The following is a 63,244-nucleotide window of genomic DNA, read 5'->3' as shown; positions in this document are numbered from 1 at the left end:
TATGACCACACTGAATTTTGATTCTGAATATTATTTTCTGCTTTTAACCATCCCCTTTTTTTTGGTATTTTTAAATCATCAATTTATTCACTGACTCTTAGATTTTGGCTCTCACATTATGCAATATAAGGGATTTTATGTGGGAAGACTCATTTGGTACTGAATGCTTCTACAGCTAAAACCTATTAAATGCTGCTGGCAAGCTAGAGATAAGTAACTTATTTGCCATTTTAAAATAAGGATTTCTTTGTTTCCCACCCTGCAGAGGAATTGAAAAATGGTAGAGTGTGTGTAGTGAGGAGGTAATGTTTTACATTTCTGATGGATCAAGCTGATGCAGGTGTTCTGTCAGCCAAGATAGAGCTATTTAAATACAAAGCTCTAGCAAAAAACAAACCCATCAGCCATGCTTTATGCTGTCTCAGCTCACATGTATTTGGAGTTGTAATAATAGATTTTCCTTTTGACACTAATTCCAGTGATACAAGTATCTAATATTCCGTTTAGTCATCAGCCCTCTAGGGGTATTAGAACTACAAACAGCCATCATTGCCTAACTTTTCTATAATCAAATACCAACTTTGTCCATCAGTCACACTTTACCCTTCACAGAGAAACATGATAAACTCTCACTTGACAATCATTTTTGCTCTGCAGTCTACCTTTAATACTTTAGCACAAAAGAGACAGCACAATTAAGGATATAGCTGGGATACAGTATTCCCACAATGGCACCAAGAAGGTAGGTTCCTATCATGCAGATATATTATTCTGTTTTGTGCCGAACATGCAAGAGTGGAACAGATCTTTCTTTGGAGGAGGAGGCGGCTTTATATCCCACACTCCATATTCATGAATCAGTGCTACTGATGTCTTTTTGCTCTACACGCGGCCAAAGCAGTATTATGGTGCCTTGTTCTCTTCCAGACAGCAAGACAGTAAGGTGAGTGCTACTAACGTCCCATTCCCACCTTCCTCTCTGGACCTGGTAGTCAGAAGGATCCTATTGACCAGCTTTGGTTCCTCTTTCTCTAGGAGTGAGTGATCTTTTCATACTGAATCGCTGTTTGGCTTGATGTAAATTCAAAATTGGTGTCTATTAAAACAAAAGTTATTGAACAATAGCAACAAACTCAATTTTTAGCTTCTGAAGGGACTTTAAGGGTAGTAAACATCTATGGCACTAGCTACACTTAACAGAGCTAATGACAACATGACAAAGGCTCCATTGTGCTATCACAACAGATCCAGTAAAGTAAAAAATAAATGCTAAGTACAACTAAAAAAGAATGAGGGGCTTTATTTATTTTGTTAAATGTATCTCATTCTTTCCTTTGGCTGGCAGCAGCTTGGCCGTGGTCCTCAAAAGAATTTTTCACCCACACCTGGAGTTGGGCTTCTCAGTCATTTTCCAAGTAAAAATTCAGCCGAGAGGGGAAAGGTACTTGATTTAAAATTGTGAACTGAAAACAGAAGTCAAACAACAATGCAATCCTACATGACATGTTTTAGAAAGCAGCAGGCGCAAGTCAGCTTCATTTCTTCCCCCTATATCCAGTCTTACTCCTGCACACATTCTAGGCTTTTGACAGACTGCTGTCTCAAATGGATACTGTTTGGGCCACATACAAGCCATTTCTGTTCAGTATTAATAGCATCAGTGGGAAAAGGAGAAGAAAAGTTCCATTCTTTGTGCTAGACCCTCTCCTTGCTGTAAGCCTAGCTTGTCACATCACAATGACCATGAGGGATATGACAAATACCAGCCCTGAAATTTCAGCAGACAATAAAATGCATCTTAAAAAAACAAAACAACAAAAAAACCCACTAAATTTATTCCAGCAGTGATGCTAAATAGTTTTGATTCCAGTATTTAAAGCTATGTTATGTAGCCATGCTTTACAAGCTAAAGTCATCCTAGGTTTTGTTCTTCTAACAAGAGAATGAATTCTAGGAAATAAATTATACTATTCATAACATTAATAAAATATGGGACTATGGAAAAAGAAGTACTTAAATTGAGACCTCTGTAAACCAGCAATTACTATGAGAACTTCACTTTTAGCAAGGTACATATTAACACCACTGACCTTTTGAATGCAAAATCTGACTCTGGAGAAATGCTCAGCATTGTCAGCCTGTCAGAGGATGCTCTGTTGGATGGCATTTCAAAGAAAGACATGAGATGAGAAATATTTATAAGGCTGATAGTTTGTTTCGGAGGGACGGGGGTAAGGGGTCTTCACCAGAGGGCTTTGACACACAGGAAGATTCCCCCTCTCTTCAGCATTTTCCTTTACCAGAGACTCACAAGCAGTCAATTTCTTCTCAAACCAGCTCCACACCAGTCTGTCTCTCTTTGCAGGGCTGCTAGATAATTGTTTCTCTCTCCTCCACTTTTATTTCAGGCTCTTGAAAGCTGACTTATTGGTCCCCCTTTCAGCAGGTTTCAGCATGGTGTTTATATGGAGTTTACTTTAAATGGGGGGGGGGGAGGGGGTAAGAGTTGTAAGTCTAACTTTTTCAGTTTCAGGATCTCTCCTATTTAATGAAGGAGGAAAACAAGAGATGTTTACCAACAGGTGCCTTAACAGCTCTTTGATGAGGACCAGTCTCTACAGGTCCAGCAGGAGGCAACTAAAAGCTAAAAATAAAAGATTATTGTTGGTTCTGGGCTCCAGACATGACTGGTTTATAAACTAATATTGCCTCCTAGTACATATAAAACCAATATACATAGGAATTTGCCCCACATGAGATTCCCTTTAATTAACCACACCTGTCCCCTACTACTCATACCTGTTTCAAGAAACAGGGCTTTTGTGGGACCATTTGCTACCACAGAGGCCTATGTTTTAGAGTTGAAGGATCTGTGATCCAGCCTCAGCTGAGAGCTCGAGAGATATAACCTTGTCTATTGGAGGATGTGAATTCATTACCACCACACAACCAGTTGGGGAAGAAAGCCTCCTACGTAACTCACATAGGAATTGTCTAAGGCAGGGGTTCTCAAACTGGGGGTCGGGACCCCTCAGGGGGTTGCGAGGTTATTACATGGGGGGGTCGCGAGCTGTCAGCCTCCACCCGAACCCCACTTTGCCTCCAGCATTTATAATGGTGTTAAATATATAAACAAGTGTTTTTAATTTATAAGGGGGGGGGCACACTCAGAGGCTTGCTATGTGGAAGGGGTCACCAGTACAATAGTTTGAGAACCACTGGTCTAAGGGTAAGACACAAAGGAAGGCCTCAACATGTCCAGAGGGAGAAGGAAGGGGGTTGACAAAAAAAAGAAAAAACACTCCGATTCCCCATAATTCCTATCATACTATCAGATGACTGCTTTTCCTTTTCTCCTGTGGGCCTTGTGGTGATCTAGACTATATAGAGGGGTCTCCAACTAGAGATTTAACATGGGCAAACACATCCCTTGTTCGGTCTCAAATCAGCCAGACTGATCTGAAATATATTCTTTAAAAAAAAAAAAATCCTAAGCTTTAATGGCTGTAAATACTTATCTGGCACTGGGCAGTTGAGGTTGGCTCTCAGTTCTCAAATAGCAGGGAGCACCAAAGAAATGCTGGCTATAGCATCTCCGATTCTAGGAGTAGAATTAATCTCTACATGACACCACTAGGATGAATGCAGCAAGTTGACACACAGATCTTTCGAATACAAGAGGGTGGGTATATTGTACTGTAGGCTTCTTAAATTATTACAAATGGAATGTCATCTGGCCAGGACACTTTGAATCCATCCATCCAAGTGGACATGTCCACACTGCTGTTTTTAGTGCTGTAGCGCAAGCCCCACGAGCTCAAGTCTGTAGGCTCAGGCTCTGAGACTCAGTGCCATGAGTTTTGGTTTGTTTTGGGGATTGTTTGCACTCTAGATATACCCTACGGGTCAGGTCTAATTCCCTTTTTCGATATGCAGTTTGGACATAACGGAAGAGGAGTGCTTGGAGACTTTTGTCTAGCCATAATCATGTCTCCTATTGTTTTAATACTACATATGCTGTGGTGTGAAGGAGAGTGTGTTTAGCATTCCATTGGCAGTCAATAAAAGGTTTAATTAAGTTAGCTTCAGTGTCTTGGAGCATCACATGGATGGGATTGTTGTTGACCCACCATTTTCATAGCTTGCCCCCCCAAAAAACATTAAACTGAAGCATCACTGTTTATCCTATAAACTTTTTAGCATGCATTTAGCCCCAGAAAAGACTGAAGGATGTTTATCTGTGTTCACATGTCCACAGTAAATGAGTATCTCTTATGCTGAATTTACATTATCACAGCACTGTTAGCAGAAACAAAAACAAAAACCAACACCAACTTGTGGGATTGGAACTGTTAAAGGCTCCAGTTTTAAAAGCCAGCCAAAGCACAGATCAGAGACTTGCTGACAACGTCTAAAGTAAAACTGATCCCCTTATTCTGTGTAATGAGAGTTTATAAGCGAGGTATCTTAGTATCACTCCCAATTTATGGAATGTGATTAATTACAAAATGAGGCCTATCATTTTCATTTTAAGTCCCAGTTGCATGTGCATTTTCAGTGTAATTTCTTTTTGTTCCCAATTTGGCCTCCTTTCTTTGAAAATATTTCTTAAAATTCCAACATTGGTTCTCACTAATAGAAAGCCATTAAGTTGGTGGGTAGGAGGGAAGGATTAAGGGAAACTGATGTTTTAATCAAAGATGCCCTAATTATGAAATGGCCTTTGAACACTGAATCTTGGTGAGTGATGAATCTTTTATATGGCTTCATTGATACCATTTAAAAAAAAAAATCATAGTATGACTCTCACCAATCATCTCAATCTAGTGGGCACAGGAATCAAGAATATAAACTATATAATAAATAATGTATTGAGATATACCTATCTCATAGAACTGGAAGGGACCTCGAAAGGTCATCGAGTCCAGCCCCCTGCCTTCACTAGCAGGACCAAGTACTGATTTTTGCCCCAGATCCCTAAGTGGCCCCCCTCAAGGATTGAACTCACAACCCTGGGGTTTAGCAGGCCAATGCTCAAACCACTGAGCTATCCATGCACTTTATTAGAGAAGTCAAACTCTAGCTTCTACCTTATAAACAGCCACTTATATACATAAGTGGCCAGAAATACAATATACCATTGGATAGCTGTTCAATGTCTTGTATGAAGTGCTTTGGTAGTTTCAGTCATGCTTACAGCAGACCCATAAGGCTCACCACCATAGCTGTCACTAAACATAGGGATCAGGAACTGAACAGCAATGGAATAAGCGACTCTCACCACTAGAAGCAGCTCTTGCAGGTCAGGGTTGAGGCATGTTCAGAAAGTTTGCAGGGTCACTGCCTGTACTGTACATGCTGCATAGAACACACAGTCCAGTCTTCAGCACAATCAATCCAGATACTTAGCATCAGCACATCTTTACCTGCCTCTTCAGCCCACCTCCAAAAAGGTGGTTCTTGAAAGTACACTGTAGGAGAACAGATACTAAAATAAAATTTGAATTAGGCTAGCATGGAAACAAGTTTCAAAGTTCTGAGATGACAAAATGTCTGTAGCATAATGTAAACAAACATCCATGTAATATCCAAATGGTAATTAGCTGTTACACCCAATAAAATATTAATGGAAGACTAGCATTAGAGGTGCAAGAGTGGAAACTTGCTATAATCCTCACAAGAATATGAAGAGGGAATCAGTAGGGTACAACAAAAATATAAGTGAGTATAAACAAATCTTAGCAGGAGAGGAAGACTAACACCACAAAAAGATTATAATGGAGGAGGAACTTGGTAAGGAAAGAGGAAGTCTAATAGTAGTTATCAAATATTTCTAAAGCTGCATTGGATTCACTGAAAGTGAAGTGATTTGCATAGTATGATTAAGATTTCTAAGGTTTTTATATTCCAATATGAAATTCTATAAAAATAAGGCTACAGACTGCTAGTGAAGATTTTAGTATAAAAACAAATTTGCATCTATTTCACACAATGTGGGTGGGGTGGTTGACAACTTAGTATGCTATGGGGAATGGGTCTAAGATACAAAACTGTTCAGACATTTATATCATATAGAGAACTGCCAATTTAAGTGAAATATGAAAAGCCATAAACACCACTTACACCTGGAAAAGGCTAGATGCAGAAACAAGACATTCATTTCTCCATCATGTGAATGTAGGTCCAATATCTGTTTTATTAATTTAGTAACACTTGCCTGAATTGCATATATTCTATGGGCTTGCCTACCATAGCATTCTTCTTAAAATCTGACCATTACAGGATGCATCATATGAGATAGGAACACAGGCACTGGTTTTGCATACCCAAAAGTGTGCTGCACACATTACAGAAACAAGAATATGGCTCCTGTTGTGAAAAGCTTACAATACTGGGCCCCCAACCCATAAAACAATTATACATATGCTTAACTAAACGCATGCAAGTAGTTTAATTGAAGTCATGACCCAACAAGCAAAGGTGACAGCACCTTGTGTATTATCAGTTTCACTGTTTTTCCTACTTTGCTAGTTTCCCTTGTTTCAATTGGAGCAAGAGAGAAAGGAAAATGTTTTCAAAATTAGAAAAAATGGGTTTTTAGCCACAAAAATTGGCAAGTTTAGGACTTGAAACTACTTTCAATTTTTAAGCTAATTGGATTGCCAGTTGACATCCCCTTTAAGGAATGGGTACATAGTGAAAGTTCAGTTAAAGTTTGGGGATTTTTAGTATTGTATTATGTATGTCATCTAGAACCTACCCAAAATAAACCAGCCGGTCAACCCTTGCCTGCTTCACACAAATAAGAAGTCCTGTCAAAGACATCAATAAGGTATAAAACAAACATATTTCACACTAAAACCAACCTGACCTGTTAAGAGAACAAATTCTGTATAACACAGGTTTACAAGCTGCAATGTTGGTATTCTAGACATTATAATTAGTTACAATGAAGAGCAAAACATTTCAGCATCTGGGCAATAACTAAACAGGAAAACACTATTGTAACATTCATGGCCTGCGTTAGGCAGGAAGTCAGATTATTTGATCATAGCAGTCCCTTCTGGATGTAAAGATCTATGCAACAGCCTCATGAGGCAAATTAGTATCTAAGAAAATTACCAACACTTAACCATTGAACTGAAGAAGAGAACAAGCAAAGGGACATTTTTAGCCCCATGTAACATTCCTTCGCATTCTACCTGTGAGGGAAGATGAGCCAAGCCTAGAGAATACTAGAGGAGCATAGGCTGGTCAGATCAGTTAAGTCACACTAGGAATAAGCTAAAAATACAGATTAAAAAAAAAGCTAAGTTTTGCCTTACCTCTCTGACAGATCCATTATTTCGGATGGAAAGCATAACTCATGGGAAGTAGCAACCAATGTTAATCATTCAACCATCACAAAGGGAAAATAATGAACAAATACCAAACTATGCACAACAGTTAGAGGGCACTGTGGGTCAGAGACCATTCTAAATTAGAATTAGCCGGAGTTAAAAAAAGATGCTGTAAAATTTGTGAGCATGTATGCGCAATACAGCAGCAGGACAGAAAATAAAAATAGATGTTGTATGTATCAGAACAGAATTTCTTCCCATTACCAGAACCTTCTTGCAAGCTTTGTGATAATGCTGATTCTGGTGCTGAACAGATTGGCTGTGTTGATTTATGTTGTTCCCAAGATGATCACAAGATATTTGCTAGCAAACTAGAAAGTTAGCTCAAGATGGTGATTCTAAAGGAGAGGGCAAGCCAGCATCTAGTGATGAAATCCATTGAGACTTAATGCACTTAGTGTGTCCTCAATCTGTTGTGAAATGAAGCAGGAAGAGGTTACTCACCTATGCAGTAACTGTGGTTATTCAAGATGTCCCCTTCCCCGCCGCATGGGTGCTCCAATCCTATGCACCTCAGATTGGAGATTTTAGGTAGCAGTGTCTGTTCGGCCCTTGCATGCACCCGCCACAGCCTCATGCCCTGCACCGAGGCTATATAGATGAAGGGATGAACCACCCTCAGTTCCTTTTCTACTATGGAGTCTGTTGTAAAGAACTCCAAAGTAGAGGGGAGGGTAGTGGAGTACTCATAGGGGACACATCTTGAAGAACCACAGTTACAGAACAGGGTGAGTAACCTTTTTCTTCAAGCAATTTCCCATGGGAGTTCCACTCCAGGCGACTATCAAGCAGTACCCTCTACACAAGGGTGGGACTTTGGAGTCAAGTCTAAGATTGAAGATGGAACAGAAGAGCCAAATATGGCATCAGAAGCTGAGGCATTAGACACTTCAGCAAATGTATGAATGGACGTCCAAGTTGCAGCTCCACATAAGTCTGTTGAGAACGTTCTCAAGAAAGGATACTGAAATACAGAGTGATTGTAGAGTGAGTTAATATTCTAGATGGAGGTTGAAGATCATGAGAGTGATAGCAGTAGGCAATGCAGCCAGATATCCATCAAGAGTCTCTGCTTGGAAATTGGAGACCACTGTCCACAATGGAGAGAAAAAACCTGGGAGACTACCTCAAGGGCTTGCTCCTAAGTAAAAGGTTGAGAGGGCATTAACATCAAGTATATTTAATGTTGCATCTCCTTTATCCTAGTGTGGCATAGGGAAGAAAACTAAGGTGGATAGGTTAATTTATGTGGAAGTTCAAAGATACCTTTGGCAGGAACTTGGGATGCGGACAGAGTGAGACCTCCTTCTTAAAGAAGGCAGGGTCTGGCATCTAAGCCCCTATCTCACCCACTCTTCAAGCAGAAATAATGGCTAACAGAAATGCAGTTTTCATAGACAGCTGTAGAAGGGAGAAGGTTGCCATAGATTCAAAGGAAGGCCTTGTAAGACACCCAAGTACCAAGTTGAGGTCCCATGTAGGGCATTTGATTTGTGGGAAGAAGTTGTCCAGTCCCTTGAGAAACCTCTGTTGTAGGATGAGCAAAGACAGAAAAACCCTCTATCATACGATGGAAGACCGTAATAGCTGCCAAATGCACTTTTATGGATCTTAAAGATAATCCTGTCCTTTTTAGTTCTAAGATATAATCTAATACATATGATAATGGCGAAAATGTAGGAAAGGGAAGATGTTTTAGGTCACATCAGTGTTTGAATCTCATCCAGTTTTGGGGATATGTGTCACAAGTAAATTGTTTCCTGCCATGTAACAGCACTTCGTTTACATCCTCGGAACAGGTTGTTTCTAACCACGCAAACCATCAATCAGCCTTGCCTTGAGCTGGAGAACCCCAAGGTCGGGGTGACGGATTTGAACAGCATCCTGAGAGAAAAGACGGGGGGACAGTCCAGAGAGCAATTGGTTGACAAAACAGTGAATTGATTAAGGAAACCATGTTTGTCTCTGCCATGTTGGAACTAAGAGAATAACTTTGGCTTTCCTTTACCTTCAACAGCACCTTGAATATCAGGGGAAATGCATACAGAAGGCCTGGACTCCAATGAAGGAGAAAGGGATCTCCCAGGGTGTCAAGCAGAGCTGGGAGCACTTCTTGTTCTTGGCTGTGGCGAACAGGCTTATTTGTAGGACGACAACATTGAAATATTCGGAGGAGTATAGTGGGATCTATCTCCCATTTGCAATCTTGTGAGAAGCGTCTGCGGAGGGCATCCGCTGTGGTGTTTTGTACACCCAGCTGTAGGGCTGTCAATCACAGTTAATGCCTAAGATTAACTGAAAACAAAATTAACACTTTTTTTTTTAAATGCATAATTGCATGCCTGTGGGCGGGGAGGAAGGCATCAGCTGCAGAGGAACCACACAGTGCCGAGTCAGATACAATAACCCAAGCCAACACCAGAAGGCAGGAAGAGAACACAAAAGAGTAACTGGCTCCCATCCCAGAGAGGTAGCGATCCTGCCCCTACCCCATGCCCCACTGCCCCCAGCCAGCCCCTCGCTCCTGGGACTGACCACCTCCGCCCGCTTTCCCCCTCCCCCTCACCGAGTCCCATTGTCCCTGGCCAGCTCCTTGCTCTGGAGACTGACCCATGCCCCAATGCCCCCGCTACCCCTCTCTCCAGGGACAGATTCTCTACCCAAAAGACTTGAAGACTGCTTCCTAGAGTCTTTTTTAGAGGGATTTCTTCTTCAATACTCTAGGGGAGTGTTGCGGCAAGGAGGTTGAAACAGTTGACCTGTTGAGAGACCGCTGTACTGTGCGGGGAGTCCCCTGACCAGGGTGAGAAGCTGGCTCGAGCGGACTCTCCATCATGAAGAGAGTTTAAGTTGTCGGTTCTTTCTAGCCAGACTAAGTTGCAGACAGAAATTACAATTTTTTGGAACATGTGACTCCCCAAGGCAGCAGACATCAGAAGTGTCCATCACTGCTCGGGATTGCCTATGGTGCCGAGAGGCTATGTTTAAACTTGGGAGAACTGGTTTAAGTTCTCCTGAGGGGAACAACCAAAGAACAGGTGGAGTATAAGATTGTGTGTGTGTGTGTGTGTGTGTGTGTGTGTGTGTGTGTGTGTGTGTGTGTGTGTGTGTGTGTGTGTGTGTGTGTGTATAGCTGTACTAATTCTATAGTTTTAAAAACAAAACTAACCACCACAAAGGAAACTGAGAACTAAAACTATTAAGCACAAGAAAAATACAGTAAACTCAACTCAGATGCTGCTGAGGGTCTGTCGCAAGCAGACAATTGAGGCATGCAAAGACCTAACGAACACTGCTACTTAAAATCTGAGATCTGAGGGCACCCATAGGAATACTACTCGAAGCAGCAGCAGCTAAGCCACTGGCTGCAGAAGTAGGCACCGTACTATGTCTCAGTGGAGTGCTAGGTACATGGAAGAACATCTGGTCTTAACTGCCAGCCCAAAGCACTGCAGTCTGTTCCAAATGCAAAATTACTCTTCTGAGCATGGAAGCAGGAGTTCTTTAAATGTTGCCACTGGGGCTTCAAAATGCTGCAGATGTGGATAAGATTTCAGGAATTTACTGCTAAGCTAGGGGAGTCTCCATCCCTTCCAAAAGAGCATCTGTGAAGATCCTCCTCCTCTCTCCAGATGGAGTGCAAGTCAGGGAGAAAACTGCACAGGGAAGAGGATGTAAATAAGAAGGTAAAGAAAAACTTACTTCTCAGAGGAAAGAATCCTTTGCAAAAGGTCTCTGAGAACCAAAGGAAACATCTACTCTACTCGGATGAGGGAGAGAGTGAGGAAAGAATGGGGGGCGGGGGGAGAAGAATCAGTAAATATGTTAAACTAGAAGCTTTGTTGAACTAAAAGCAAAGAAAAAGAAAAAAAAAAGAACTCTGCCTCCATTCCAATGGGCTGGAGAGATCTTGCATGCAACAGAGGAAACAACATTTTCAAAGAACAGGACAAAAGATCTTAGCCACAAAAAAATTGGTACATTTAGCACTTGAAGCTCCTTGAAACTCTGAAGTTGACATCCGTTTTAAGCAATGGGCACACAGTAATAGTGCAAAGGAATGGTTTGTTTTGTATAAATCCTAGGGTCTATTTAAAATAAACAAGGGCTGTCAAGCGATTAAAAAAAATTAACTGCACGATTAATTGCGCTGTTAAATAGAATACTATTTATATAAATATTTTTGGATGTTTTGCACATTTTCAAATATATTGATTTCAATTAAAACAGACTACAAAGTGTACAGCATCACTTTATATTTATTATAAATATTTGCAATGTAAAAATAAAATCGTATTTTTCAATTCACTTAATACAAGTACTGTAGTGAAATCTCTATCATGAAAGTTGAACTTAAAATGAAGATTTTTTTTGTTACATAACTGCACTCAAAAACAAAACAATGTAAAACTTTAGAGCCTACAAATCCACTCAGTCCTACTTCTTGTTCAGCTGATCGCTCAAACAAGTTTGTTTACATTTGCAGGACATAATGCTGCCAGCTTCTTGTTTACATTACCTGGAAGTGGGAACAGGCATTCACATGGCACTGCTGTAGCTGGTGTTGCAGGATATTTACAACATTCCTATGTCCCTTCATGCTTCAACCACCATTCCAGAGGACATGCGTCCATGCTGATGATGGGTTCTGCTCAATAACGATCCAAAGCAGTGAAGACCAACGCATGTTCATTTTCATCATCTGAGTCAGATGCCACCAGCAGAAGTTTGATTTTCTTTTTTGGTGGTTCAGGTTCTGTAGTTTCTGCAACAGTATTACTCTTTTAAGACTTCTGAAAGCATGCGCCACACCTCATCCCTCTCAGATTCTGGAAGGCACTTCAGATTCTTAAATCTTGGGTCGAATACTGTAGCTATCTTTAGAAAACTCACATTGGTATCTTCTTTGCGTTTTTGTCAAATCTGCAGGGAAAGTGTTCTTAAAACGAACAACATGCTGGATCATCCTCCGAGACTGCTATAACATGAAATATATGGCAGAATGCGGATAAAACACAAAGCAGGAGACATTGAACTCCTTGGGGGAGAATTGTGTCACAGATTTAAACGAGCGTCATCAGCATGGAAGCATGTACTCTGGAATGGTGGCCAAAGCCTGAAGGAGCATTCAAATGTTTAGCATATCTGGCACATAAATACTTTGCAATGCCGGCTACAAAAGTACCATGTGAATGTCTGGTCTCACTTTCAGGTGACATTGTAAATAAGAAGCCAGCAGCATTATCTCCTGTAAATGTAAACAAACTTGTTTCCCTTAGCGATTGGCTGAACAAGACATAGGACTGAATGGACTTGTGGGCTCTAAAGTTTCACATTGTTTTGTTTTTGAGTGCAGTTATGTAACAACAACAAAAAATCTGCATTTGTAAATTGCACTTTCATGATAAAGAGATTGGTACATGTATGAGGTAAATTGAAAAATTTTTGTTTATCCTTTTTACAGTGCAAATATCTGTAATAAAAATATAAAGTGAGCACTGAACATTTTGTATTCTGTGTAGTAATTGAAATCAATATATTTGAAAATGTAGAAAAAACATCCAAAATATTTAATAAATTTCAATTAGTATTCTATTGTTTAGCAGTGCAATTGAAACTGCAATTAATCTAGATTTTTTTTTGAGTTAATTGCGATTAATCAACAGCCTTAAACTAAACCCATCAGAACAAGGATACCTTTTTGCCTGTCTGACAAGTAATGACTTCTGTCCACAGCAGTGGATCCATAAAAAAACCTCTATACTTGTTAATGAAAATTCATGTAGCATAGCAATTCTTATTTCAGAAATAAATCACTATGGTTTGTAACAATACTGTCTCTTTGCCTTTAAATACTATTCAAAGGTTTCTGCTATGAGCTTCCTGAGTTCTGAAAAACAGCTATTCTAAAATCAAACAGATGGAAACTTTAAAAAGAGTCATGAAATGGAAAGAGTCCGGAATGAGTCAACATTTGTCTTCACTAAGACATTAAATTTATAGTTATAACTGTCACATACAATCCTTGGATGAAAGTTGCTGTAACATAGTTTCAAATACACTGAAGTTATTGAATTAAGACCATAAGAAACATCTCCTGCCACTCAACTTCTATTTCCAACAGACTTCTGTTTATTACAGTAGCCTGCAGAAACTCGTATCACACAACAGCTATTTAATTAAAGACTGAAGTCAGAGCTAGACGTAGCAAAAGTAGCAAGGTGGGGAAACTTGATAAATATTTAGAACTTACATAAGTTGCCTGTGTCTCCTTTGCAAAACTCATCTGATTAGTATTAGCTATCCTATTTGGGGCAGGCACTTTGAAACAGTTTACTTCCCTGCTCATTAGATAGTCCCTCCTTTGCCTGAGGAAACTTACTTTACATTATAATCAATTAGCATGCAGTTTGTGCCTTCAAAAGGGCAGACAGTTCCCCCTTTCTCCCAGTAACGTCCGTAATATGCAAGGTACTGAATGAGTATAAAGGCAGTTTCCCCCAAGAGTTCCCCCTCCAAATATCGCTCTGCCACTCCACTGCTCAAGATTCCACATAAGTAACTAAACACACACCATTTGAAAAAGTAGTTCCTTCCTTAACAGTTAGACTAGAACTCAGGATATTTTGTTTTTCCTGCAAAAAGTGAATGAAATAACTGACTCCTAAACAGCAATTCTGGTTTATTTTCTCTGAATTTTTTTTATACTATGCCAGATGCTTGAACAAGTCTGATTCAGACACGTTTGGCTAGTTCCCTCCTTCTCCATGCAGCTGGGAGGAAAGTCAAGTGGAAGCAGGAGTGAATACACAGGTATATTTGGTTTTATTATAATTTACTAGTACCCATCCATTGTATTTAAAATGATTAAGGCTAAAGGGTTAATTATTTTGCAGAGAACAGAACAAGTTACAGGACCAACCAATAAGAACATGCAACTTGTCTCAAGAATCACAGACCCAAAGGCTAAAAAGCACTTGAACTATCAACCTTATTTCTGAAAAATAAAACCAGCTGCTATTTAACAGGGAATGCTGCTATTTAACCGGGAATGCTGTTCTGGTTTAAATAGGAACCTGGCTGTATTAACATAGCCCAAATCTAGTATAATATTTTACTGCAAATATGCAATTAAACCACTGAATAGTTCCTCATATTGTGAGGTAACCTACAGCTGTCAAGAAATGGCAGCCTTGGACAGGATTTACTGTACCTGTTATGTACTGGAGGAAAAAAAAAGTCTTCACACATTAGTGCAAAAGAAATCATTCATGTGTTCACGCACATCACAAGTGGAACGTCTGCAAGGCTAACTGCTAGATTATGTTAGGAAGCCAGGGAATAAACTAAGAATGACCTTCAGAAATAGTCCTGAGAACCATAGTCAATGCAACATTGCACAGTGCTATTAGTAGTTAATTCACTGATCAGGATCCTGTCCTAAATACATCAGCTTAGATTAACTCTCACCTAGATCAGCACACATGTTAAAAGACTCTAATGCAGCAACTGAAGTAGTCAAGTGGGTTTTAATGCAATCCACTCTAGGATACACACAAAACCTCTGTCTGAGGGAGAAAGAATCATCACTTTTCACAAAACAGAAGTTGCACTTGATATATATAAATGTGACGACCCTGCAACCATTGAGCTGGTGTCAAAACTAAGTTTTTTATTATAAGTAAGAAGTTAACATTTAAAAAACAGACTGTAGCTGGCATAAATCCAAGTTTACTTCCTAAGCTTAAAAAGGCTATGTTTTATTTCACTATGTCCATTCAGTAAAGTGAAAAACACTTTTACAAGTCATTATGAAGCTTATAAGGCACTGGTAAAAATCTATAGGGAACATTCTGGTAGCAAGACTCCCATCTTGTGGTAGGATGTTTCACTGTGAAGTTCAGCAACACAACCACAAAAAGGTCATTTATATTCACTAGCACTTACCCTGCTAGTTTAAAGAAAAAAAACTTGAATATCTTATTAAGATAGCATTTTAAAAATTGACATTTAGCACAGATGTTGATTTACCACAGCATTCAATAAATTTGCAATGTACTCAACAAGAAGCTCTCTTAATAGAAAGTTATTTTCAAATACCAGCTCCTATCCATATGTTTAGCTGGCAAACAGAACTACAGTCCTGTTCATGTAAAATTCCCAGTTCCAGGGGCGCAAATAGCAGAACTCTATGAACTTGAAACCAAGGAAATTTAATTATGATTTGGGCTTTTCAAGTTCTGCAAACAGCACCGATGGTTACATGTGGAATATGGTCATTAGTAATAGTGACAGTATAGAATGAAATTCCATTTTAATTGACACTGAGTGGGCCTTAATTGGAATACCCTTCTAGTTTCTGCCATCAGCTTTAAAACTGTAAATAGAGAGTATAAATGAAGAATGTAAGTGACGGTTTCCTACATAGAAAGAGTATGTGAACAGGGTGTGTTCAGTTCTGAAGAAAGCCACAGAGAGCAGAGAGATTAATATAAACAGGGATCAATTAGCTCCATTGGACAAACATAGGTAAAGTATTAGACAGTTCTAAGATTTAGCAAGGGATATTTAAATTGATATAGGCAAACCAGTTCAAATAAATAAATAAATAAATAAATAAAAAGTCAGTACTCCAAATTGATTTCTTCAAATTCACCCAAAACTCAACCCAAATTTTGGGTTTTTAAGAAAAAGCTTAGTTGATTTTGTTTTCAGGTCACTCCTGTGCTTTCCTCATTGCGGCCAGAGTTTTAAGAAGAAATTCTCAACTGCTATGGGAAAAGTTGTTCATAGTATTTCTAAGGAATTACGAGTATGCAAATTTGTAGTGCTTTATCCAAATGAAAACTTGAGTGTTTCCCCCATCACAAATATGTCGTCAATTTTTTTTTTTTAATAGTAAGAACAGACAGTGAGAATTACCAGAAATATTCAAGGCAAAGCAACTTTCAGGAACAGTTAAGGATAATGCATGCACCAATAAATAAGTGTTGAGTAGATGACCAAATAGAAGGACCTTTCACTCCAAATAATTCCATTGAGTACATTCATCATCATTGGAGGAAGATTTCAAGACCAACTGGCAAGACTTATGACTGCCACTTGAGCCTTTGAGAGTAATCACTTTTTACATGGATTATCTGAGGCCAGTTGAACCCTCTTCTCTGCATGTCAAGAAAACCAACCTAAAATAGTTGCATGAACTTAACAAGCCAAGTAATTTTATTAGCATAGATATTAACCTAGCCGCAATCTATTGTAAGTATTTAACCAACTCATACCTAGTTTATGGCTCTCTCTTCCAGGAGAGAGCGAACCAGACAGAATGCTTGAATTCCAAACCCTCATTTGGGCTTTCTGTAGTCTAGATAAAGGAATGAAAGTTTCTGGCCCAGTAAATTACTAAAAGCGTGTCTGGGCACAGCAAGAATAGAGAAGCTTTCAGATGGCTGAGGACCACATATTTCAGATGCAGAGGGATCTATGATTAGATTCCACATTTCACCGTATCTAGCCTTTTCCCCATTAAAGAGAATTTTAGCTTTCTTCCTAAAATTTGGAGACAAGACATGTCATATTAAAACAGCTTTTTATTTGTTAATATCACATAAGAAAATTTAAGCAAGTTACACTATCTTTAAAAACACAACTAGCATGTTTAACATGAAACACCCTCCTCCCACCCTTGGTTAAGAAACTAAGTAAAGAAAAAGGTACCAATAAAACAAGTTTTTCTGCTTCCTTCATCCTCTTATGAGTGCTTACGTGATTAGGCTTTGTTTTTTTTAAAAAAAGAAAAGCTTGTCCTTTCTATAAAAAAGTTTTGTAACCTTGATTGCGTAGTACAAAAACCAAAGTCTTCAGTACAAAAGAATTCATCATCTTGGAAATGCCTTCCACTCCCCAACAGCACCTAAATATAAAGGGATCGACAGCAGATGGCTAGTCTAAGTGATGTAGTCTAAAAACCAAAAAAACAACACAGTGGCATATTTCCCTTTTAACAAGAATAAAAAAAGACTGGCATAAAAAATTGAGGGGTCATTTTCAGACAGTACATAGTTCAGTGTCAACAATTCACATCTTGCAAGAGTTACAGATATGGTTTCTTTTACAAAAAAAATTTCTTTTCGGTGAGAAAGGAAATTAAGGCCATCAGACTTGCAGCTTAAAAACTCACATAAAAGAAATACAAAAATATTGTGCTTCTGAGAAGGCTCTGCGCTATAGGCCAGGATTACCATAATCTGAGGAAGCTGGTTGATTGAAGAAATTCACATGATTGCACAGCTTCTGTTAGCTGCCCTTGGGTCTCCCTGATAGGAATAGAAAAAGTTAGCTCTGAAAAAAAGTCCTACAGTAGAAAATTCAGCATCTTAAAAATGCCACTTCAAACCACTATAACACATGATACCTGGCATAGTCTAAGCCAAAATCAGTCATTACTACAGAGCTTTAACTCAAAATAGATTACCCTCTGTAGCCAGAGGAATGCTAGGTATCTTCTCCTGGGGGAGGTAGTGAAAAAAGGGAACCAGTAAAACACAAGTTTAAGGGTAATTGTTATTTTGGAATGTAAAGCTAGATATTTGGTCAGATTTGTGGAATGGGCATGAAGTACGGTTAGTTTTTCCAACTGAGCACATTAAAGATATAGCTATATTTTCTTAAATTGCTAGGATTCTTTAAGGTACTGAACTGTACAGTCCAAGAAACAGAGTTGTGCAAATAATGAAGTACTTCAACTATTGTTCAACAAAAATTTGAATCTATACTAATTCCATAAACAATGTTGAGATTTGACTTTCAACCAAAAAATCTGGCAACTGAAAATAATATTTCCCACAGCAGCCATAACTCTTTCTTTATGGTAATATGTAGAATTCTGTAGTATCTGGTGCACTAACTTATGCCTCTATATGGGTGTTCTGGTTATGAGCTTGGACTGATATTTTCCCAAAATTCAGTGCTTGTGTGCTTGGCTTCTCATTTTTTTAAAATAAAAATTAGACTAATCAGCCCTTAACAAAATACCTGCTGGTGAAAAAGATCTTCTTCTTCAATTGCTTCAACTGCTTCTTCCTCAACTTCCTCCTCTTCTTCACCTTCATGTAAAGTTGTTTTGAAGACAGTGGTTCTCTGAGCAACCTCCTGCAATAAGAGTTACTGTTTTATTATCGAAAACCTAACACTCAGAGTCTAGAGACCTGATGCTTCTAATCCAGGTGCCAGTATTACTTCTACCCTAAAACAAAGAACCTCTGCTTGTTCATCTAAGAAATGCACTTTTCATATTGTTTTCTTGTTAAGTTCCTCCAGTGGCTAAACGGACTCTGCCAGGGACTTTGGTCTAACTTTTAAGTTTTCTTTTAGACATTTCCTGCTCTAAGAATTTTCTCTCTCTCCCTGGAAGTCAACTGATGGTTCCTCAACTGATTAGTGTTCCCAAAGCTCCAATATCTTGCACCTTACCTGAATTATAGTAAATAACTTGTCACTAGACGAGACACTTTAATTCAGCTGAATACCTGCTTATGCTTCAGAGAACTGCATTTATAAGCAAATGCTACTGAGTTTTGGAGATTTAACTCAAGCAGAAAGTAAAAGCATTTCACCATAATGCCAGGAGGCAAGCATTCCCTTACTGGGAAACTGGCCTTAAAACTATCTTCAAACATTTTTTTGAAATGCTTCATCTTTATTAGGACGCAAACTTCTGTCCAGCACCTAATTTGTCAGTCCAGTGAGCAATCTTTCAAGGAAGGTTTAACTATATCTAATCTACTTTACCTCTCCCTGAGAGTTTTTCAATATAACTTTCACATCTTTGCCAGTGCCCCAAGAGTTCTGGTTCTTCCAGATGAGGTCAGAGGGAGGGCTGGCGATAACTCCAGCATTTGCAGCCCAGACCTGGAAGAGAAAGGAAGTCATACAGAGACCTTAATGAAATGAGTCTCCGTCACACAATACATTTGTGATTACGGCTAGTATGTAAGAGAAGGGGTTAGGTGCGAAAACTTGGTTAATTTACCCCTATTAAAAGTGGATGCCTCTGCCCAGTCTCTATGCATCTGTTTTACCGGTGTATAAAAAACCCCACTTCTGTACATGCAGATTGGACAGTTTAAATGTATATCTTCATGTGCAAGGGCATGGTCAAAGCTCAAGGTGCACTTGATGTCAATACAGATGCTAATATCTTAAGTGATTGGAAAATGACTAAAAACTGAAAACTCATTGTCCTATTTATGTTTACATTGCTTTCAAACAATTTCCCATCTTTATCAAAGCTAATTTCACTTACTGTAACAACCTGGCCTGCCTTTAGTACATATCTTGAGGTATATTTGTAACTGACAGAAACGTCTCCTATTTTTCTGATCATCTCCCAGCCTCCCATTGGTTGATCCTATGTACAAAGGGAAAGGAATTTAAGATTCAATTTACACCAGCAAGTATAATTTCCTACAAGAAAAATAGAACTCATCATAAAGCCCCCCCAGACAGACAGCAAGGAAAAAAGCTTTGGAAAGTTTTCTGTAATATTTGCTATCACCTTGTCCTTGAAGTCCACATAACCACAGTGCTGAACAGACTCAGATTAGCTCTCATGTTCCAGAATGAAATATCACACCATGTGACACATTGCCCCATATCTAATTTATAATTCTGATGTTAAATTGGTTGAAGGGTTTATTATTTTTAAATGTGACAGCTATCATCACAGCTTGGTTCATGAAATATAGAATATGAACCCCATTACAAATATTTAGTACCCTTAAGACTCAAACTTTTACATATGAAGTATGTCCAATCTTCCGGAAAACCAAGACTCTCCTGTCAGTTTTCTTTTTCAGAACACATTTCCCTAACAGTACTCTGTGACTGCAATATTGTGACAAATACTTTTTCCATGCTTGGTGTAACATGGCTTTTTATAAGTGTGGCAAGAGTAAAGAAACACAAACATTTATAGTCTCTGCAGACTGAACATTTCCAATGAAGAATTGAACATTTTCTATGTAGAATTGAAGATTTAATTCTGAAAAAAAATTGTTTTTTTCTGAATATAGAGATAAACTTCCAAATGTGAGTGCAATGCGGTCTTGAGTCTGAAGACACTAAAACATATGGGGGCAGCCCTATTTATCTGATTGAGGTTTAGGGTTGAGTAGTCATGTGACAAAGTGGGATATATCTGTACCAAATTATGAAGTCTACTTTGTATTGTGTTGAACGGCACACTTCGTATTGCACTGCATTCCAGGGAGTGCCCTGCTCTGGAAAGATGTTGGACACCTTCTTGAAGGACTATCTGGGGATATCCACTCTGAATGACAACCACAGGCCCACCACTATGAAACAATGGATTTCTTACACACTGGCCTGCAGGAGGGGCTGGAGCATCCCAGTGGAACACATGAAAAAGGGACAGAGGCCCTACTTGACAGCGAGGTTCTGCTCTATGCAGGGTAAGAAGAACTTGCAGGAGAAAGAGGACAGGAGGGACTCGGCCCAGCTTGAAACTCTGACAAACCTTGGACTCTCAGAAGGGTGACAACAGACACAGGGAGGGAGTACCAGCACTTTCTGCACAACCATGAGCATGCCTCATCTACATTGTGGATCTGGCATGATTTCAATCATTTGTGGCTAGCCAGTGTAGCTGGATCAGTGCAAGCCTCAAGTATTGACAGGACAAGGCACTGTATGGTGAGACTTACACTGGTGCCATTTACCCCAGTTCTGAGCAGCAATAAACTCCACTGGTGCAAATAAGTGGCTTTGGACATTTAAATTAGGGTTTTGCACTGAAAGCTGGACACTGGATGGGTGCAAATTGAGGCAAATGCCTATACAGACAGCACCTTCAACTTTGTGTTTCAGTTCCCCCATCTGTAAATTAAGGCTATTTTCTTTTTGCTACCCTTTGCCTTGTCATTTTAGATAGCAAGGTCTGTCTCTTACTACGTGTATGCTCAGTGCCTAGAAATGTGACTAGCATCTTACATGATTAAGTGTTTAGGAACCTCAGCTGTACATGTTATCAGGAAGAAAATACCTCCGATGCCAGAAGGTTGGGTAAGAGGTCATGCTGGATCATTAATTTAATACCAAATCCTAGAGCCATTTGCTTTTTACAGCACTCTTGGGTTCCGGCACGATACAAAGCCTGAAAGACAAATGCAGCCTGAGGCTGCCTTCTTGCAATCAGTATATCGCAAAGTGATGGCACATCATTTTGTTTTCAAACCTGCTCAGAAGTGTTCTTCAAGCGGATGAATTTCCCATCCACGTCTATCTCCTCAATACAAACATTTCCAGTAGCAGAAGCTGAATGAGAGATGCTGACACTACTGCTGGCTTCAGATTCTTCCACATCAATTCTCTTCCTCTTTCCTCTGGTTGTGCGCATACTACGACTTGATGATGCCCGAGAGACTGTCACCCGAGAAGATGGGCTGGGAGATAGTTTCAACCTGGATTTGAGGAAGGAAACACGTCACACTTCAAGTATTTCAATGCTCACTTACATAGCACATAATTTTCATTTCCTTATGGCTGGGTTAACAAAACAAGCTGCCATTGCAAGCGCCACAGTGCTCTTGTCATATCTGGCTCCCCAAGAGTTTGCATACTATTCCACTTAAGTCAGACTAACAAAATAAACAATACTCATGCCTTACCCTTTAAAAAAAAAAGCTTCCTCACCTCCATATTTTAAAAAACTGCTAATACTAAGGATTCTCTCCCTTTATAGGTGTACTGTTAAAGGTTGCTGAAAAAAGTAAAGCTTTGCAGAAATGCCCTGCAGATTTGCTCATCTCTTCTTACCACATCTTGCCTTTAAATTAACAACACCTATTAGCTTTTGAGAATATTAATATGAAAAGCCCCACACCTTACATGGGGCTATATAGGGCCTCTTATTTTTGAAAGGTAAATATGGACATGTGTAGTAAAAGACCCTGAAGTGTTTAATCAAAGTCTCCCAACGAAAGAGCTTTCTCTTGAGATTTATTGAATGTCTGTCCTTCAAAAGACACCAACAATATTCAATAGAACATCATTTCTTACCTCTCTTCTTCACCCTCCAGCAATTTCCTATATGCATTGATTTCCATATCCAGAGCCAATTTCACATCCAGAAGTTGTTCATAGTCATTCAACTGTTGCTGCATCTGATCTCTTATCTCAGCCATTTCTCTTTCTTTGTCAGAGAGCATCCTGCGATAGTTGTCCCTTTCATTAGCCAGTGTGTCCTCCAGCTCCTGCATCTTATCCAGCCATGCCCTAGACTAGAACAAAACAGAAAAACAAGTTAGCAGCTACCCAGAGAAAAGATTCACTTCTTGAGGGTGTCAAGAAACCTAGATTTTGAAAGTTAGGTTAGACCAGGGGTCGGCAACCTTTCAGAAGTGGTGTACCGAGTCTTCATTTATTCACTCTAATTTAAGGTTGTGTGTGCCAGTAATATATTTTAACGTTTTTAGAAGGTCTCCTTCTAGAAGTCTATAATATATAACTAAACTACTGTTATATGTAAAGTAAATAAGGTTTTTAAAATGTTTAAGAAGCTTCATTTAAAATTAAATTAAAATGCAGAGCCCCCCGGACCGGTGGCCAGGACCCGGGCAGTGTGAGTGCCACTGAAAATCAGCTCGCGTGCCACCTTCGGTACGCGTGCCATAGGTTGCCCGCCCCTGGGTTAGACAGTGTTTTATCTTCACTGAACCCCAACCCACCCCTCTCCAATTTCCTGTCCTACAAAAAAACTTTTGAAGAGTACACATTTGCACCTGCTGTACATATGCAATTGTCTATACAGTACTTTGGCATGCAAGTGATGAAAAATCAAGAGCAGATTTCTAAGAAGTGAAATTAAATTGTGGCTTTTAAAATCATTCAGAGATTAAAGTTGAACTTTGCGAGCTGGAAGACATCTGAACCACACATGTACCCAGCATCAAATGCTCACTTCATTCCTATAAGGTGAGTAATGAAGGTTCAAGAAGATGAAGAGTCACTGAAAAAGACTGCGGACCCGCCCCCCCCCCCCCCCCCGGCCTACCTCCAGGCCAGGGGTGGGCAAACTACACCTGCAGGATTGCCCCCCTCGAGCCCCGCGCCGGCTGGCATCACGTCCCTGCAGCCCGGTGGGGGGGGGGGGGAGAGGAGAGAAAGAAGCAGAGGGCTCCGTCCGTGTGTTGCCCTGGCTTCCAGGCACACCCCCCCCCCCCCCCAGCTCCCACTGGCCGGGAACGGGGAACCAAGGCCAATGGGAGTTTCGGGGGAGGTACCTGGAGGAGCGGCAAACAGCATGCGGAGCCCTGCGTCCCCCCTCCCCCAGGGACATGGTTCCAGCTACTTCCCGGGCCCCGGTGTGCGCCGCTGCCACCCCGGAACCCCTCTCCCTGCCCTGAGCCCCCTGCTGCACCCCACACCCCAACCCCCTGCCCTGAGCCCCCGGCTGCACCCCACACCCCTTCTGCACCCCAACTCCCTGCCCTGAGCCCCCTGCTGCACCCCACACCCCTTCTGCACCCCAACCCCCTGCCCTGAGCCCCCTACCACATCCCACACCCCTCCTGCACCCCAACTCCCTGCCCTGAGCCCCCTGCTGCACCCCACCCAACCCCCTGCCCTGAGCCCCTGCTGCACCCCACACCCCTTCTGCACCCTGAGCCCCCTGCCTGCACCCCAACCCCCTGCTGCACCTCAACTCCCTGCCCTGAGTCCCTGCCACAGCCCTCATGCACCCTCTGGGGGCAGGGAGGGGGCGGAGTTGGGGTGGGGACTTCGGGGAAGGGGTTGGAATGGGGGCAGGGAAGGCCCTCATGGTCATTTGAGTTTGAGACCCCTGGACTAAGTGGTATCATGGAATTTCTCCTATATACCTTAATACACCTCTACCCCGATATAACGCGACCCGATATAACACAAATTCTGATGTAAAGCAGTGCTCTGGGGGGGCGGGACTGCGCACTCCGGCGGATCAAAGCAAGTTCGATATAATGCGGTTTCACCTATAACGCGGTAAGATTTTTTGGCTCCCGAGGACAGCGTTATATCAAGGTAGAGGTGTATCTTCCAAATTAAGTCCGCTCCATTTACAGGTATTAAAAACCTAGCTGCCATCCCTGACAAATCACCCTGGAATCTGAAACACAAAACTGGATTTTTTCCAGTTCATACTTCCCTCATGATGAAAACTCAACAATTCTGTTGATGCACAAGCCAGAAAAGAATCCAGATTACTCTCTGAAATCATGTCGACATTAAGCGTTCAATCTCCCATTGTAATTGCATGGATTCAGCTGTACTAATACTAGCAGTTAAGGAAACAGTAGTGTAGCCTAGCTGCTGGCAATATGCCACTATTTGGTCTAGATCTGCTCTGAGTAGCATTATACAATATGGCAGAAACACACCACTGGGCAGTCCACATGAGTAGGCTCATCACTTCTTGAAGTGACTGAACTGCATTGATGCCAATGCAATGTTGGGATACTGGGGGGGCGGGGGGGAAGAGGAAAAAAAAAAGAGAAAAGAAAAGAAAAAAAAAAAAAAACACACACAAGCATAGTCACTATCCCAAAATCTGCATTTGGCTCTGCAGGAAAGACAGGGCGGGAAAAAAGTATTAAAGACTTATTTTAGTGAGTGTAGTCAAAAGATACAATTATACATATTCAACTGATCTGCTCTTAAGATATATATATATATATATATATATATATTTATTTTTTAAACAATTTCTTTTCAGAGCAGCTTCTCCCTTTAAAGAAGGCTGAAATACTTGTGGGTTTTGGGGGGAATTTATTAATTGCATTATTGCGCCAATGCAAAGTTAGGCAATGTCACTGCAGGGTAGGCGGGAGAGGGGAGAGAAAAGGCTCATACTGTATTGAAGTTTGATTTCAGGAAGTCCTCGTGGCTCATTAGTTCCAGTCAGCCACAACAGCATGCCTGTAGGTTTCCCCATTACAACATCAGCCGCACACAATATGAAGACACACAACATACAAAGGAATCCCCAAATAATGCTGAGATACACATGGCCCCAAGAGACCCAGACTTCTCTAATAAAAAAAGAGGGGACATAGATAGAATTGGAATGAAGTGACAGGTGTGGCCAAGCATACACCATGTCCTAAAGATGGCCACTTTTTGCCCACCTACCTTGCATGGGCATTCCTTTTGATGGAAATCTGGATGGTTCAGCAGAACTCTAATGCATCTGCCATAGCTTTAAACTACATTAATACAAAAAAGTCTATCCTACCCAAGCAATCATGGTTAGGGTGTTCATTACAGATAATTCACTGAAGATCTCAATCAAAAACCTTCAAAGGGATCTTTGTCAGTGACAGTCATAGAAAACTTTAAAATGAAGTAGGGTTTCCATTGAGTGGTGGTAGCTAGAACCACTGCTTCTAGTCTGGTACTGTAAGAAGCATGCTGCCATGGGAGGACACTGCTTCTAGTCTGGTACTGTAAGAAGCGTGCCTTCCGGAGGACACAAATACTGACCACTTTTATATATGAAGAGTACCATGCAATTTTTAATACAACAGTAAGCACGATCATCAGCTTTATGGTTAAATTCTATTTTGGGGAAATTCAGTTCATCTGTTGCAAATTCCCATTTCCCTCCACTTCCATTGTTTATTACAGAAAGTATTTTAACTTCTTGTTCTATCCTATAGTGTGATGCATCAGGGTAACAAGGATCTCTTGTGAGTTCTATACTCAAACCTTGTCACTAACCCCAGCTGAAGTCGACAGGAGTTTTGCATTTGGAATGGAGCATAGATTACACAAGCAATTACAGTAAGAAACCATGTGATGTTTGTGAAATGCTGTAAAATTCTTCCAAGTAAAAGGCACTGGTAAGATATGGACATTGCTTACTGCCCACATTTTAACAAGGCACACAATTTGGAGGTTTTGGCAGATTCTCAATTGCTTCTGCATTAAGTCAACAATAGTGATATTGGATATGGCTAGAGACCTCTTTAATGAAATAAATACTACTGGGAATTGTGTGATTATGGGAGACTAACTTTCCAGATACAGATTGGAGGACAAGCGCTACTAATAATAGCAGGGCCCAAATTTTCCTGGATGTGATAGGTGAGAGATTTCTTCACCAAATAGTCACTGAATCAACAAGAGATGATACCATTTTAGATTTGGTATTGGTGAGTAATGAGGACCTCACAGAACCAGTTGCAGGACACCCCCTTGGTTTAAGTGATCATGAGCTAATTCAGTTTAAAACTAAATGGAAGAATAAACAAAAATAGATCTGCAACGAGGGTCCTTGATTTCAAAAGGGATTCCCTAATTTTTTTAAAGTTATTAGTTAGGGAAGTGGACTGAAGAACTCAAGAATCTAAATGTGGAGGCAAAGTAATTCTAAGTCAAAGTTGCAAAAAAAACCGGTTACTTACCTTCTGTAACTGTTGTTCTTCGAGATGTGTTGTTCACGTCCATTACACGTTAGGTGTGCGCGCACCGCGTGCACGAACGTCGGAAACTTTTTCCCTCAGCGGCTCCCGTTGGGCCTGCAGGGTCTCCCCTCCCGCCAGAGCGGCGCCCCGCTCTAGCGTATATATATCCCTGCCGGCCCGACCCTCCCTCGGTTCCTTCTTGCCGGTGACTCCGACAGAGGGGAAGGAGGGTGGGAAGTGTAATGGACGTGAACAACACATCTCGAAGAACAACAGTTACAGAAGGTAAGTAACCGTTTTTTCTTCGAGTGATTGTTCACGTCCATTACACGTTAGGTGACTCACAAGCTTACCATTGGAGGAGGGCAGGAGTCAAGGAATAATCGACTGAAGCACAGCTCTACCGACCGCCGCGTCCTCTCTGGTCTGATGATGGATCGCGTAGTGGGCTGTGAACGTATGCACCGACGACCAGGTGGCCGCTTTACAGATTTCCTGGAGTGGAACCTGCGCCAAGAACGCCGCCGAGGACGCTTGGGCCCTAGTAGAGTGAGCCCTGATCTCCGGGGCTGGTACGTTAGTGAGCTCATAGCACGTGCGTATGCAAAGCACAATCCATGCCGACAAGCGTTGCGTCGAGATAGGTTGGCCTCTCATTCGCTCCGCAATGGCAACGAACAGTTGAGTCGACTTGCGGAATGGCCTGATAAAAAGCCAATGCCCTACGGACATCGAGGGTATGCAAGCTGCGTTGGCTTGGGTCAGAGTGTGGCTTAGGGAAGAACACCGGTAAACAAACGTCCTGTCCCATATGAAAATGCGTGACCACTTTCGGAAGGAATTTCGGGTGCGGTCTGAGTTGCACCTTATCTTTATAAAAAACTGTATAGGGAGGTTCCGAAGTGAGGGCCCTCAACTCCGAGACCCTCCTAGCCGATGTGATGGCCACGAGAAACACTACCTTCCATGAGAGGTGCATGAGGGAGCAAGAGGCCAGGGGTTCGAAGGGCGGCCCCATGAGCTTAGTGAGGACCAGGTTGAGATTCCACGCAGGGACCGGCGGGCGCGAGTAGGGAAACACCTTGTCCATCCCCTTGAGGAATCGGGCTACTGTGGGGTTAGAGAACACTGAAGCCCCCAACTCCCCAGGGTGGAACGCCGATATGGCAGCCAGGTGCACCTTAATTGAGGCGGGGGCGAGCCCCTGATGCTTGAGGTGCAGCAGGTAGTCCAGAATCAATGGGACTGAGGCCTGCAGAGGCTGGATGTGATGAGGCTCACACCAGTGGGAGAACCGTTTCCATTTGGCGAGGTAGGTCGCTCTTCTGGAGGGCTTCCTACTACCAAGAAGGACCTGCTGGACCTGATGGGAGCACCTGTGCTCCATATCGTTTAGCCAGAGAGAAACCATGCCGTGAGATGTAGCGACGGTAGGTTCGGGTGGAATAGGCGACCTCGGTCTTGCGTGATGAGGTCGTGATGGAGGGGGAGGGCGATCGGAGTGGTCACGGACAGTTCCAACAGGGTCGTGAACCAGTGTTGGTGTGGCTGTCGCCTTGTCCCTGCGGGTTTTGAGGAGGACCCTGTGGATGAGTGGGAAGGGGGGGGAAGGCATACCTCAGGCTCCCGCCCCACGGAATTGCGAAGGCATCTGCCAATGAGCCCGGACTGAGGTTCTGGAATGAACAAAACTGAGGGCATTGGCTGTTGTCCTTGGTGGCAAAGAGATCCACCTGGGGAAACCCCCACCTCCGGAAGATTAAATGCAGGACGTCCTGTCTCAGCGTCCACTCGTGCATGTGATAGGACCGGCTGAGGCGGTCCGCTAACCCGTTTTGGGCCCCCGGGAGATATGTCGCTAGTAGGTGGACTGAATGGGCTATACAGAAGTCCCAGAGGAGGAGCGCCTCGTAACAGAGGAGAGAGGACCGGGACCCGCCCTGCTTGTTTATGTAGAACATGGCGGTAGTGTTGTCTGTCAGATCTGACACGCTGTGGCCTTCTATGGTAGCGTGAAAGGTCTGGCAGGCGAGGCGAACCGCCCTCAACTCCTTCAGGTTGATATGAAGCAACTTTTCTTCCCTGGACCATAAGCCCTGAGTCCGCAAGTCCCCCAGGTGCGCCCCCCAACCCAGGTCCGACGCGTCTGTTACTAACGTCAGAACGGGTTGCGGGGTGGCGAAGGGGACCCCTGCGCAAACTTGCTGCCGATCGAGCCACCAACGGAGGGAGTTCGACACCCGAGCCGGGATCGTCACGACCAGGTCTAAGGGGTCTCTGTTGGGGCGATATGTTTGGGCCAGCCACAACTGCAATGGCCTGAGTCTTAGGCGGGCGTGTCCGACTACATGAGTGCAGGCCGCCATGTGCCCCAAGAGTTGCAAGCAACATCTGGCCGTGGTCGTGAGGAATTGCTGGATGGAGCTCACGACCTTCTGAATGGCCAAGAACTGCGATACGGGAAGACTCGCCCGTGCCGCCACTGAGTCCAGGACTGCCCCTATGAAGTCCAGTCTCTGCGTGGGGACCAGCGATGACTTGGGTACATTGACCAGTAGACCGAGCTTGCGGAACACCTGTAGTGCCAACGTCACATGGGAGCGAACCTCTGCCTCCGACCGGCCCGCAAGGAGCCAGTCGTCAAAGTATGGGTAGACACGCATCCTTCTTTTTCGAAGAAACCTGCCACCACGGACATGCATTTTGTGAATACGCGCGGGGCCGTTGCCAGGCCGAAGGGCAAGACCGTAAATTGGAAATGGCGCTGGTTGATAGTGAAGCGCAGGAACCGCCGGTGGGCCGGGCGGATGGCGATGTGAAAGTAGGCATCTTTCATATCGAGGGCAGCGTACCAATCTCCCGGATCCAGGGACGGGATAATAGTACCAAGGGAGACCATACGGAAATGTGTTTTGAGCAAGTATTTGTTTAGTTTGCGTAGGTCCAAAATAGGACGGAGGCCCCCTTTTGTTTTGGGAATGAGGAAGTATCTGGAATAGAACCCTTTCCCCCTGAGGTCCGGAGAAACCTCTTCCACCGCTCCTACTGTGAGGAGGGTCTGCACCTCCTGCATGAGGAGTTGCTCGTGAGAGGGGTCCCTGAAGAGGGACGGGGATGCGGGGTGGGAGGGAGGGGGCGAGGAGAACTGAAGGGTGTAGCCCGCCTCCACCGTGCGCAGGACCCAGCGGTCCGATGTTATATTTGACCAAGCACGGTAAAAATGGGACAGGCGGTCCCTGAAACACAGAGGGGGATCCGGAATAGAGGTTGGTACTCTATCCTCGATCGCAGCTTCAAAACCCTTGCTTGTTTCCCGGCTGCGGCTTGCCTTGGCCATGATTCTGGCCCTGGTTAGGCGTGTTGTTGCGTCTACGCCTGTTATCCCTGCCCCTCCTGCGGTACGGTTCCTGTCTAGGACGAGGGTGGTACTGTCTCTGCGGAGGTTGGGGCTTAAAGGGCTTCCTCTGCGTCACTGGGGTGTGCATCCCCAACGACTTGAGGGTAGCTCGAGAGTCCTTGAGGCTATGCAGTCTGGCGTCCGTCTGGTCCAAAAACAAGCCTGATCCCTCGAACGGAAGGTCTTGGAGGGTGTTTTGCACCTCTGGGGGAAGGCCGGAAGCCTGTAGCCACGCCGAGCGTCTCATTACCACTCCTGACGCAATTGTCCTAGCGGCTGCATCCGCGGAGTCAAGGGAGGCCTGTAGAGAGGTCTTGGCTACTGCCTTCCCTTCGTCTACTATGGCCGCAAATTCGGGTTGCGAGCCCTGAGGCAAGGCTTCCTTGAACTTGGAGACCGATGCCCAGGAATTGAAGTTGTGTCTGTTCAGAATCGCTTGTTGGTTTGCGATCCTCAACTGGAGGCCTCCGGACGAGTAGATCTTTCTCCCAAATAAGTCCAAGCGTTTTGCCTCCTTGGCCTTGGGGGCCGGGGCCTGCTGGCCATGTCGCTCCCGTTCGTTGACCGCAGAGACGACCAGCGAACATGGTGTTGGATGAGAGAATAGGAAATCAAACCCTTTAGATGGGGCGAAGTATTTCCTCTCTACGCCTTTTGCAGTAGGTGCAGTGGAGGCTGGTGTTTGCCATACTTTCTTATAATTGGACTGGACCGTCTTTATGAGCGGGAGCGCGATCCTGGAGGGGCCCTCCGGGCTTAAAATGTCGACCATAGGGTCCTCCTGCTCAACAGTCTCCTCTGCCTGCAACCCCAAATTGAGGGCTACTCGGCGGAGCAGGTCCTGGTGCGCCCGATGGTCAATCGGGGGAGGACTGGACACGGTTGTGCCCGCCACGGCTTCATCTGGCGAGAAGGAGGACGTCATGGCCTTTTGCGCATCTTCCTCCTCCTGCAACTCCTCATCGGCTGGGTGCTCCTCTGGGGTGCATTCCCTGACGTGGGTCTGGGACGGTGCCGGGCTCGGTGCCGAGTCAGCCCTTTCCCTCTCTGGCGGCCTGGAGACCGTGGCCTCTTTGTGAGAGGGTGGGCGCCACTGTGGAGAGCGGGACCGGTGTCCCGAGGGGCCAGATCTCGAGGTCCTGGACGGGGGGCCTTGTTGGTTGTAGGCCCAAGGGGTCCAGAATGGCCATTGTCCTGGATGGCCCCACTGTGGGTGCCAAGTGGCTTCGTGCTCCCTACTGGCCTGTGCTCTGTGGGCATATCTGCTGGAAAGGCCCGAGTCCACCTCCGAAACTACGGACGGTGATCTAGAGGGCCACGGCGGTGCCGTGGAACGGTGCCGGTCCGGAGTCGGAGAGCGGTGCTTTCGTGACCGGGACCGGGTGTAGCGCCTTGCTGACCTGGACCTGGATCGGTACCGGTGACCCCGGGACCGGGAACGACTGCGGGAGGACGGTCTCGGGGATCGCGCAACCGATACGTCCCGGTGCCTACGCGAGCCAGGCTGCTGGGCCGGTGCCTTGCGCTTGTTGGGGCCCAACGGTTGTGCGGCCCTCTGCGCGGAGGGAAGCCGGGAGTCCACCGAGGCGGAGCTCGACCGGGACCGGCGCCGTGAACGGTGACGAGATGGCGACCGTGATGGGCGCATCATTGCCGGCTTGCCTTTGGATGGCAGTCTCGGCGGAATGTCCTTAGCGCTGAGGGTGCCCTCAGCGGACAATTCAATGAGGTCCTTTGCTGCCTCAAATGTGTCCGGGGTGGAGGGCTGTTCCAAAAGTTCCTCCAGCCCTTCCTCCTCACTCGACGCGCCTATCCCGGGGCTCGACGGGCCTTTCGGCGCCGGAGCCACTGGCACCGGGATATGTGCTGGGGCTGCAACGGCCTTAGGAGCACTTGCGGTCTTCACGGGCGCTACCCTCTTGTGCGGGGAACGTCCTCGGGCCTTGGGTTGGCCCTTCGATTTAGCCGGCGAAGACGACCGGTGCCGGAGGTGTTCCCGCTGATTCGGTGCTGTGGGCTTAGGTTGCCCCTCCGGCGTCGGATCACGAACCGATGCCGGGGCACTCCGCACCGAGGTTGACGGTGCCGTTGAAGTGGAGGGCTGTAACGCCATCTCCATGAGCAGCTGCTTCAAGCGAAAGTCTCTCTCTTTTTTAGTCCTAGGCTTGAAAGCCTTGCAGATCTTGCAGCGCTCCTTTTGATGTGCTTTCCCCAGACAACGGAGACACGAGTCGTGTGGGTCGCTTACTGGCATAGGCTTGCGGCACGTGGCACAAGCCTTAAAGCCTTGGGCGTGCGGCATGCCCCGCTGCCCAGGGCCGGTGCCGGTGCCGGGGTTGGTCAAACACCCGACACAAAGAAGTTTAAGTCTTTCTAAATAGCCAGGGGCTTAACACTAACTACTGAAGAACTGATAACTGAAGATAACACTGAGTACTATGCTAAGGGACACTCTCAGACGAGAGATAGAGTTGTTCCAACGTCGCCATGGGCGGTAAGAAGGAACTGAGGGAGGGTCGGGCCGGCAGGGATATATATACACGCTAGAGCGGGGCGCCGCTCTGGCGGGAGAGGAGACCCTGCAGGCCCGACGGGAGCCGCTGAGGGAAAAAGTTTCCGACGTTCGTGCACGCGGCGTGCGCACACCTAATGTGTAATGGACGTGAACAATCACTCGAAGAAGAACTATCTTAAATCTGAATCCCAAGCAAGGGGAAAAAATTCATAGGGAAGGGTTGCAAACCACGCTGGATGAGCAAACATCTCAAACAAGTTATTAAAAGAAAGCAGAAAGCCTACAAGGAATAGAACGTGGGATGGATAAGCAAGGAAAGCTAACTTTTGAAGGTCAGAAAGTCTAGGGATAAAATGAGAACTGCCAAAAGCCAAGCAGAGTTGGACCTTGCAAAGGGCATTAAAACCAATAGTAAAAGATTCTATAGCCATATAAATAAGAAAACAAGAACAGAAGAAGTGTGACCACTAAGCACCGATGATGGGGTGGAGATTTAAGATAATCTAGCCATGGATCAACACCTAAAAAAATACTTTGTCTCCTGTTTTTAATAAAGCAAATGAAGATCTTATGGGTAGTGGCAAGGTGACTAACAGGAACAAGGATATGGCAGGAGAAATGACCACATCCGAGGTAGAAGTGAAACTTAAACAGCTTCATGGGACTAAATCAGGGGGCCTGGATAATCTCCATCCAAGAATATTAAAGGAACTGGCACATTAAATTGCAAGTCCAATAACAAGGATTTTTAATGAATCTGTAAACTCAGGCGTCATACCCTATGATGGGAGTATTGCTAATATGGTTCCTATTTTTAAGAAAGGAAAAAGGGTGATCCAGGAAACTACAGGCCTGTTAGTTTGACCTCAATTGTATGTAAGGTCTTGGAACAAATTTTGGAAGAGAAAGCAATTCAGGACACAGAGGTAAATGGTAATTGGGATAAAAAATTGCAGATTCTGTGGCTGCAAAGTACAAGAGGTCAGACTAGATGATCACGATGATCCCTTCTGGCCTTAAAGTTTATGAATAGCCACAAATGCTTTATTCCATCTTTGGCAAAGTTAAACTTTCCTTTCAGAAGCAAATTTGCTTGTTATCAATGCCTCTGCTAGTTTCAGTCTGGATTATGTAACCAAGTAGATGAGGCTCTCCTGGGAGGACCAACCTTCAGCTAATGCAGAATGCGTGGTTTACTCTGTGGTGTTTGTCACATACAACCCCTCTGCTCAGTAGGCTATTCTGATTTCCAATATGTTTAATTCAAGATTCTGCATCATAAAGCTCATGAATTCTGGTTATTTTAGGGTCTGTTTATATTCTCACATTTCATCCCAACAGACAAGATTATCAACAGCTTCTAGAATTCTAGATATGCACAGGATATTCTTGATGGAGGGAACTCAAATCATGAACTCTTTCCCCGCTGGTTCAAGAGAAGTTGACAATTTGAAGGTTATACTGCAAGACCTGTTATATACTCAAGCTTTTGCTTTAAATGGTACTCAAGGTATGTGCTGGTAGGAGAGCAAGGTGAGTTTCTTTCCTAGGGAGTTGACAAAATTTTTCTCTTTAGTTGAAGACATAATATTTATGTAGTGTAAATACTACAGAATTACCAAGCAAGAGTAGGTCTCAATTGTTTAAGACCTGAAATCCTCTATATATAGAATAACTATTTGCTTAATATTATTGTTTGCTTAATACTGTTTCACCTACCTTGAAAACAGAAACTTAATAAATGTTTTTGTTCTGTGTTTGTAGGATGGCCTAGCACAATGGGGTTCTTGTTCATGACCAAGGCTCCTAGGCTCTACAGTAAAACAAATAAAAGCTCTTTTGGTTTCACTATGGCTTTCTTAAGAACCTCACCTCAAATGTTATTTTGTAGTTTCCTATAGTAACACACCATAATATATGCACCTCTCCCGACTGTCTATTGAATCGAGTTTGATGTCTCAGTCCTTATCTTCAAAACCTTTAAAGGCCTGGGCCCAAGGTATCTAAAAGTTCCATTAAAGCTCTGGAATGAAAACCTGGATCAAACAACTTTGCTTCTCTGGCACAATAGAACTGTACACAATAAAGATAAAGCTCATCTATCAGGAGACTGAACTTTCTCAGGGGCCAGCCAAAGACGATGAAATGACTTCAGACAGGAACTAAAGGAACATCAGAACCCTCACCATCTTCTGCTCCGAATGCAAGATGCATTTATTTGACCTTGCTTTTTCTAACAAACATATAGCAATGTGTGTAGATTTAAAATAAAGTTTACAGAACATCATCTTCCAAGCGCATGTAGAGTATGAGAACACAAATGTGACAAATATCACATTGCTTAATGCCCACCCGCTCAGATACTACGGTGATGAGTGCAGAAGAACCCATATAGCACAGAGAACAAACAGTACAATAGGGTAGAGACATGAGATGAAAATAAAACCTTGTAATTCTTGAAGCGGAACAACATCTCTCAAGAACAACACTACCTACACCAGGGCCCCGGCCATTTCTAAGTCAATACCACAGAACCTGCATTTGTTAAAACCTGTTCAGTTTTTTGCTTGTAATGATCGAAACTGCAGACTGAGCAGAACAGAAACTACTTCACAAGTCATTAACCACTTCGTCATTGACAGAATGATTTGATGGAGAAATAGATAAACTGAAGTAAGTTAGCTACCAGGGGAACGAGAGAAATGGAAAGAGATCAGAACAAAACTAATTCAGTATATTTTTAATATATAATTCTTTGGAGAATGAGAAAAGGGAAAGAGGTGTCTTAAAGATATCAATGTAAAAACTTAATTACTTACAAAAAGAAATTGAAGGGAGTATTTGGAAAAAATACCTTTTAAAAAAAAAAAGGTTTCGATAAACAAAGACTGAATATGCAAGGGAAACAGGGAACAGACCTTAAACAGCTGTTAAATATATGAAGTAAACAAATAGAAAAAAAAAAAGTATTTTTGTTCCAATCTTTCAGTTATAATAATCTTTGGTATTACTTGTAACAGTGAAGCATTTTCAGGAAGGAGTTTAAAATTTAGATAATGCCTCTCAAAAATACATACTGTAGAACAGTTAAACTTTATTTTCAGAAGTTATGGAATTTAGAAAGTCAGTAAGATGAAAACAGGAAAAGTAATAAAATCCATTTAACATGCAATACAAAAAAAAAAAAAAAAAAGAGAAAAAAGTATAAACTTTTAATCAAATTCTATTACAGGGATTAGGTCTAAATCCCAAGTGATTTGTTACCTCTTTTTGTAGGCTTGAAAGCTGGGAGGAGAGGCTTTCAATCCGCATGCGACTTTCTGTCAGTTCTTCTCTTACTGTGTTAGCTGCAGAACTACTCATCTCAGAGGAGAGTCTGGCGTTCTCAAGCTACAACAAAGCAAATTGCACATCAGTCTCAAAAGACTTGCTACTAAATAAGTAAGCAAGCATGGGTCACCTAAAGAAATTTCATGTAGTATTACTAATAAACCACAAAGTTCCTGTCTGTAATACAGGAAAAGCATCATGCTGCCTTTTTTGTAATCTTAATTGAGCAAGTGTAGTGCTCAATTACAGTGCTGGATTCACTTTCCCGAGAGTCAAAATCTGGTTGAGTGCTAGGAACAAACAGCAGTACAAGCTTCCCCCGCTCACCCGATCAACATGTCCCAAATTGGAACTGTAAAAGTCTTCATCCAGAGGCAAATTCAGTTTTCAAGCCCTTCATTCTTTGGACCTAAGACTGCCAAACAAGGGCTCCTATTGTGGTGCTGCCTGTGCAGGCATTTGACCAAGATCACCAACTGATTTCACAGAAGTTATCTAGTGTAACTTTTTCAATCAGTATATTGGGGTGTCCCTAATCAAAAGACTTCATACCATATTACCAGTTCCTTGAGCCATCACATTCCTTCTCTTTACAACCACCACCTTCCTTAAGTAATTTGCTATTTAAAAAATGTATTCGCAACCGTGCAAATTAATTTTTTCAAAAGAGGTGAACAAACTGCCGCAGATAGTTTAGGCAGCACCATAAATTCAACTTAAAAAAAAAAAAAAAAAAAAAAAAAAACATTTATCACATCAAATATGGTCAAAGGTACTTACTAAAATAGAACAGCACACACATAGGAGTTTGAGGGAAAAACCTACAGTTCATTAAGCCATTTTAGGCTAGTAAACATAGATCTAGTCTCTAAATTTTGGGCTAGACTTTAGAGGAGGAAACTATTCCAAAATTCAATTGAAGTTTTTCAAGGAAGATTAATCTGAGCATAACTATCAGTAGCAATTTACTATAGCTACATTATACAATTTATTCTTTATTATGAGTTTTATCTACTATGAAATCCATGCACATGAACGTGGAAAAGCAAGCTGAAGGGAGTTTAAACTGAGAGGAGTCGGTTTACAGAAATGCTGAATCATCAAGGCAGAGGAAGGAAGAAACAAACCAAAAAAAAAAAAAAAAAAGTACCATACCTTTTTGTAACTGTTGTTCTTCGAGATGCATTGCTGGTGTCCATTCCATTCTAGGTGTGCGCGCCCCCACGTGCACAGTTGGAGATTTTTGCCTTATCGATATCTGTAAGGTTGGCTGTGCTGCCACCTTGAGTGCGACGCTCATGCGCTCGTATATTAGGCACCGCAGACCCTACGCCCTCTCAGTTCCTTCTTGCCAGCAACTCCAGAGGGATAGGAGGGCAGGTAATGGAATGGACATGAGCAACACATCTTGAAAACTTACAAAATCTTAGATAACCATTTTTTCTTTGAGTGCTTGCTCAGAGTTCACAGTCTAGCGGCTTGCAGCACTGCTCTACCAAAGCCAGCATTGGCCCAGGCCTGCTGGATAAGTGCATAATGGGACGTGAACATGTGGCCGGACGACCAGGTGGCCGCCCTACAGATGTCCTGGATAGGCATTTGGGCTAGAAAAGCTGTCGAAGAGGCTTGCGCCCTGGTTGAGTGGGTGGTTATAATTGCCGGAGAGGGCACCTTTGCCTGATTGTAGCAGCAGCGAATGCAGGCAGTGATCCAAGAAGAAATTCTTTGAGCAGACTTTGTACAACCTTTCATTCTGTAGGCCAACGTGACGAACAATTGCATCGACTTGTGGAATGGCTTGGTCCTCTCAATGTAGAAGGCTAGCGCCCTCCTGACGTCTAGGAAATGCAACCTATGCTCCTTCTCCAACTTATGCAGCTTTGGAAAACAGACAGGTAAGTAAATGCCCTGGCCCGTATGAAACTGAGAGACCGCCTTGGGCAGGAAAGCAGGGTGTGGTCGCAGCTGGACTTTGTAAAAGACCGTTTAGGGCGGTTCCAAGGTAAGTGTCCTAATCTCAGAGACCCAGTAGGCAGATGTTATTGCAAACCAAGAACCGTGACCTTCCAGGAAATGAGGAGAGAGCAGAAAGCCAGAGACTCAAAAGGGGGTGTCCCGGAGAAGTGACAGCACAAGATTCAGGTCCCACAGAGGAACGGGATCCTTGAGCATCTCTACTCGCACGTCAAGGCCCTTGAGGAACCTAGCAGTCATGTCCTGGGCGAAAACCAACCTAGCCTTGAGCGGTGGATGAAAGTCTGAGAAAGCAGCCAAGTGGAACTTGATAGATGAAATGGACAGCCCTTGGAGCTTGAGATGCAGAAGATAGTCCAGGATTAACTGCAGCGAGGTCCACTCAGGTCGAATGCCTTTATCTGAGGTCCAACAAGCAAATCGCTTCCATTTGGCCAGGTAGGTCGCTCTGGTGGAGGGCTTTCTGCTGCCCACCAGGACCTGTTGGACACCGGCCGACCAGTCCTGCTCCTCCGCATTTAACCATGTGGCAGGCAGCCAACCCATCAGGTGCAGTGCCACCAGATTTGGATGCAGAAGACTGCCATGGTTTTGGGACTGCAGGTTCAGCCTGAGCGGTAGCTGTAACGGAGCAGCCACCGAGAGGACTAGAAGCGTGCTCAACCAGTGCTGGTGTAGCCAAGCCGGCACTATGAGGATCACCTTCGCCCTGTCCTGCTTGATCTTCATGAGGACCCTGTGAATTAACAGCACTGGGGGGAAGGCATACAACAAAGCCGCCGTCTACGGGGGCAGAAAAGGGTCTGAAAGGGAACCTCTATCGATCCCCCGAATCGAGCAGGAAACGTGGCAATTCCTGTTCTGCCTATATGTGAACAGGTCCACCTGGAGAGTCCCCCACCTCTGGAAGATGATGCTGACCACTTCCGAATGAAAGGACCACTCGCGGCAAAACTAAAAGGCCTTACTGAGGCAATGTGCCAAAGCATTCCTGGCCCCGGGGAGGTGTGCCACTACGAGATGGATGTTGTGCTGTACACAAGTCCCAGAGCCTGATGGCTTCTTGGCAAAAGGCAGACAGACAATCTGGCTCCACCTTGCTTGTTGATATAGAACATAGCCGCTGCATTGTCCGTCAGGACCTGGACCACCCTGCTTCTTATGTGAGGTAGGAAGGCTTGGCAGGCCAAGCAAACCACTCTGAGCTCCCTGACATTGATGTGTAGGGAGCAATCGTGACTTGACCAACAACCTTGTGTGCTGAGATCGCCCAGGTGGACTCCCCACCCCTGGTTTGAGGTATCTGAGATTAGGGTCACTGATGGGGATGGAGCCGCAAAGGGAACTCCCTCCAACAACGATTCAGGATTCTACCACCAGGTGAGTGACAACAGTATGTGGTCCGGGACCCTGACCACACAGTCCACGCTGTGTCTGTTGGGTACGTAGACAGACGCCAGCCATGCCTGCAGGGGCCTGAGGTGGAGCCACATGTGCCGAACTACGTAAGTGCAGGCCGCCATCTGGCCCAACAATTGCAGGCACGAGTGAGCGGTGGTGAGAGGGTGGGCTTGCCTGCACGAGATGAGATCTGCCATGGCTTGGAACCAAGCCTTGGGGAAGGAAGGCAGGCTCTGGCCTGAGTCGAGGACCGCTCCAATAAACTATATGCGTTGCACTGGAATTAAGAGAGACTTTTCCTCATTTATTAACAGCCTCAGGTCACGACAGGTGGAGCAAATCAGATCAAGATGCTGAACCTAATCCCCGGACCAGCCCTTTATTAGCCAATCGTCAAGGTACGGGTCAATATGGCACCTCAGGTAAGTGGCCACTGGTGCTATGCACTTTGTGAATACTATTTGGGCGGATGAGAGACCAAAGGGCAGTGCCATGAATTGGAAATGGCGCTGGCCCAGCACAAAACAGAGGAAGCACCTGTGCCCTTGGAAAATGGAAATACGCATCCTTCAAGTCGAGGACGGCGTACCAGTCTCCTGGATCCAGGGAGGGGATGATGGAGGCTAGGGAGACCATGCGAAACTTCAACTTCTTGACAGATTTGGATGCCTGTTAAGGCGACGCACGTCCAAAATGCATCTGAGACCCATGTTTGCTTTCGGGGTTAGAAAGTAGTGGGAGAACCCTTTTCCTTTCACGTCCCGAGGGATCTCCTCCACCACCCCCAGATGCAGGAGGTTCTCGACCTCTTGGACAAGAAGTTGCTTGTGAGACGGGTCCCTGAAGAGAGGTGGGAGGCAGAGGCAGACACGAAGTGCAGGATGTAACCTGAAGATATTATATCGAGCACCCAATGGTCTGAGGTCAGCCATGACCAGGCCGACTGGAAGGGGCACAGGCAGTTAAGGAAAGCGTGGGCGGGTGGATCCTGGGAAGTTACTGGGGCGCCATCCTTGAGCGCATCCTCAAAATGCCCTTTTTTGGCCTCCTTGGTTCCTGGAAGGGCCAGGCTGAGCAGACGAATGGGAAGACGACACGTGTCGCCACTCAGACCCCTTGTCTCTATCCTTTCTACTGTAGGTACTCAGCAGGGGAATCTCGCAAGACCTAGACTGGGGAGGCAGAGGATGGAACAGCTTCCTGGCCTGCTGAGGGGTATTAAGGCCCAAGGAGCAGAGGGTGGCATGGGAGTCTAAGGCTGTAGAGCTTTCCGTGCATGAGCTCGGAGAAGAGCCCTGCCCCCTCAAACAGGAGGTCCTGAATGGTGGCCTGCAACTTCTGGGATAACCCAGAGGACTGCAACCAGGAGCTGCGCCTCATGACCACCGCAGAGGCGACCACCGTGATCGTTGAGTCCGTAGTGTCTCAGGCCATCTGGAGGGCCCGTCTCCACCGCTGTGCCTTCTTCCACTAAAGCTGCGAAGTCATGGACTCAGTCCTGTGGGACTTCAAGGAGGCCCTCCCACAGGTTAAAATTGTACCTGCCTAACAGGGCCTGGTGGTTATACACCTGAAACTGCAGGCTGGCCATCGAATAAACTTTTCTGCCAAACAAATCCAGTCTCTTGGTGTCTTTGTTTTTGGCATGCCACTGACTTGGCCCTGCCTGTCCCTTACATTAACAGCGGACACAACCAGAGACCCTGCTGGAGGCTGTGTGTACTAATACTCTAACCCTTTTGCAGGGACGTAGTACTTCTTTTCCCCTTCCCTCTCCGGGACGGCTCCTTAGATGTTGGAGCCCGATGCATTGCCCCAGCATCTGATTCAGTATGGTGTTCTGACTCCGGTGCCGGAGGCGCTTTGTCCAATGCAGCCAGGGAGGACTGGTGAGAATGTAGGACCACCATTACAGGCATGCCCCACTGGTTCCAGTATGGCCATTAAGCGGGCCACTGTCCCTACTGCCCTGCCGCTGCTGCAGATGCCGTACTGATCTCATGGGTTGGCGGCAAATCATCCCTCCTTGATGAGGGGCTGAAGTCCCAGTCCAACGGTGGCCATTGCCCTTCCGGAGACCAGGGTGGAGCCCAACGAGCAGTACTGGGGAGGTGGAGACCGGTGCCGTGATAGGGAGCGATCCCGCCCCGGTGGGGACCAACATCTGGGAGACTGTCTATGTGAAGGTGACCTACGCCACGGCAATCTTTGGCAGGAAGCTTGCAGGTACCAAGGACTGGTGCCTCGACTCCAGTATCCCATGCCTCATAGAGGGAGAGTGCGGCATCAGGGACCTGGGGCCTTCTGATCCGAGACCAAGGGTGCAGTGCTGGGGTCCTAGGCCACGGAGATGGGGATCTATGCCTGTGATCCGCGGACCAAAGGTACTTCACTGCCCTATGGAGTGGGTCCCATCACCGGCTTGCCCTTAGGTGTTTACGTCTTAGCCGAGTGTCACAGCGTCTGTGGTGCTGGCCGTCCTGCTTGTTCTTTAGCCACCAAGGCTGCTTCAGCAACGAAGGCCCTAAGAGAACCTAGGGTCCCCTGTCACTCCCGAGAGTCGGATCCCTGCCCGGGCTGGAGGGGGTCAGAGTTAAGCAGTATCCCCATGAAGTCCCGGGGCAGGGACTTGGCCTGACATGGGGCTTTTGCCCAAAGCCACTTTTCCCCTTTAGTGCTGGAGTGCTGCTCTTCTTGTTGTTTCTTAGGCACCGGCAAGAGGGAATGGTGCCAGGCAGAGCCAGGTGCCAGCGGTGCGCTCTGCATCTGTCCTGAGGTGCTCGGTGTGGCATCCGAGCGGGAGGGCTCTAACGCAGGACGAAGCTCAACCTCCATGAGGAGGGCCCTCAGGCAGATATCCTGCTCCTTTTGGGTACTAGGGCAAAAGTTCTTACAGATCCTGCACTTGTCCTTTCTATGGGACTCCCCAAAGCACTTCAAACAACTGTCATGGGGGTCACTAATAGGCATCACTAGCATGGTTTGAAGCCGGGGGAACAGGGCATGCCCTGTGTCGGGACTCTAACTACTAAACTAACCTAATATTTAACTTAATGGCTAACAAAGTACCTACAAACCATATAAAAAGAAGATAGAACTTGTAAAGAACCGCTAACACTCTTGCAATGCAAGACGAGACGCTCTGACCAACTGTCATGAAGGAACTGAGAGGGCGTAGGGTCGGCGGCACCTAATATACCAGCGCATGAGCATGGAACTCAAGGGGGCACCACAGCTGACCTAGATACCACTAAGGCAAAAATCTCTGATGACTGTGCATGTAGGCGTGCACATACCTACAATGGAATGAACATGAGTAAGCACTTGAAGAACTATATAAAGTGATATATTTCTGTACAAGTAAGTTCCACTCACCCTTTTCTCTACAGGAGGGGCAGAATGTGGTGGAGTTGCTGTTTAACCATGTTGTGTGTGTTGTCACACGGGATGTGCTAGTTTTATAAAAAATATGGGAAATCCTGCCCACCAATATTAATATAAATCCACATGTAAAACTTTTTCTGGAATCCACAGTACTAGTCATATTCCCCATTTTTTTTTTTTTTTTTTTTAAACACCCCCCCCCCCAAGTGCAGTCCAAGACACTACATTCTGGTACTTCCTGACAATTATTTCCAGTGGAAATCAGATTTTACATGCGTCTAGAAATTTAAATTCACACCCAGAAACATTAAACTTTACATCCAGCCGACGGTTCTTGATACACCTTGACGTTTACATAGTTTTATAGTTTTGTGGGATTATAGTAATTCCAAATGAGAAAAATCTGTCAAGCAGCAGTATAAAGAGAAACGCTCTCACTTTGGCATGATAAGTCTGTTCCAGCTCTTCTTTATACAGTTTCACTTGTGCATCATGCTGCTCTCTCATTTCATGAAGTGCTTGAGCCAGTTTGTGTTCGTACTCAATTTGGCGCCCAGAATCCACCTCAACCAAGCGAGTTTCATGTTTCCTTCTTGTCTCGTTGATTTCCTAAGAAAAATAGAAATAGCAAAATTTTCAATAAAACATGGGCATAACATTAACAATATTCTGGTGATTTCAGCCAAGATGAGCTTTAGACCAACAGCCAAGAAAGTCCAATTTTAAGCTGCTATAATTAGAATGTGAAATAATGTTGTTTTCAGCTAGTGTTCTGAATAAATGTTGGAATATTTCACAAGAATATTTCCAGTAGCATATCCATTGCAGATCTTTATAAATTATACTATGGTGAACATCTAAAAATTTCACGCAGATTCCATATCTGACACCATAAACTGAATTTTACATCCTATGAGATTAACTAGTCACAAGAGGGTTAGAGGAGCACCTTCAACTTGAAATATCAAGTTTCTGAGGACTGTATACTTTTGCTACAAGTAAACTTTAGGATTTCAAGTTTAGAGGGGAAAACGTACGTGCATCTCACTATTTATTTTGTGCATTTGGCATCACTTGAGAAATTTTCACTAACCACTGCTTGGGGAGGAGAGGCAGCACACTTGCGCACTCTTCCCTAAACTCTGCAAAAGGGTGTAATAGCAGCAAAGCTGAAAATGAAACTGGAAAGGAAATAGATGCATACACAGAGAAAAGAATGCTGTGCTCAAGCATATTTTTTGTTGCTCTCATGCTCCTCCTGAACACTCATACATAACAGGGAATTGGAAAGTTCTTACCTTAAGGAGAATACTTAAATTTCAGATTATACTATTTAAAAGGGTACAGCATAAAAAAAATTAAGCTATTTCACATATTAAAAACAGCTATTTCAGTCATGTCACATTCCAGGTTAAGTTCTTATGCTTCCATGATATACAAATAAAAACATACCAGGATTCCCAATAAGCAAGCTGAATTGGTTCAAAATGTTTAAAATTTGCTTCCTCTAGAACTAAAACTTAGTATTAAAGAGAATTACCTCTTCATACATATTTTTACGGAACTCCAAGTCTTCAGTCAGACTCTGACAACGATTTTCGAGATCCACCTTCATTAAAGTTTCATCTACCAGCTGTTTCTTGGCAGCAGCTAAGGAGGCTTCCAACTAAAAAATATTAGTACAGTTAGGCTTAAGTAGATCTCTCACACATCACTTATTGACATTTTTAAGCAGCAGTTGAGAATGAACTATGCATTGAAATAAAACTTATTTATTACATTTACCATTTACATCAAGAAAGTCTGTTTTACCCATCACCTTATACAACTCTTGTAGTTCATTACAGATACAGTCCAGGTACTTCACCTTAATAAGGACTATCATTTTCAAAGATAGTAATTAATTTCATTTAATCCCCTCAAGAAGTTAGTGGAGAGACTGCTGTCAAGATTTTCTATTTGGCAAAGACTAATTGGGGTAGCTTCAGCAACCAATATCACTACACCTCTAGGAAAATATCTATTAACTGCTGTTGCAGATCGTATAGTTTGTTTGTAAGGTTTACAAAACTAGTGCACAGCTTTTCTTCCCCCTTTGTTAGACAGTGGGCAAACAACTAAGGTAGGTCAATTAAGAGTTTAAGATCTTGAGCCATTAGATGTCAACACAGTAAAACTGCTTGTGGTCTAAATAACTTACTGTGTTCTAAAGTAAACTTACAAGATTCTACTCACCTACAGAATTTTGTCAATCAATATTTATCATGGTAAAGCATGGGAAAGTAGATTTGGGGCCTGAGAATAAGAATAATTTGTGATAAATGGGAGAGTGGGAAAAGAAAAAAAAGAAGAAGATGCAAGTGAACAGACTGACTGCGATTCTTAAATATTTGTAGAGAACGTCGCATACACATCGTGCAGGGAGTCTTGATTTACACCTCTTTAGAGCAATCTTAAGGGAGCACAGATGCATCTCAGGTGCACCTGGAAAAAAGTTTGTTTGGCACTACTGCTGGTTCTCTAGATTGCAACCCTGTGAAGTGTTTTTGTTTATGGTTTGTTTGGGTTCTTTTGAAGGAGGCAGAGAGAAGGAAGTAGATAAGATGTGATTTAACTGGACAAGAGCATCAATAAATTTAAAGGGAGGACAAGAAAAGTCAGAAGATATTCTGTGACTGGCATCACTTCTGGTCATTTAACTGATGTGGATCATCTATCAGTGCGATGTACTATTGTTATTAGAACTTCATGCTATACCAACGACTGCTTTGCAGTGACTTCAGAAAAGGACAAGCACTATTACATGCATTTGTGGAAAAATTACCAGCAGTAAGTGAAAGTGTATGTATAAATATTGGCATAGTTTACGAAAAGGATTAGACCATCACAATCATCCAAAAATTGAACAGACTTGGTGGTGCTGAGGTATCAGGACAGGAGGACAGAAGGAAAGGTATAGATGACACCTCTGATGCTGAAGAAATCCCTCTCAAATGCTGAACCTAATTCCGAAGAGTAGAATTTCATTAGCAGTCCAAAATATAGAAAAGAGGAGGTCTGAGCCAGGAGATGCTAGGGCCTTCTTGGGATGTTGGGACCAGGTGGAGCAATCAACTGATGGCCGGGGGGGAGGATGCACAAGGGGGTGTCAAACTTAACCATTCCCCCCCCCCCTTAAACTATGGGGGGAAAACAGTAAACTCATTTCCTTCAAGGAAAATGACCCTTTACAAAAAAAAACCTCTCAGACCAGAATCTACTGTCCCCTCATGGAGGGAAAGACTGGGGAGAACATGGTCAGCTTAGCAAATGTGCCAGAAACAGTGTTTTCAGTTTAAAAATAAGAACACTAGAACTTTGCTTTCATTCAGTTGGAGAGGAATAACGGATTTACAACTTCTGTTCGCAGCATTTTGTGTTTCAATTTTGGTTAGAGTAAAATTTAGTTCTTTTACAAGGAGTGATTTGCTGGCTAAAGAGCCAATCTGTTCAGCAGACTGGATTGTGAACCATTTCATCTCACCTGTGCAATCTGATCTCTCAAATCCTCAAGTTCCCCTTCCAGGCTTTTCTTATCACCAAGTGCTGTAGCCAGGGCAGCTTCTTTGGAATTTAGGGCTGCTTCAAACTCCCGAAGCTTGACTTGGGCTGCATTATGATCAGATTCTTTTTTTGCATAGCTGGAAAAAAACAGAGGTTGGTGAGACAAATGTCTAGAAACAGCCAACAAATTAAAAAATTAAATAAAAGGCTGTCTTAGTAGCCATTAAAATATGTTGATTTGCAACTAAATACAGTTTTTATACTAAATGTGGTCTTTTGAGCTAACCAGGAGAATACACTTTTAATCAATTACATAGCTTAATTTAAGTTTATTCCGATTCTTAATTTTTACATTTTTATTAGGTTAGAAAATGGTAAATGATTTTTATGTGTTATTTGTGACGAGCTCTATTTGGATGGAAATAGAAATTCAATTAAAAAAAACAAACAAAAACAGTATTTTAGGGGTTTTTTTACTAACTAAAATACCTTAAACATATTGGATACGGAAGAAAAAAGTTTAAGATATATGCAAAACATGTTTTTGATAAACATGAAATGAAGTACTTTCTTTAGTTAGTAAATTGAGCTGACTAAAATCTGGAAGAATATGATGACTAGAAACAACAAGTAGATCTCATCCTCTCACCTAGTTTTATTCAGATTGTTTTCCTCTTCCAAGCTTCTCTGCTTTTTCAACTCCCAATTAGTTGCTTAACTTTGAACTAACTAGTCATTGAACTGAACCAGTCAATTAAAATGAAGTGAAGAAAATATTTTCTGCACCTACAAAAGAGACTACTGCTGTCAAAAGCTTGTTTAGCTCTTTAACTAAACCTGGTTCCAGAAGTTCAGCTCATGACTTCCATCAGGTCATCAGTTTCACTTTCCTTAAAATGCTGCAGCAAATATACACTGCTTAATTATTGTTTTTGTATTTAATGTAAATTACAAGTGTCACAAGTTTAGGCTTTAACATAAGTTTTAAATTTCAAATTTATAAAAATCTCTCATCCGTAACACGCTCGAGAGAGAGCACCTTTCTGGAGGGAGGGGAGAGAATTAACTCTGCCAGTTTCCCTTGTCCCTTGGAGGAAATAGTGACAAGACAGGCTAGCCCAGGACCATTACCTCAAACATGCTCAGAAGCCACTTCCCTGCCCCAAAGAAGCCCAAGCCAGCTCCTTACCTGGAGCAGCTTTAGAGAAATAATTGGTCCAGTGGCTCTCTCCCACACACACTAGCCTCTCCATTTTGCAATTGCAGAATTCAGGGCATTTCCCTGCCCCACTGTACTGGCTCTAACAAACTAGACCTGTCCAAATTAAGAGACTGAATTGCTGATGAGATTTCTTTTAATAACTATTCACATCCAAAGTATCCACCAACAGAGGTGGTAGCCTAGACAGAACTAGCTTCTGCCACTATGCTGCCTAAACACATCTGAGCAGACAAAATGGGGATAAAGATATCCAGCTCCCGTCTACGGTATGACCTTACTGTTACTACCACAAATGGAACTGCACTGGTGAAGAATTATGGGTCTCCCCATTTCCTTAGGGTAGACACAGCCAGTCATGCTTTCTGAAACAGTAATGAAGACAGTTTTGTCCAGTAGATGCTAGTACGTAAACAATATTCCAATTCTGCTTCAGGGGAATGACTACAGGGAAAAAAAAAAAAAAAAAAAAAAATCATACAATCTTCTGTCATATAAACAAAGTAAAAAGATTCTTCCAGTTTACGTTTAATCTTTTAGTTACAAGTATTGCCGCAGATTACTCTTAAAGTAAAGTACTTAAGTGTTTCAGACAAGTGTGATTTAAATTGACTCCCTTTAAATTTGTCTGCTGCATTCAATAGAAGCTTTTTTAAAAACAGTTAAGTAGCACATCACCTTTGTCCCGTGGGTGCCCAAGAGAAGAGGGAAGCAAGTAACACACCACTGGCTAGAATAGCTTCACACAGAAGGCAGGTTTAAACTGCTATAATAAAAATTGAGTGGTACCATCAGAAAAGATATTCAGACTTCAAAAAAATAGTTGGGGAGGCTTCTGATTTGGTTTTGTTTTACATTAGTCTTCCAGAGTGGACAAGACCTGAATTTCTAAACAGTGAACACAGAACTCATAAAATGACATCAAAAGAGACTGAAAGGTGGACAACAGAGAGGAAATGCAATGTTGCTGTAGCCATGTGGTCCCAAGATATTTGAGACACAAAATGGGTGAGATAGCTCGAAAGCTTGTCTCGCTCACCAAAAGAAGTTGTATTGGACCAACAGGGGTTCTCAACCTTTTTCTCTCTGAGGCCCCCATTGACATGCTATAAAACCTCCAGGGCCCAGTGAGGGCGTCTCAGGGCAGGGGCCTTGGACATAGGCGTAGTTTGGCGGGGGGGAAGAGAGAGAGAGGAGCAATGCCTTCCATGTCCCCAACTCTGCCCATGGACCAGGGGGCCGCAGACTCCCGGTTGAGAACTGCTGCAATAAAAAAAATATTGCTTCATCCACCTTACCTATCTAAGAGAGAGGAAAGTAATTTTAGTCATCCTTTTTGAAAGGGTAACTATTTTTCATATCTTGAACAAAGGACATCTGTGCTGAAGATTCATAACTCCTACTCCTTTTAATTAAGATGTCTGAGCTCCCAAAAGCTCAACAACAACAAAAAAGTTTACCAGCAAAACCAGAAGAGCACACTTGACATTTCCGAATTACTTTTAAAGTACAAAAACCTAGAAGACCTGTTCTTTATACAGTATAAAAAGGCCATATCCAATTAAAAGAATCTTTTGAAGATCACAATTAGCAGTATTTGTCAGCAGCAAGAACAAATACAGGAATTAGGTTTATTTAGTAATAAGAACACACAAATATTCTTGGGGGAATAAAAGAAAGATGATCTGGCATCGATGAGAGAGCACATTTAGTTGTATCCCAGTTTGCTGCCATCAAATAGCTAAAAGATTTGTATCTATCACAGAGCAAGCTCAAAAACACATTTTCAGACAAATTTTTACTGCAACCACAAGATGGCAGGCTTTAATTTAAGAGACTTAGCAATCAAAGTCACTATTTGCATAACTAGAACTTTGATCTGAGCTATCTTAGGTATATACAGAGTGAACCATTGCAGTTTATCATCAGCCTAATACTAACACTGTAAGAATGTAGCACACGTGCAGAGATTTCAGACTCCCTACACTTTTTATTTTTTATATACATAGTTGTCCATCACTGCTATCACTACAGCAGATCCAACAGTAGGGGTAAATATTGTAGTCTGCCACAGCATTTTAATCATATATTTAAACATGCTTCGAGCAGAGTTAGGGCCTGTGTACACAGTAACTGGAACCAGAATATCTATCACCAGCTATAACTCACAACTTTAATTATTTCAATGCAAATCCACATGTGCTGAAACACCTTTTGTGGGGGAATCTGCAGACTTCCTGGTTGCTCTGCTAGAGTGACATCACAACATACAGCAAAAGAGCCATTCCAGTGGAAATCTTTGTAACCCTTAAAAATGTGTCATTCACCCCAGTTCTAAATGAACCTGAGAGTTTGTTTCAACAAGATCAGTAAAACTGTTTGAGTTTTGCAGGCACAAGAAAAACTATATATAAACACAAGACAATACACAGTATGCATATTTAAAGTTCTTATTTAACAGCAAAAGCTCCTCTTGTTTGTCAACACTATGTAGCTTTTCCTCCATAAAGAGGGAGAGTACATATTTAAGTAAATACCCGTTTGCTAATACGTTCATAGATTAGCTCAAAACTGTGCTCCTTCACGTACTTTGGCTCTCAAGTGTATAATTCCTTCTCAAATAAAAAGACGCTAAACTGCCATGAATGGCATCTATCCATTATTATTAGGGCTGTCAAACAATTAAAAATGAATCGTGATTAATCGTGCTGTTAAACAATAGGATACCATTTATATAAATATTTTTGGATGTTTTCCACATTTTCAAAAATATCTTGATTTCAATTACAACAGAATACAAAGTGCACAGTGCTCACTTTTTTTATTATAAATATTTTCACTATAAAAATGATAAAAGAAATAGTATTTTTCAATTCACTTAAGTACTGTAGTGCAATCTCTTTATCATGAAAGTTGAACTTACAAATGTAGAGTTATGTACAAATAACTGCATTCGAAAATAAAACAATGTAAAACTTTAGAGCCTACAAGTCCACTCAGTCCTACAGCCAATCGCTCAAACAAGTTGGTTTACATGCGCAGGAGATAATGCTGCCCGCTCTTTGTTTACAATGTCACCTGAAAATAAGAACAGGCATTCGCATGGCACTGTTGTAGCCAACGTTGCAAGATATTTACGTGCCAGATGCGCTAAACATTCATATGTCCCTTGATGCTTCAACCACCATTCCAGAGGACATGCTAACGATGGGTTTTGCTCGCTAACTATCCAAAGCAGTGCATGTAATTTTCATCATCTGTGTCAGATACCACCAGCAGAAGGTGGATTTTCTTTTTTGGTGGTTCGGGTTCTGTAGTTTCCGTATAGGAGTGTTGCTCTTTTAAGACTTCTGAAAGCATGCTCCACACCTCGTCACAATCAAATTTTGGAAGGCACTTCAGATTCTTAAATCTTGGGTTGAGTACTGTAGCTATCTTTAGAAATCTCACCTTGATACCTTCTTTGCGTTTTGTCAAATCTGCAGTGAAAGTGTTCTTAAAATGAAACATGCTGGGTCATTATCCCAGACAGCTATAAAATGAAATATATGGCAGAATGTGGGTAAAACACAAAGCAGGAGACATACAATTCTCCCCCAAGGAATTCAGTCACAAATATAACTAACACATTATTTTTTTAACGAGCGTCATCAGCATGGAAGCATGTCCTCTGGAATAGTGGCTGAAGCATGAAGGAGCATACGAATGTTTAGCATATCTGGCACGTAAATACCTTGCAATGCCAGCTACAAAAGTGCCATGCGAACGTCTGTTCTCACTTTCAGGTGACATTGTAAATAAGAAGCGGGCAGCATTATCTCCCGTAAATATAAACAAACTTGTTTCTCTTAGCGACTGGCTGCACAAAAAGTAGGACTAAGTGGACCCATAAGCTCTAAAGTTTTACATTGCTTTGTTTTTGAGTGCAGTTATGTAACCAAAAAATAAAATCTACATTTATAAATTGCACTTTCACGATAAAGAGATTGCACTACAGTACTTGTATGAGGTGAATTGAAAAATACTATTTCTTTTATCATTTTTACAGTGCAATTAATTTTTTTGAGTTAATCGCATGAGTTAACCGCAATTAATCAACAGTCCTAATTATTATATTACTGAAATTCAGGTAGAGGAGAAATATATTTTAAAGTATAATGACAGATGGCAGAGAGTCTCTCACAAGTGTCATCAATGGGGCTTGCCTGAACGTAACCTACTAACTGCCAAACAGAGACCTATAGTAAAGTGAAGTTTAACTGCTGCTGTTTTAAGAGCCTGGATCCCTCTGTTATGAAGGCAAGTGAAGCATTTAAATTAAGGCAAAACTAAGACAATCTACAATAGTCTTTTCCCCCTTAAAAATTCTCACCAATGTAGTTCTATCAGCAGGAGCAATAGCGTAGATGGGGCAAAGAACACCAGTAGCCAGAGTTCTTAAACCCATCTTGTCTAGCTCTAAACAGGTTCAGATGATATGGTTGTTAAAGCTGCCACCCAAAGCCCTATCTGAACTAATACTCCCAACTTTGCTACATATCGTGATATTTTAAGGATAAAGCTGGTGTAGACACAGCTGCACAGGTCTATCATCATAAAGTGATGGGATCAGTCCATATTTCACCTGCATTCTCACACTACATTGGCATAATGTCAATAGTAGTAAGTATTCTGAACTGCAGCTCTTGACCAATCACTTGGCCATTCACTGCTTTGGTACAGTGATTAACAGATTGTTTTGGCACACTTATTATATAATTGCAATGGGAAAAGAGTTCAATAAGATCATGGCAATGAAGTAAACTAGTCACCGTGTTCACCTAAGTAGAAATATGTAGTATCAGTTTTCCAGATTTTGTTTTCTAGAGCAGTAAGACAGTAAGGCCAACTTTTAGTAGGAAAACATTTGTATCTAACTTAATGATCAGACGAGAGGTTCTCGTGTAAAAGCGTTAGTGTTTGTAGGATCAGCTTTACTGCTGTTTTGACATGTAAACCAATTCCTTCCTCACCATAAACTTTGTAGCTTTCATATGGTAATTTGGTTCTGGTCTCACTCACACCACCTATATTTTTATTAGAGCAAACTACCAAATCAAAGCTAGCAACTTAATTCTAATATAAGTGATGAGCCCTCATTCAGATCCTAAATCACCAACGGCCCACCAGACATCTCATAGGGCCTGCAGCCTGCTTCAACACAACATACTAACGAATGGTTGATTCATTAGCATTGTCATCATACTTACATCTTTTTAGTTTACACACACTACTGTACATAGGTTGTTTCTATCTAAATATATGCAAAACAAGCTGAACGTAAAATATAAATCCATACAGGTGACTTTAAATCTTATTAAAATATGTAGAATCTGTTTGGCCCACACAAGATTGTGCTTAGGTTTATGTGGCCCTCCTGCGTAATGAGGTTGGGTGCCACTGACCTAGGCTAAGATGTATCTCATCTGTTAAACTACTCAGAAATAAAAGTGCTTGAATCCACCTTATCTACTCAGAGGCCTATTCAGCACTCCTTACTCAGGCAAAGCTCCTCTAAACCACTAAGTTTGGATTAAATGCTTAACAGTAATTTTAGAATGCTGTCTCACTTTTCAAATTGATATTCAAACAAACAGAAAGAACCTCACTTTTCCCCCCACTCTTCTTTTCCTTCAGAATGAAACCCTTCAAACAAGAATACACTCTGGTTATTGGAAGCATATACCACCAGCCACCCCTGATCTCACACTTGTGGATATCAAAGGTGCTCAGAGGAATAGTTCATTTTTCCTAAAGGGCTTAGAAGTGGGATGCAAAGGACTTCAAAACGATTGTGTGTGCACCTATTTTGTTTCACAACAAACAAGATCACAAGGGTGTTTATTGTGAGCTCTAACTCTATTGAAGAGGTTATGGTACTGAATCCTTAACATTTTGAATAAAGATTATCTTTGATAATCATACTGAAAACAGGTATAAGAACTTTTTGTTGTTAACAGTCAGACTAAAAATCCCCCTCATCCCCCGAGTTGTCCAACTTTCATTTTCCTACTTGTGAAATCACCATTTCATTAGTTGTCCAATCATACTTTTTCATAGGCTGGAAGATTTTCAGGCCCTCTCTATATATTAAACACAGAAGTACGAGGCAAATTTCTCTATTCCTCTTTGCAAGTCACCTTTAATAGAACATTGATCACCTCTGCCCCAAAGGAGTGCCTAGTGCAGTAACTGAGTGTATTTGGTTTATATTTTTTCCTTATCTACTTGTACTCTAAGTTTGCATTACAAACAGAAGAGTGATTTTTCATTATCAAATTTTCAATTTATGTTCTTTTTTTTGCTGTTACAGAAGTCATTTATTTAAAATGGCAATTTGCTTTCATTAAAGGAGTGTATCTGTAAGTACAGGAAAATATAATTAATCAAGCCTAAAAGTATTTTTAGATGCTACCTAGACAAACGTTGGATATACCTGTATCTTATGAGTGTCTATGCAAACCCAGAACTTGAGAAGTTTATGCAGAAAACTTCTGCTAGAGAGTAATGCCAAGCGATAAATTTTTGAAGAAAACTTCTTTAATGAAAAAGTAAGTTTGAAGTGCTTATGGAAGACACTTGCAAAATGTTAACTGACTGCTATCATCCTGACATCTCAGATAGGTCCAGTATCTCTGCTGCTTTTCATAGCTTTACCAAACAGCAACAGTGTGAAGTTAACAAGATTCAGGTCAGTTTCACTGCTGCTATTGAGAACCCCATGAAACCACAGGGAAACTTTTAGCAGCAAATTGGAATGATTCTTGGGAACACTACTGCTGCAGAGACACGCACTCATGTGAGGAAGATGGAAGTCCTAGTTCCCAAAACCAAGATCAAATCAAGGCCTTCCCCTATTTCCCATATATGCAACAGTAACACCACTGTAATGACTAAATAAAATTTGATAATGAGAGCCTGTTCAAAGCACTCATTGCTCCAAATGTCTTAAATTGAGCTGTAGGAGCTTAATGCTTTGAAAATCAGATCCTTTTTCTATTTAGCCAGCCACCCTAGGTTGAATAGCTCCTTGCACTGTTACATCTAATCGAGAACAATTAATCTGTTTTGCCTGCAATATAGGTTTCCAGTTTTTTAAATATTCTTTTTAAAGCATATTAAGACAACTTCCCTAACCAGGCCCTCCAATCCATTATAACATATCCATTATAACATACCACATGTGCAACTCAGGAAATGCTGGGACAGCTGTTTCAACTTTGCTTGCCTTGAGACAGCAGGGTTCTTCTGAGCAGTTGCCCTGTACACCAGCTGTACTGTGCTTAACACATGCCTAGTCACTCAAGTTATTGCCCCATCTATCAAACCCACATTGAGTCTATTTCACTGTCTAATCCCAGCTCAGAATTTCCTCCCTTTAAAACAAAGAATCTGGAAGGAAAGCTGGTTTAAGATCTGAAGCAAAACAAAGGTACTGTTATTGCATGGTAAGGTTTAGTCAAAAAAAAAAAAAAAAAAAATCAAAGCACAAGACTATAGTAGTTCCTCTGGATACTTACCACCTTTACTAATATCTTCATTCAGCTATGTCGTTTGCTTAAAAGCTGCTTTCACCACATTAACTCCCATGAGGAGAGAGCAGATGTGCCTAGCCACTGGACAACTGCCACGGTGAAATCTCAGCCTGTCATGAAAACAAATGCTAGTCCATTTATGAAATCCCATGTTTATTTTATTCCTGCTCACCCTTCCTAGAGAGAATGCTTAAATTGAGCAATGAATATCTTAAACGTAGACAGGATAGGGCCCTTTCAGATGAGCTCAAGGAGGTCATATCATACATAGAGGACTACACAAAGGCAACTGTGTGAAAATCTGATAAACAGGTGGATGAAGTTGTGAGCACTGATGAATGCTAGGAGGCATAAAACTAAGCTTGACAAGGGAGGATAAATAGGCAAGAGATGACTTATACAGCACTTTCAAAGTGACAAAAAGCTTGAATTTGACACAATCCTCAGATGGAAAGCCAAACGGAAGAATTCAAAGAGAGCAGTTATACAATAAAAAAGGAGGCAAGGAAGAAAAGTTTAGTGGCAGCTTTTTGTATGGACTAAAGGAGGAAGTGATGTCTGTGGTGAGAGGTGAGAGCAGAGGATGTAATAACATGTAAAAGAGCTCAAAGAAGGTAGGAAACCTGCACCTTATGACCAGTAAGAGCACTCTGGACCAGTGTATAAAATGTAGTATTCAATAACTAGGAGATCTCTTCTAAAGGAGTTGTCAAACTTTCAATGAGAACCACAATTTGAGATCTTGTGAGAACACCAGTCCTCCCATTCATTATTATTCAGACCATTTTAAGAAAGTATTTTAGCCACCTTTTAATATTAGAATTAACGGCCAGAAGGGAACATCAGAACACCCAGCCTGACCTCCTGCACATCACAGGCACTGAACCTCACCACATTATCCCATATGAAGCCCAATAACCTGGATTAGACTAAAGCATCACAGCTATAACATAACAGCTGAAAAGAAGCCAGGAACACATGGTCAGCCAACTCTCCAGAGACCACCAGAAAGTGCTCTCCAGACCAGAGCCTCTACTTTAGTTTAAGATTTTGGGAACAGAAATACATCTGAGCTTGAACGGATGCCTGTAGAATACCTGTATTTTAAAATATCTAGCGAGGCTCTAGGGAGCTATATACTTGTTAGAAGGTCTTCAGTCATAAGAAAATACAGAATTTAGATCAGAAACAACTAAGGGAACCTTTCTTGATGTATACACAACTCCTAAGTGAATACAGTACTTGGGACTTGAAAAGTTCAGTAGGCTCCTAACTAGCTGGAGGATGAAGGCCTGAAGAAGATGAGGATGGACAACTTGAACCCATCTCCCCAAGGTCCAGAAGTATGCTTTGATAAGAAGCCCAGTCCCAGTGGCACCCTCAGCAAATGAAGGAGCTATGGCATCTGATAAGCGGCTTCTACCCCTGAGCCCTACAACTTTTGTATCTGCCTCTAAAAAAAATTTACTCTCTTACCCACCAAACTGCAAGAAAAGAAAGGTTCCTTGTCTTGTCTTTGCCCCTTCAGACTGCCAGCAGCAGGGAAATGGTGAAGGTCTTCATTGCTCTACTCTCCACCATCTTTTTTTTTTTGAGCCTTGGTAGGGCTCCTTGCTTTCCTGGCCAATGAATGCCAATAATCTTGACAGTTTAACTATTTCACAGCTTGTCCACAGGACTAGCAGTTACATTGACTCTCCTTATTAATTACACACTGCTGCTATTTGACAAAGCTGTGAGCAGCGGAGGCTCTGGAGCTGTCTGCAGTCAAAGGAAGACATAAGTGCAGCAGTTTACATATGAAAATATTTTCACAAACAAAGACTAAACATAGTTTTTAAGTGAAATCCCAAATTGAGCAGAAATGGATGGTTTAGGCCTACACTTGCCAGGAAAGACTTCTTTGCAATGAAAGTGAGCTGATGCTAAGAAGATGTGTCCATCATGCTATAGCAGAAATAAATGGAGATATTCACTCAAACAGTTCATAAACTAACCTTGTTTCAGGCCAAACCAAATGGAAGGCAACTGACAGCAAAAATGTTTAAAATTAAATTACATTCTCTCTTTCAGGTAACAGAATATGGATGACACATAAGTTAGGAGTCAAAAACTTAAGTGAAGGATTCATATTGAAGAGAACAAAAAATATACAGAAGAGAAAGTCACACAAATCAATTATCTACAAAAGGACATGGCATGATTTGTCCTATGAGATTCATAATGGGAAAAAAAGGCTGCATAAGATTTTTAGTCTTTAAGCATCCCCTTAAAACTAGATTTCACCATGGACTTCACCTACCATGATACCTCATTTTAAAGATTTTTCTATAGGTGGATTTTTCTGTTTTCTAATAAGTCATATGTACAAGAGTTATTTAAAAAAAACTATACATCACTGTTCTGAGAAAATGATCAGCACCCTGGAAGAAAAAATAACGATCTTGAACCTAGAGGCTACATGACTTTTAAGACCCATTAGACATTTATTTTCCTTGAAGCCACTATTAAAAAAAAAAAAAAAAAAAGACAGTCGTCATAGAAAAACATACATCCTTCATCACCAAAATGCATAATTAAAGCTCAAATTTAAGTTTTACAACCAGAAGAGCAAGGAAGAATCCTAGACACTTTTCTCTACCAAAACTTTCATTTTAACATTAAGTTTACTATTTGAACTATATACCACCCCCAACTAAAATACAATTGGCAATATGCTTTTTTTAAAATTCCTGATTTAACACAGAGCCCTCCCCACCCTCTACAGGTCTGGCTAATGGCAATCCTTGCCATGTGAATTCAAAGAGTGAATTCTTAGCCTAGGAACCCTCCTTCTCCCCTCTAAAAAAGACTGACTATACTGCTTACTGATACCATGTACACCTCTACCCCGATAAAACGCTGTCCTCAGAAGCCAAAAAAATCTTACCGCGTTATAGGTGAAACCGCGTTATATTGAACTTGATCCGCCGGAGCGTGCAGCCCCACCTCCCCAGAGCACTGCTTTACCGCGTTATATCGGGTCGTGTTATATCTGGGTAGAGGTGTATTAGGATTGACTCAAATGCTTCATGATACTATGTATTAAGGACATTAAATAACATATATATTGTAAAGCAGACAGTTGTAAGTACCCAGACAAGGCTGTAGTGTGTTTTAGAGTACCACAAGTAGCTAGAAAGGTTATACAAGCACTGAATGGCTATGTTTAGCACTGCTGAACCCACTTCCCTCCCTGTTCCAGGAAGGTTTATTCGCCATACAATATTCCTCCTCCCCAAGAGAGCTGGAGGCTCATCACCAGATGGGAATGCGGGGCTGCCAGAGGAAAGTGCAGGGACCTCTCCATTCATTCATATAGTCACTAGCTACAGCACACGGCAGCAGCTGGAGCAGACAGGTTACTGTACTCACAACTAGAGAGAACGAATGGGAGGGAAGAAAGAATACAATCCCCTCAAAGCAGACCTGCTCCCTTGTCTGTTGCAAAGGGGAAGGTCAATATTTTTATGCTGTGTTCGTCTGCTGGAGATCAAGCCCCCAAAGCGGGGGAGAGGGGGGAAGAGCTTCCTTATGACGTGACCAACATCTGTTCCCCACAGTAACGTAGGTCAGAAATAAGGCCAATAGCGGAGTAGAAAGATTTAGGGTGCAGGCAAGGAGGGCCTGGCAGCATGGCAATAACAGGAACACTCCTTTGCAAAGCACTACTATGGAGGAATAACCCAGGAGAGACCGGTCAGCCCTTCCAGTGGGACAAAAGCCCGGAGTGCTGCGGCGGGGGGGGGGGGGGGGGGGGGGGAGAAAGGATATCTGCGGGGCTCATTCTGAGGCCACCAGCCAGGACTGAAACACCCGGGCAGCCAGTGATCTCCGGGATGGTGCAACTCCCTCCACAGAGCTGCGCCCCGCCTCCCTCTCGCTGTATCGGGGGGGAGGGGGCAGCTTCCCTGCTACACGATGCAGGACACAAGGCAGAGGAAGGCCAGATTCATTCATTTCCGTTAAAACTGTCCCACCTCAGGCCGCGCTACATCCCCCGCCCGAGAGATACTGCACGACAACAGATTAGGGGGCTTCCCCTCCTCCACGAGGGCGCCAGCCTGGGGCCTCCTTCCTGCCCTCCCTCCCCCGGAATCCCCGGCCCCGTTCCCCCCCGGGGGGTCACTCACCTGCCCAGCAGATGCTCGTGCTCCGTGCGGATCTTGCCCAGCTCGATCTGCAGCTTTGCCCGCTCCCGAGCCGTATCGTCCAGCGCCCGGCGAGCATCGGCGAGCTCGGCCTCGTAGAGCCCCTTGAGGCCGGTGAGCTCTCGGCCGCGCACCTCCTCTCGCTCCGTCACCTGCAGCTGCAGCACGCTGTTCTCGGTCTCCAGGCTCCGCACCTTGTCGATGTAGACGGCGAGCCGGTCATTGAGGTGCTGCAGCTCCTCCTTCTCCTGCAGCCGGGAGATGCGCGTCGGGCTGAGCGGGGTGCTGGCCGCGCTGCCCCGGGAGCGCTGCCCCACCGGCGTGGAAGTCGCCATGGCGAAGAGCGGGCGATGTGGCGGGGACCGAGGGTGCGGAGCAGCGAGGTCAGGAGGCTGGCGGGAGACAGTGCGAGGGGACGCGAGAGAGGAGATGCGGGGGCTGATCTAAGCGCCCCAAAGCCGTTCAGAGGGGTAAGAGAGGCAGCTGCAGCGCTAGCAGCGGACGGTGCAAAAGCGGTGTGGGGGCGGGGAGCGCAGCGAGGCTGGAACAAGGGAAAAAAGGAGGGAAAATAAAGGGGCCACGGCCGCTCCCGGGTTAAACGAGCACAGAGCGGGAACAGGGGAGCAGAAGCCGCCCCAGCAACGCGCCGAGGGAAAAGACCGGCGCCTGGAGCTGCAAGGACCGAACCCGCCCGCGCGCGCCGGTTCCTTCCCCTCGGGTCGGGCTCAGAATGAAACACAAAACCGGCGGGCTCCGCGCCCCTCCAATATGGCCGGCGCGCGCTCAGCCGGGCCCTCCCAACTCCCGCCCACAACTACGGCCCCCACGTGACCCGTCCTTGCCCAATGAGGCAGCGAGACGGGCCGGGCTCTGCTCTTTTTCGCAGACTGGAAACTAAATTCAAAAGCCGCCAGCGCCTGCAACTGTCAGCAGGCGTGCGAATGGCTGGCGCGCGTCCCACGTCTCCTGGCTCCACCTCTGCGCGCGCTAGCTGAGACACTCTTTCTCTTACGGTCCCTCCGCCCCTCGGGTAGCCCACCCCCTGAACAGAGCAGGGGCCGCCTCGGCTGCTGCGGCCTGGCCGTGTCTTTGTTTCCTCTCTTGTCCCCACCCCGAGAGAGGCCGTTGTACAAACTGACGTGCTAGGGGCTGTGACGGGAGGTGGGTGCCCCTGCGTGAGGGGGTCCAGCTGCATCCCTGCACTTCTCACTCCCCTCGAGTTACAAACCCAACCACAGGCCCCGCCGCACGCCTCCAAGGGTTTGGGTGGGAGGCGCGTGACGTCACTGGGTAGTTTCCCCGCTATTTATAGCGCCAATCCAGGTCTGAGTCAGCTGCGTTCCGCGCTGGGGAGGAAAGGGTTTGCTTGAACCTGGAAAAAAAGTGAGGCACGCCCCACACGCGCCTTGCCAAGCGTCCCACCTTGCCATGCAAACATCGCCCTCCCCTGCACAGCACCACAACACTCACACCTGCACACTCCCTGGCTGCTGCACATTCCCATACCCCGTCGTGCTTTCCTCTGCATGCCCACACATCCACAGGGCCCCATCCTGCCTCGCATCCTGCAACCCGCACAATCTTCTACGCACACACAGACACAACCCATCACCCCACCCATGACCCACAAAACTATCCCCTCACACACAGTGTAACGATGCTGGTTCTGGCAGGACCCAACTGAGAGTGCCAATTCAGGACAAATTGCTCAAACAGGGCAGTTACAGCCCAAGGCTGGGGGTTTTCCACCTCTAAGGCAAACCAAACCAGCCAGACAGTGAAGACTTTGGTTTCACCCCACTGGCTAACCACAAGTCACACAAGCAATTCCCTTAAACACACCAGTTTCCCAGTATCACCACCAGTGCCACTCGTGATGGGGACAAACGGTGATGAAAACCAATACCCCAGTAAAAGAAAAAAGGTTCTCCTGATCTCAAAGGACCAAGCCCCAGAGACCCAGGTCAATATACAAATCAGATCTTACCCACAAATCACGCTGTTGCCAATCCTTTAGAATCTAAAATCTAAAGGTTTATTCATAAAAGGAAAAAGATATAGATGAGAGCTAGAATTGGTTAAATGGAATCAATTACATACAGTAATGGCAAAGTTCTTGGTTCAGGCTTTCAGCAGCGATAGAATAAACTGCAGGTTCAAATCAAGTCTCTGGAACATCCCCAGCTGGGATGGGTCATCAGTCCTTTGTTCAGAGCTTCAGTTTGTAGCAAAGTCCTTCCAGAGGTAAGAAGCAGGATTGAAGACAAAATGGAGATGAGACATCGGCCCTTTTATAGTCTTTTCCAGGTGTAAGAACACCTCTTTGTTCTTACTGTGGAAAATTACAGCAAAATGGAGTCTGGAGTCACATGGGCAAGTTCCTGCATACTTTGCTGAGTTACAAGGCGTATCTGCCTTCTCTCCATGGGTCAATTGTATAGCTGATGGTCCTTAATGGGCCATCAAGCAGGCCAGGCAGAGCTAACACCAACTTGTCTGGGATGTTTCCCAGAAGCATAGCATAAGTTTGAAATACAGACAGTACAGAGCCAATATTCATAACTTCAACTACAAAACTGATACACACATATAGACAACATAATCATAACTAGTAAACCATAACCTTGTCTTAGACACCTCATTTGACCCCCTTTATAGAAGATTTGGTGCCACTATAGGACCTTGGTTGCAACCATGTTCTATATGGTCCCAGATTGTATCAATAACGTCACACACAGCCACATCCTATCACTTCACGAGCCACACAATCTATCCCTTCCACGCACACATTGCCCCCCCCCCCCCCGACATACACACACTTCTATGGCTAGCCCAGCAGACCTGTCAAGATTCACTCATTCAGAAATTGTCTCTTGTGAAACAAAGGTTTTTGCTATATGTATCTCAGGGAGACACCATTCAATATTTGTTTTTCCAGTCTGTAGGATGTGCATATATTTAGAAATACTAAGCCCTGCTCCTGAAAACACTTAACTTATCTTTACTCAAGTGAGTACACTCACTGAAATAAACCTTGCTTTTTCAAACAAACAAACAAACAAAAACCAACTCATTCAATCTGTTTTAGCACAAGCTATTTCTTAGCAGTGACATTTGAAAGCTCTCTATTAAATAGAATCATAGAATTGTAAGACTGGAAGGGACCTCGAGAGGTCTTCTAGTCCAGTTCCCTGCACTCAAGGAAGGACCAAGTATTATCTATAGACCATCCCTGGCAGGTGTTTGGAGATTTTAAAGAGCAGGTTAAACAATGACAAAAATTCCACAATCTCCCTTGGCAATTTACTCCAGTGCTTAACCACCCTGGCAGGAAGTTTTTCCCTAATGTTCAACCTAAACCTCCCTTGCTGCAATTTAAGCCCATTGCTTCTTGTCCTATCCTCAGAAGTTAAAGAGAACAATTTTTCTCTCTCCTCCTTGTAATAACTTTTGATGTACTTGAAAATTGTTATCATGTCCCCGCTCAGTCTTCTCTTGTCCAGACTAAATAAAGCCATTTTTTTCAATCTTCCCATATAAGTCATGTTTTTTAGACCCTTAATAATTTTTGTTGCTCTTCTCTGAACTTTCTCCAGTTTGTCCACATCTTTTCTGAAATGTGTCACCCAAAACTGGACACAATACTCCAGTTGAGTCTTAATCAGCACAGAGTAGAATGAAATAATTACTTCTTGTGTCTTGCTTACAACATTCCTGCTAATACATCCCAGAATGATGTTTGCTTTTTTCACCAACAGTGTTACACTGTTGACTCATATATTTAGCTGTAATCCACTATGACCCCCTGATCCCTTTTCCGCAGTACTCCTTCCTAGGCAGTCATTTCCCATTTTGTGTGT

The 63,244-nt window shown here is 43.3% G+C and overlaps 1 protein-coding gene across 2 annotated transcripts; it reads right to left on the bottom strand.

Moving 5' to 3' along the window:
* Nucleotides 1-16,981: 16,981 nt before the first annotated feature.
* LMNB1 (lamin B1) lies at nucleotides 16,982-60,178 on the bottom strand. Of its 2 annotated transcripts, XM_065406946.1 has the most exons (12): nucleotides 59,367-60,178; nucleotides 46,382-46,538; nucleotides 44,399-44,524; nucleotides 43,297-43,467; nucleotides 36,034-36,159; nucleotides 22,479-22,699; nucleotides 21,655-21,880; nucleotides 19,705-19,809; nucleotides 19,191-19,310; nucleotides 18,435-18,551; nucleotides 17,642-17,716; nucleotides 16,982-17,313 (listed from the first exon to the last, which is right to left on the bottom strand). In XM_065406946.1, the coding sequence occupies exons 1-11, from the start codon at nucleotides 59,717-59,719 to the stop codon at nucleotides 17,675-17,677; spliced, it is 1,764 nt and encodes a 587-aa protein (XP_065263018.1). In that variant the 5' UTR covers nucleotides 59,720-60,178; the 3' UTR covers nucleotides 16,982-17,313; nucleotides 17,642-17,674. The 2 variants fall into 2 exon arrangements, with proteins under 2 accessions (XP_065263018.1, XP_065263017.1); XM_065406945.1 differs by having other exon boundaries at nucleotides 16,982-17,716.
* Nucleotides 60,179-63,244: the final 3,066 nt, after the last annotated feature.

Source organism: Emys orbicularis, chromosome 6 (assembly GCF_028017835.1).
Source record: "Emys orbicularis isolate rEmyOrb1 chromosome 6, rEmyOrb1.hap1, whole genome shotgun sequence".
NCBI lineage: Eukaryota > Metazoa > Chordata > Testudines > Emydidae > Emys > Emys orbicularis.
This window is presented reverse-complemented; position numbering and strand designations above follow the sequence as displayed.

What these genes read in the sequence shown, in the direction of transcription:
- LMNB1 (XM_065406945.1), bottom strand. Translation starts at nt 59,719, where the DNA reads ATGGCGACTTCCACGCCGGTGGGGCAGCGCTCCCGGGGCAGCGCGGCC. An exon ending in TGAGAGATCAGATTGCACAG is followed by an intron (nt 44,525 to 46,381) that starts GTGAGATGAAAT and finishes AATATTTTTTAG; the next exon opens with TTGGAAGCCTCCTTAGCTGC. An exon ending in AGGCAGGCCAGGTTGTTACA is followed by an intron (nt 19,311 to 19,704) that starts GTAAGTGAAATT and finishes TTTCTCTTCCAG; the next exon opens with GTCTGGGCTGCAAATGCTGG.